Source organism: Saccostrea cucullata, unplaced genomic scaffold, assembly GCF_032062105.1.
Source record: "Saccostrea cucullata isolate Sc308-1 unplaced genomic scaffold, CSIRO_AGI_Scuc_v1 ctg3834, whole genome shotgun sequence".
NCBI lineage: Eukaryota > Metazoa > Mollusca > Bivalvia > Ostreida > Ostreidae > Saccostrea > Saccostrea cuccullata.
The window spans coordinates 1-50,881 of NW_026932196.1; the positions used below are offsets into that span (position 1 = coordinate 1).

Below are 50,881 nucleotides of genomic sequence, written 5' to 3' on the forward strand. Positions count from 1 at the left end.
ATTCTTTTAGTTATAATAACATTATGTGATTTTAAAATACATTCTCAGAAAGTATGAATTGCTTATGGATTCTCTCTGAAGAGTACGATCGAAGGTTTGAAATGAATGACCAATACATTTTTTTTCATTTAAGTTTAGTATTTTTAGAATTGATATCCAAACTTTCTTGTAAAAATTTAATTATTCCAAAGTTCGATACATGCCTATATGAAGATATAATCCTTTCACATACTAAAGTATGAGAAGACGTGTCAATCAAACGTGTCCCAAAATTAGTGGTTTTAGGATTTTCCGGATAAAAGAGGTTTTTAAATATATATATAGTTCAGTGTAAAAAAGCATGAATCGTGATATTATTTAGAAAATTTCAGAAAAAAGTATTTTCTTCAAATCTGAGTCCTAGCCCGGCCCTTTAACCCTATACTGTTGTAAATGCATGTTCACTGCAAGTCCTCTCCCTTATCCATACTTTTTCTTTTAGTATAGTCATGTCTTCTCCAAATAAATGGTTTTTCAGAAATAATCAAAAAGTTTAAACCTTTCCTCCCCATCTACAACATACGATTTAGGAGTTTGAAAACTACCCTTTTTCCTGTTCCATATCTTATTACCATTCCCCCCAAAAATAAAAAAAAAAATTCTGTCTTTTATAGAAAAATGTAACATTCCACTGTTTATTCTTTGACACAAATGGAGCCAAAGAGATGACATTTCAGGCTTTCTAGAAAGCCAAACTTGTGTATGTATTCGTTTTGTCTAGTAATAAACAGTAGTTTTGGTTATCGTTCATGGCTGTAGTTCTTGCCAACGTGCCTGGGGATTTTATATGCACATTGCATTAGTAACCCACTAAGTGAAACATGGTGTCAGATGCGGGATTATAGAAGAGGATTACAGGATTGAGCAGAACTGTTTTTCTCGCCATATCTTGAGTATATTATGCATATTTCGATTTGGCGCGCTGCATCGTGATTACGAAGCCCGGTCGGGAAATGGCGCTCGAACGATTGACACCCCCTGGTAAAATAAAGTTCAACACTAAGAATATTAGTGAAGACTGGAGAAAATGGAGAGAAGAATTTGAACTCTATGCATCTCTATCGGTGAAGGATGCAGAAGACAAAGCTAAGTTACAATTACTGAAATATTTGATCGGCGCTGATGGCAGAGAGATTTACAGCACATTGAAATTTGAAAAAGAAGAAAAGGACAGAAAATTAAAAGACGTCCTCGAAGCTTTTGACGCTTACTGTAGACCCAAAAGAAACGAAACAGTAGAGAGATTCAGGTTCAATATTAGGAAACAGGAACAAGGTGAGACGATAGAAACTTTTATTACTGATCTAAAAACATTAGCTGCAAAGTGTAACTATGAAGAAATAGTTGATTCACTAGTGAGAGACAGAATAGTTTGCGGGATACTTGACTCACACCTGAGAGAACGTTTGTTAAGAACACAATGACTTACCCTGGATAAGTGTGTCGACATAACGCGTGCAGCAGAAATCACAAAACAAGGAATTAGTGTATTGGACGGCAACAACAATTCGTTAAGCAGCCATACAGAAAATGTCAACAAAATCGGCAAAGGTAAACCCAGTGCAAAGACAAGTGGAAGTAAACATTCACACACAGATAACAACAAACCTTGTAAATATTGTGCCAAAGAACATGAGCGCAAGAAAGAAAACTGTCCGGCATATGGAAAGACGTGTCGACTGTGCCATAAAATGAATCACTTCGAAACAGTATGCAGAAGTGCTACCAAGAAATCACAACCAAAGTACAAGAAGAAAACTGTACATCACATTGGGACAGGTTGTTCAGTCACTGACAGTGATGATGACTATTCAGTTTGGACCATTCAAGAAGAAAACACACATTCTGCACACTCAGTTTCCAACAGTGCACATGCGTCTATGATAATTCATGGAAAGAAAGTGACATTTCAACTAGACAGTGGGGCCACATGTAACATTTTACCACATAGTGTGATTCCAAACATGCCGCCACTTCAGCCTACAAATTACACCTTGAAGTTGTACAACAAATCTACCATAAGGCCTCTAGGAAAAGTACACTTGCAAGTTACCAATCCAAGGAATGGTACCTCATATGACACTGAATTTGTTGTGATCAAGGAGGACTGCATGCCACTCTTAGGAAATAAAACTCTACAGCACATGGAGCTCTTGAACTGGAGAAAGGAGAACATTCTAAGTGTGAGACAGCTGTTACCATCACCTCTCAGCAAGAAGCAGCTCTTCGCAGAGTATCCAGATGTCTTTGAAGGACTAGGTCGTCTCGCAGGAAAATATCACCTAGTTCTAGATGAAAACATACAGCCTGTAGTTCATCCACCAAGGAAAGTGCCTATCGCACTGAAGCCATTGTTAAAAGCAGAACTTGACAGACTTCAGGAAATGAAGATTATTACACCAGTAAGTGAACCAACACCATGGGTCTCCAGCTGTTTGATGGTCGTGAAACCAAACAAAGTCAGAATCTGCATAGATCCGAAGGACTTAAACAAAGCACTTAAGAGGAGCCATTATCCACTTCGTACGATAGAGGAAATACTTCCAAACCTTTCTCGTGCAAAAGTATTTAGTGTTCTGGATGCACGTAATGGATTTTGGCATGTTGAATTAGATAAGGAAAGCTCTATGCTTACTACATTCAACACCCCATTTGGACGATTCAGATGGTTAAGGATGCCCTTCGGTATCTCGACTGCACCGGAAGAGTATCAACGTCGTCAAGATCAGGCGGTAGAAGGACTACCAGGTGTCTTGAGTATTGCTGACGACATATCGGTTATGGTGAATGCGACACAGAAGAGGATGCCATTGTAGACCATGACCAGAAACTGAAAGCACTCATGAAGAGATGTCGTGAACGAGGACTTGTGCTCAACAAGGACAAACTAAGACTTCGTGAGATGGAAGTGAGATTTGTAGGACATCTCATAACAAAGGACGGTTTGAAGCCCTACCCTGAGAAAGTCAAAGCGGTGAACGAATTGCCGAATCCAACAGATGTCGCAGGAGTGAGACGCTTCCTGGGATTCGTTAACTACCTAAGCAAGAATCTACCGAGTTTGAGTGACATTTGTGAGCCGCTACGAAAGCTTACAGTAAAAGACACATTGTGGAGCTGGCACGAGATTCATGACTTAGCAGTAGAGAAAGTCAAAAGAATGGTGACGTCAGAACCAATTCTTAGCTACTATGATCCAAATAAGGAACTTACTTTACAATGTGATTCTTCGGAGACAGGATTGGGTGCAGAACTGCTACAACTTGGGAAACCGATAGCGTACGCCAGCAGAGCCCTTACAGACACAGAGACGAGATATGCCGAAATAGAAAAGGAACTTCTCGCTGTTGTGTTTGGATTAGAAAAGTTTCATCAGTATACGTACGGACGAAACGTTACAGTCCAAAGTGATCACAAATCCTTAGAGATCATAATGAAGAAGCCACTTCATACAGCACCGAAACGCTTACAGAGGATGCTTCTTCGACTGCAGAAATACTCAACAAAGCTAGAGTATCATCCCGGCAAGGAAATGCACTTAGCCGATACGCTTAGTAGAGCATACTTACAGAACAGTGATCGTACAGGTGCACTCCTAGATGAAATAGTTCATTTCACACATCTACAGCCGACGGTAGGAGATAGTCTTCAAGAAATTAGGGACGAAACTCGACGAGATAACACATTACAGGAACTCATTCATGTAATACTTACCGGATGGCATAAAATGGTATCTGAGGTCAAGGACATAGTGCGGCCATATTTCAATTTTCGAGATGAGCTAGTCGTACAGGATGGAGTTATCTTCCGTGGAGACAGAATTGTGATACCCATCAGCATGAGACAGGACATGTTATGCAAGATTCACAAGTCTCACATAGGAGTAGAAGGAAGTCTACGTCGTGCGCGTGAGAACTTATTCTGGCCAGGCATGAATGCCGAGACCAAAGATTTCATCAGCCGATGTGACATATGCAGATCGTTAGATGACAAACAGTGCAAAGAAACACTTAAGTCACATGAAGTGCCAGATAAACCTTGGGGAAAGATTGCTTGTGACATTTTTACATTTGATGGCCAAGATTATCTGGTGACCGTTGATTATTTTTCGAATTTCTGGGAAGTTGACCACCTCTCCCGTTCAACATCGAAAACCGTAATCAAGAAACTCAGAGCTCATTTTGCGAGATACGGGATACCTTACTCTCTTGTCAGTGACAATGGACCGCAGTTTAGTTCAGATGAGTTTGCTGAATTTGCTCACCTGTGGGAATTTAAACACATTGCGAGTTCTCCAAAATACCCTCAGAGCAGAGCAGGCCGTGAAAATGGCAAAGAGATTGATGAAGCGCGCAGTGAAGTCTAATTCAGACCTTTATCTAGCCTTACTGGACTTTCGGAATACACCTACACAAGGCATGGGAACAAGTCCAGCACAACGTCTCATGAATAGGAGAACGAAAACATTATTGCCTACTAAACAGTCGTTACTAGAGCCGGAAGTTCCAGATCTGAAGGAGCAGGGAAGGACGCTTGTGAGACTGAAAGAACGACAAGCACATTACTACAATCGTGGGGCCAAGGATCTGAAACCATTGAAGATTCAAGACCTTGTGCGCATTGCACCACCTGATGGAATCGGACAGTCAAAAGAATGGAAGAAAGGGGTAGTGAACAAAGTTTTACCAAATCGCTCTTATGAGGTCCAGTCTGCTGGTCAACACTACCGCAGGAATAGACGACATCTAAGACCCAGCAAACATCAGGAACAGTCGGAAAGTGATGATTTAGCCCTTGAGGATTACCGAGAGATACGTGTCGAACAAGAGAAGCCAATTCAAATGTCTGATTCGAAACAAATGATCGAGTCCGCAAAAGAGCAGGATACATTAGAGGCACCGCAGTGTGCTTGCTCATCCATTGTAGTTCATGAGATAATGAACACTACTCTTTGCAAGAAATATTACGGGAATATGATTATATTGAAATGTAAATATTTCTGTGTGAAATTTATTTGGGAGTCAAAGGTCATAGCGCGAGATGATATTTTGTCTACATATTTTTATCACGGTGCAACTTTTTTTGGAACATTTCCAAGTTAATAACAATGAAAAAGATAAAATGATGAACAAAATGGATATTCTCAATCATGAGATGTTCAAAACATTTTCTTTTGATATGAATAATGTTTTGAATACTATAATTAGCCTAAATCAGCATTTAACTTTTTGACCCTAAATTCCTTTGGATCGAGCTATGTAAACTAAGACAGGCGATGCCAACGCTTTTGACTTCAAATATTTTATGAAATAGTTATGATAGATTATTCTCAGCGACGATCATGATTGTTTTTTCAGTATACACTGTATACAGATATTTGCTGAAGTGGAATGCTTAACATGAATGTAAACATTGAAGTACTGGAGCGAGGTGAACTTTCCAGACTTGTAGATCATTGCGAGTCACAACATAGCAATACAGCGATCCTTTCGTGTAATAAATGCAGTTTTACTCGAAATTTATTCGTCTTAAATGTAAATGATGGAAATGGAGATAACGAACAGTATTTAATCTCAAAGTCCATAAAACAATACAAAATTAGAGCAGAGCAAACACAGACCGCCAAAACATCAGAGGTGGGATAAGGTGCCATTGAGGAGTGAGCATCCCCTGTCGACCGGGCACACTCGCCGTGTGCTCCTTGTCATTATCAGGAAATAACGGAAATATCCGTCGTCAATTCGGTGTTTTGCTGAAAGGTCATTGTATCGACCATAGAACTTACGAAACGATGACTTTAAACGAGACTGCTAATATTCTTGTTCATCAACTTGCTTGTCAATAATTTACTACGTTTTAGAAATTGTAGAGCATGCTCTTGCGTATCGAATTCATAGAGATATATAGATATGTATATACTCTGTATACAAGTGATGAAGATATATTGCGGCATGTAAGGTTGATTGATTGATTGTATACTGTTTAACGTCCCTCTCCAGAATATTTCACTGATATGGAGACGTCACCATTGCCGGTGAAGGGCTGCAAATTTAGGCCTATGCTCGGCACTCAGGGCCATTGAGCAGGGAGGGATCTTTATCATGCCACACCTGCTGTGACACGGGGCCTCGGTTTATACGGTCTCATCCGAAGGACCGCCCCATTTACTCGCCTTTTACAACAAGCAAGGGGGTACTGAGGATCTATTCTAACCCGGATCCCCACGGGGCCGGCATGTAAGGGAAGTTGACGATAGAAAAGTTAAAGTCTTCACGTTAATCATATAGCTTGGTTGTTAGATTACCATTAAGATCCTTTTCAAGTAAAATATCGAAGTATGAAACTGATGTGTCGGACTCTGTGGTATCTTAAGCTCACCAGGATTTATCGTATTAATTGACAATACGTTGATCTAAATGTCGAGTTGAAGGCCACAGCAAGTGCCTTCTTCTTTTCAAGTATATAAAAAAACTTTTGAATATGTTATCCTAAGAGTAACATATATTATTTAATTTTTTTATATAGGTAACATGAATACGACTTTTTGTACAGTTTACTTTTTTTGATGTCATAAACCTTTTTTTTTTTACAGTTGTCATAAAATTTCGAAAGGTTTCCACCAGGCTAGAACTCACAGAACCGTCGTCTGCTCTCCGAACAGGAGCCGCAGAGAGCATGGTGCACTGTTGTTTGATTTGTACAACAGAGAACAAGTGCATTTCTGTATTATACGATAAAAAGAATAGGACATGTCAGCTTTTTAATTTTCTTCTCAACTGGGATCAACTTGGAGACGAAAAAGGAACTGAATATCTTATCATGGACAATGCAGCAAGCAACAGAAGACGTAAGTATATTTGTTTTAGGAAGGATCGTTGTTTGTACAAGTAGAAATTCCCATAACTACAGTCAGCTTAACTACTGCTTGTGTACTTAAATTGACAATTCAACTTAACTGCTGTATGCTTTTATAAATTAACATATTCAAAATTTACCACGATCACTGGGTATTGCTAATGGCGTAATAATGAATTGAACATGTCAAGTTAAAGTGACTTTGGACCATCTCAGAAAACGGTGACCCCTCCTCGAAAACACGGATCTATATGATATTGGTATGAAGAGTTATTAGTATGCAGCTTTGAAAGCCACTCCATCCTGTGGCTTAGGTTTTTCACGTTTTGGAAAGGAGTTGAGGTTTTTCTTCTTTTTTTGCTTGGGTTGTTTTTTTTTTACTATAAATGGATCCTCCCCCACCCTCGCCAAATAAAATTCTGGATCTGCGCCTGAGAAGGGTGTCCCATTTAATTAAGGTCAAGATCTAGTAAATGACTTTAGTCTAATTTTTTCTGCTAGATCCGTAATGACGTCATAATCAATTTCACCTTGCTTTTTCCAGTTCTTGACAGTTTTGGTAGAAATATTTTGAAGATAGTATATTTTCATTACATTCATTTTGAAATAATGTAAAAAGTAATCCCAATTGCTGTATCAAATTTGTTATAACTTTAAAGAAGAGGTCAAGAACAAAAAAATTACCGTTTACTGAGAGACTGTAGGCAATCTGAATGTATTTCTCTTGTCGAATATGAATAAAAAACATATATATTCTTTCCTTGCTTTCTTAATATTTCATTAAAAAAAGACAGTTTAAAATATGTTTTTTTTCATCTTATTTACCCACAATTTTTACCCAAAACATCTTATTTGACTAAGCTAAATTTATTTAGCATCATTAAAGGAATTTATTTCTCAAATTTGATACATCTGTAAGCACCTTTCATTTACTTGATCTTGACCTTAACCATGCCTTAGAGAAAACAGGCGTTAAATGTGCCATCAGTCTATTTAAAAACAAAATTTTAGATAAATAAATAAGACTTTGAAGAAAAGGAAGCATTAGTAAACAAAACTTTTTCATCGCTATTATTAGTTAGATCTAAGCCATTGTGAGATAATTTTATTCTTAAAGCACATTAACACAATCAAATGAAGATTGTACAATGCCAGGTATGTTATCGGAAATGATTTTCATCAGAGTCTTTGGGGCATCCCTGAAGATACTAGTAAGTATGCTGATGTTTTCTGTTCATGAATAAAAAGATCTATGGCATGTGTAAATGGTGACAGTGAATGTCTTAATAAGTTGAAACAGTTACTATTGAAAATATGTATTACGTACTTTTTTTATTTTTAGATGACATATTGCATTATTTATTGAACGACCCTCGTACAAATGATTCATTATCTGAGCGGTATTATCAAAAATCACTTCGAAGACGAATTTGACACTACTTTTAAAATGTTTTCTTTTTCTTGTATTTCTTAATTTTTTTTTAATGTAAAGCTTTCAAGTTTTAAAATTCAAAACACAAATTTTCAAATTTTCTTTAAAGCCGCTTAGTCCGATTCTATTCGCTAAATAATATATTCGTTTTTCTTCGTGAAAAAGAATTGTCCATAAATTGTTTCAACTTTTGTCAAAGAACTAAAGTACGGTATTAGAAGTAATTTTCCGAAATAATACGATATTTTAATCTTCTTTACATCGTTTGTTGATGTTATGCATTGAAGTAAGGAAGACAAGAACTAAATTCTACAGGAACAAAAATGACGTAATTTTTAACTATGACGTCACTACTACGCGCTTAACATTGAATGGTTGTGTAATTTAATCGTTAAATTATGTTGAAAAATGAGTAATCTTTGCTAAAATTAGACCCTTTCACAAGCAACAACCACTTTTGTTTTTCGCATATAAGTTCATCATTACATATCTTAGTTACACTATTAAAATAATGTTGGTTGTCACCTGTGATCAATATGAATTTTACAAAAGTTAGCATACGAATAAAGATATTCTACCGACGCAATGCTCCTGATTCGATACTAATCACGCTTAATTTACACAGAATGAGATTTTTTTCAAGTCCCATCACTGGACATAGTAAACTATATATATATACCTATAAATATAAATAACATATTTTGAAAACATAGAATAAAGTTTAGTTAAAGATGCCGCTTTTGCTTATGCTTTTTGTACATCGTATGCACTTGTAAGTTAGTATACTATAGTGTCCGTCGGCTGTACATTTATTATTGAATAACATTACTAAAATATCCTGTAGGCCTCAATTCATGCCATAAAAAAGCACAATAATATATATTGTTTTAAATATGTACATTGTACTTGCGAATGTGTCGCTACATAAGTTTTCTTCTTAGATTTAATGTGCCCCGAATCTCAAGGCCCCTCGAGCACCATGATGCGAATTATAACGCCCAAATACTAAGCTAACTGAAAAAATCTTTTATATCAAAATATCAAATTTATACCCACTCATCGATATAGCTAGTATCAAATACAAAGGGTTATGTTAATGATTATCTTTATCTCATGTGGTAATTTATAAATGAATTCTACAGAAAAAAAAGGAATACAAAAACAGGTCTAAATTTACTTTTTTCCTTCTTTTCTTCATTCTAAATGGTTGATTTTATTTCCTTTACCGTAAAGCATGTCATAACAATGGTTAAATATACATAGATTGGAAAAGCACTCAGTTAGCCAAACCTGTACATGTATCATTATGATATTAACCCATTCTTCGTCTGTTTATGCAGCGTTAAATTTATTTTATTTGGAATCTAAATTGTGTGCAATTAACTGAAACAAAAATATATCTTTTTAAATTTCGAAGAAAAAGTACCTTCAATTTTTATCTCTTTTAAAATCATTTCTGGGAATTTGCAAGAGTACTTCCTTTTGTAATATTAATCTTAATTAGTCGCAAGAGGAATACGGTTTTTCCTCAATAAATTAGGTCTATATATACAACACACACACAAAAAAAAAAAATCCACACATTTGGGACTGTTTTATCAATTTTTTTATGTTTCTGCATTAACCAATGAGCACTCAAAATGCACGATTAAAAATTAAATTTGATTTAAAAACAGCTTTCTTCCTGCTTATCCATGAAAGCAAAAATGATGCTATGTCACCGCAACGCTCTCAGAAACGGAAATATCTATTTATGGGGGGGGGGGGGGAGGGGGTTGTTTCCCAGGTATCGGGGATTACAGGTTGTTGGTATCTTTTGTTTGTTTGTTTGTTTTTTGCTTACTTTATTAACATTAATTCGGTGTGTTCCCATTTCGCCTTAATTGTGAAATTCAGGTAAGAAAAAGTTAAAAAGATTGCGAAAGGTTGTTGGGTTAATATAAAAATTTTGATAATTTTTTTGAATTTAACAATTTGTTTGTTTGTTTTTTGTAATACCCAAAAATACTTTACTTTATTAACATTAATTTCTGTGGAAAATGACTAAAATTACTTTTCATGGACCAATGCATTGATTTTACATGTTCCGTATATCCTTTTCATACAGGGAATACCTGTATTGTATTGTAAATAAGCCTATTAGATTCTTTTTGTTTATTGTGAGAATCATACATATAACATGTTCAATTGTCAGAAAAGTAAAGACACAAGGAAGTTTTGATTTTTATTATTTTTAAAAGGCTACAATTCTCTACCAAGCAAGGAAATTTTGCGAGAAATGAAAAAAAAGGAAAGTGATACTAGCAACTTAAACATTTTGATCCTAATATTAATAGGCAAAAGCTTGAAATAAAAACATTTGGAATAAAATTTGTCATCGGCTTCTGGAAGGTGAGAATTCTGAAAAATAATCCACGAGCGATTATACTTATCCGACATTACTGTCAACATGTATTGAATATGTAGACATATATAAAAATGACTCCTATACCTATGTAAGTATTTACACGGACTTAAATAAAAATGTAGAAAGCCTTTCAAGTGAGAAACAAGTAGAGTACTCAGCTGAATACTAAAACAATTATAATTTCCGAAAATTAAGGTTTTTAGAACTTTTTAATCGAATTGAAAGAATACCTGTTATGTTATTCAGTCTTAACTGAAAGTTCGATTTATAACACCCCCCCCCCCCCCCCGCAACAAAACTTTTGAATCAAAGCATTTAATAATAGTTCATTTTCAGTCTTATCAAATATTATTTTACATGTCTTATTAAAACAAAAATATTTGTGGAAGGCATATATAAATGATAAGAACTCATTAAACTCAAAGGGGGTGGGGGGTTTTTACATTTAAATCTTAAGTATTCCTCTGTCATCAAGCAGGATATAAATGAATATATCACAGAAAACAATCAGTTTTCATGTACCCATTATCTGTTTTTAGCTCACCTGAGCCGAAGGCTCAAGTGAGCTTTTCTGATCAAAATTTGTCCGTCGTCTGTCGTCGTCGGCGTCGTAAACTTTTCACATTTTCATCTTCTTCTCAAGAACCACTGGGCCAATTTCAATCAAACTTGCCACAAAGTATCCTTAGGTAAAGGGGATTCAACTTTGTTCAAAGGAAAGGCAACGCCCTCTTTCAAGGGGAGATAATGATGAATTAGTGAAAAATTAATGGCATTTAAAAAAAATCTTCTTCTCAAGAACCACTTGGCCAGGAAAGATGAAACTCATATGGAAGCATCCTCAGGTAGTGTAGATTCAAGTTTGTTCAAATCATGACCCCCGGGGGTAGGTTGGGGCCACCATGGCCGACCAAAGTTTTACATAGGAGTATATAGGGAAAATCTTTAATAATCTTCTTCTCAAGAACCACTGGGTCAGGAAAGATGAAACTCATGTGGAAGCATCCTCAGGTAGTGTAGATTCAAGTTTGTTGAAATAATGACCCCCGGGGGTAGGGTAAAACCAAAGTTTTACATAGGAGTATATAGGGAAAATCCTTTATAATTTTCTTCTCAAGAACCACTGGGTCAGGTAGTGAAACTCAAATTCAAGTTTGTTCAAATTATGACCCCGGGGGTAGGATGGGGCCAAAATGGCTGATCAACGTTTTACATAGGACTTGATAGGGAAATCTTTAAAGATCGTCTTCTCAAGTACTTCAAAGCCATGATTAGTGATATTTATATGGAATCATTCTAAGGTGGTGTTGATTCTAGTTTGTTCAAATTATGACCCCCAGGGGTAGGATTGGGTCACAATACAATAAGTTTTACATTAAATGTATTTTAAAAAATCTTCTTCTCAAGAATAGCAAAGCCATGATTAGTGATTCTAGTATTCATATGGTAGCATTTACGGATAGTGTAGAATTAAGTTTGTTCAAATCCTGATTTAAATTTATTCAAATCATGGCCATTTGGGGTAGGGAGGAAAACAATGGGGAATCAAATTCAATTTTTTATGAAGTTATATATAGGAAGAAAATGTGTTTTAAATACTTTTTTATTACGAACAGCAAAGTCATATGCTGTATAAATATGAAAGCATTCTCAAGTAGTATTAAATTCAACACCCCCCCCCTTCTGATTTGTGCTTTTTCCTAGCCGATATGCTCAGGTGAGCGATGTGGCCCCTGGGCCTCTTGTTGAAATCGGGATCGAAATCACTCGCATTCCTATTTATATGATTTAATGTCTTTATAAGTTTATTAGCAAAATTGACCATTAGAGGGGGATTTCTACTGTACATTAAATATAACCATAGTCTTCTATAGTACTGTTCCAATAATTATATAATATAAATAATATCTTGACATTCGGGTTTTTTGTTCTTGCACCTTACATACCATACTCTTGAGAATTGAGATTTTTGGTGCCGGGGATACATCGATTTTTTTTCTCATCAGTACATTTTTTTCACTAGATCTGAATTTTTTTTTTTTATTTATTTCAGAGAAATAGCTATTTATTCTATTTAAACCGTATAATTACTGCAATAAAATGAAATCAAATGTCAAAGAGAAAACACGGTTTATTTCTTATTCTCCTCGTTCCTCTGTTGGACTTTTAACAATTCTCATCAACAAAAGCGGAGACACCGAGGATGATTACATAGTAAGTAATAATGATAATAAATAAATTAAAAAAAAAAAGCAAAAGCAAAACAACGATGACGTATTAAGGTCTTCAATCAATAATAGGAACAATTTCAATGAAATTGAAAACATAACAGATCTGTAGGCATTGAATACTCAGTTTATTTAAATTTACTTCCCATTTATTACTATAAGTTTGTATAGTGGGATGTGTCCTAATTCATGACCTTGACTTTTGGTAAGAATTATCTCCCCTCTTTATAATTAATAAAAATAATCAATTAAAACAATTTTAGACGGTAAAATTTTTTTTTCAATTGTCATTCTATTTTTAATGTTTCAAAGCATCTTTCCACCGCAGGATTTATTGATATTCAAATTATTTGAATTTTTATTTTGAAAAAAAAAACGCTTTTTCCCATAGACTTCAATGCAATCTTTGTTAATTAACCACTGCTTAATTAATGAAATTTTTGAAAATTTCTCGTGGGCAATCCTTTTCCATTATAAAATGCTTTAATATAATATCAAAGCAGTATGTACCTGTCGGACATTTAGGGGTAGGGAATTTGGTCCCATTAGGGATGGAAATCCTTAATAAATCAATAACTTAATTTCTTAAATAAATATATTTAATATATTTACTGTGTCCTAGCGAGTCAGTTAGAATTTTCAGATTACGCTTACTACTATATATATCATTTAATTCTAAAAATTCTAAGTTCTTTAAAATGTTTTGAACAGATCAGATCTGACAACCGGCATTTTTTGGCCAATACCGTAGTTTGTTCTTAGATAATGAAATATACATGTGTGGAGATAACGAACAGTAATCAGACTCAAAGGTCCATTAATTACGAAGAATGTTCAATAAATAATGTCCTCTATGACTAATAACTCCATGACAACATAGATATCATATGACATTAAGCTTGAATTTCTCTCATTACTTATCTTTAATGAATTTGTAACAGTTTATGTGACCACTTTTCATTACATAGTTTTATTGTGAAAAGCTAGAGAACAAGGGCTATTCAAGACACTGCATTAAAAATGGTAAAGAATCATCCCAGAGAAATAATCATGAAATACGTAAAAAAAATTACAGCATTTCAATATCTGTTTTATAGACACATGAGCAGGTGGATTTAAATAAACAAAAATGATATAATGAGCAGCAAAAATTGGTACCGTCCTTGGGGACAAGAAATTGTAACAACCAATAAACTGTTTGCCAAAATTCAACAAACAATCACTGATTATGTCTGATTGACTTGAAGACACATAGCAAATTTGATAGACATCATTTTGGGAGTAGTTTACACTGTTTTAAGGAAACATTTGACAGTAAAAACCCTAAAGTATTCAAAAGTCACCCTATGTTTTGAAAAAATAAATGAAATGAACAGCGTGAGAGAACATCTAAACAATTATTTCAAAACATAAGAAATTGTAGTAATTTACGTTTGTCTAAAATTCAAACAGATAATGAAACTCGAATCTATTGCTTAAAACCCTAAAAACAAAATATACAATATGACATACTTGACAAAAACAGAAAAGGTCGAGAAGAGCAAAGAATTGCAGGAGCACAAAGACAGATTTATATGCAATTTTCTTAAATATTAGTGGTCTTGTTATTCAAATTCGTATTCCTGAGTGCAGTTTAAATTCTGAAAGAGTCTAGAAAGAAAAATTTTGCAAAAAACTGAAAGATTTATGAGAGGAAGAAACCAAAATCAGAAATCCACTACATTAAATTTCTTCAAAAATGACAGGAATATCTTATGAAGTACAATTACGAAATCTTTGATGTTACTTTTGAATCAGCAATTTATATTAATGCATCGATTCCGAAGTTAAGTGTTGTGGTCATCAAAAATACTTTGGTTTGATACATTTTGCAAATCTGGCTTTTTTTCCTGTTCAACATAGATAATGAAGGGTTATACACGTCAGATTCAATAATGATAATGAACATGATGAGGATGATAATAATAATCATCATCATCATTATCATCAATTAATCAACACCAATATCATCATCACCAGCATCATCATTAAAATTGTCATCAATCACCAGCATCATTAACATCACTATCAATCAACATCATCATCACTAAAATCATCATCACTAACATCATCAGCATCATCATCACTAAAATCATCATCAGCATCATCATCATCAAAATAACAATACTTATGATATGAATTATTATCTTTGTTATCATAAAATGTTGTTTAAAAAATAATTAATTGTATTTAATGAAGTACCCCGGTCTTGTTCCGACATCGCTGGATGCTCTGGAATAACTAAGGATGGTGAATACTGGTTGTATCCTGTAGCAACGAATGGGACGAGAGTGAAGATTTATTGTCATGACATGCAAACAGATCCGAAGGAGTATGTCACTATGAAGAATGAAAACTGCTTCATTCAACACGACCCTTCCAACTGGTTAAGTAAAAACGAACGCTGTACAACAACATATACGCCTCCACTAAAGAAAGCAGTTTTTTCGAAAGTGGCCATTAACATACAGGTAACACTACATACGGAGTTATTTTGCAATTGCAATCAATTTTTGTCCGTTTTATAGTATTACTTAGTTAGGTATTATAGTAGAGACATAAGGGTTCTTGGTCAGTTTCAAACTAACCTCGAAAACTATAGTTATATAATTTAGTGTTAGGCATAGTTCACGCAAAACACAGCACTATTGTTATTATTATACTGACTGTTGCATAAAATGACAATATTTTCTCCATTTTCAATGTTTTATCACCTTTCACTTTCATGTTGTGACGCCCTTCGGGCGTTATAGAATTTGATCACATGTCCGACTTCATGTCACACTTAGTACCGAATGCAACTCTAAGTCATCCCTATTATGACATCATGTTGTGCTACATATATATGTCAATCCTCTCTTCTTTTATTTGAATATTCCAAGTATTAGATATAATGAACATATATAGTTTTGGAGAATTAAAGTTGAGTGAAGTGTATAAAATTGCAAGAAAAAATTTGAGAAAAATTATTGAAATAGATTTGTTAATTTTTCTTCTTTATTGGTAAAATATTTGAAACTAAGTTTATATATATATATATATATATATATATATATATATATATATATATATATATATATATATATATATATATATATATATATATATATATATATATATATATATTGTGCTCTTAAAGGTACTTGGACACAGATTTGAAGTTAATTTTTTTCTCCATAATATTACGAAGTATATATTTTAATACACACAAAAATTAATTAAAAATCTTATTTCATTTCATTTTCTAATAAAGGCCCTTCACAAAAATTAAACACGATCTTCAATTAATATATTTTCTAAAATTGTTTATTTCTGAATCAATATTTGATTTTTCAACTCGAATCTTCTAGGTTCAATCCTTCGTTACAAATGTTATAAAGTCTCGGATCGTAAAATATTTTAAATAATAAATACTTTAAAATAAATCGGAAATTCCAACAGCAGTTTTGAAATGCATGTTGGCTTTAGATAGGGCCTACATGGCTTTTAACTCAGCCAAACGTAAATCATTTTTATCTTTTATGACATTTGTGATGCCAGTCGACTTCACGACAAACACAATTTGTGTTTTGTAAAGGGGTAAACCAATAATTTTCAATTTAAATATACATCCTGGTAGTTGCTTCCGATTAGGCCTAATATTTTATGTTGAAAATATATTCTAAGCTTTATTCCGACGTCACTTAGGAGAAAATAAAGTGTCTCGGATGATCTCCCTTTGATTACATAGTGACCACGGAGACGAGGAGACGGGATCGGGAGATAAAACATGCATACATTGTATGCAAAATAAATAGATTTGGGTGAAATAGTACACTTGTTTTAAACATTCAACGTAATCAATGATAAGTTAAACCTAGATCAGCTGCGCGTAACTAAAAAGTCTTGGGTTAAGAATGAGGCGCGACAAGTCGACATTATTGCATCTTCATGCAATCATGCTTATAGAGACTCTGAGAGATTTTCGTACTTTTTTGTAACACAACACAAAATAACTTATAATAAATGGAACATTTACATTTAAAAACTTATTAAAACTTACAAAAACAATATAGAATCTTGTTTCTTTTCAATTAATGTGGGTAGGCCTAAACCCCGGCCATTATTTCCACTTTGATGGTCGATGCGAAGAGATTTGAATCAAACGAAAAGTATAAATTTCAATGTGGCCACACCTTTTGAACAAAATAAAATAACGCTCTATTTGTTCATTTTTTAATTTCCTTTTTAATAGTATAAATTTTATTTTGTTCAAAGGGTGTGGCCACAGCAAAAATTTGAACCAAAGACGAAAAAATTCTTTATTTTGATAAAAAGTGGCAAAGTGCAAATGTTTAGACGTTTTTGCACAAATATGACGTCATCAAATGAAAATTTTGGCGTAAACTATTCAAGTTTGATACCTAAGGATAATATTCCCATAAATATTTTTTTTCTTCCCCTCACTTTATTTCTCCTAAAATCGTTTAGGCCGACTTAGCTCTTTCTAACACCTTTTCTTAGGTAGCTTCCTACCTACAAATATCTTGTTAAATCATATAGAACAAAAGAAGTGTAGAATTTCAAGATCTTTCAAATGATGTATCGAAAAAAGGGCTGGCCCCTAAATATAGGGATCTAGAGGGGCCAGAAGTTTTTTCCTGATATCTTTAAAAGTATTTGTAATACGTCAAAGAAGCAAAGTTGTTTAAAATGTCATGTGTTATCTACTGGTGTCGTCAAAATGCGTCCGGAGACTAACTTCTTGTCAAACCGGAAGTAGTAAGAAAATGCATATTGTTGCCGGTATTGACATGTTTTTGGGTAATATTTGTCAATGGAAGCATAAAACATAATTTTCCGTCGGTCAACGTCACTTCCGGTCAAACCGGAAGTAGCAAAAATGGCTTATTTTTGCAATAATTAACATAGATTTGGTGGATTTAAACCATTTTGAACGTCATTGCTCATTTTTTTTAAAAATGAAAGTTACTTCCGGTCAATCAGGATGGAACAGGACGGAAGACCTTCTCGTTGCTTTGCAACGAGCTTTGCTCTAGTTAAATTTTTTTTTTTGGCAAAATTAACTATTTCTTGCACTATCTTGCAATATCAATTACAATTTAAAAGTTGTTTTTTTAAACATTATTTTGTAAATATTGTGTGTGTTAAAGCTTTTGAATTATTTCAACCAATTGAATGCTAAGCCTATGAAAAAAAATAAATTCAAAAAAATTCAAACCTTGCTATTTCTTCTACATTTTGTGAAATCTCTCTCTCTCTCTCTCTCTCTCTAAATTTGGAAACTGTTCATTTTCTTTATTTTTCATAATATACCTTGTATGTAAGTATTTCGTATAGTATGACGAAAATTGTGATTACACCAGTATAATCTTTGTTCTTGCAATATTTTCTGATGATTTTGGCGCAATTTAATTTGATATTTCTTGTGGTACATACGTCTTTCTGTATATTGTTATACCTCAAGGATATGTCTGTGGATGGAACAGATTATACGTTCGCAGTGCGTACAGGGGATTTCAATCTTACTTTTGGACAAACAAGTGACTGTGCTGGAGAAATAGGCTTTGTCTCAAAAACCTGCCCACGATTCTCCGGAGCTAAAATCAATGCTCAAGGGACTGGGATGATATTTGATCCTACTGTAAGTTTGTTTTCTTTTTAAAGAAATAATTAAGTCATATGTCCTTGAAAAAATAAAAATTATTCTTAGAGTGAAATAAAAAGATAACGAAAAAATTTCCAGCTTAATTGCCAATTAAAAAAGAACAAGTGGTGAGAAGAGCAAAAGCCGACCTCAAAAACACCAGAGGTTATATCAGGTGAGAAGAACAAAAGCCGACCTCAAAAACACCGGAGATAAGATCAGGTGTCACCGGCCGACTTCAAGAACACCAGTGGTAAGATCAGGTGTCATCGGCCGACTTCAAAAACACCAGAAGTAAGATCAGGTGAGAAGAACAAAAGCCGACCTCAAAAACAGCAGAGGTAAGATCAGGTGAGAAGAACAAAAGCCGACCTAAAAAACACCAGAAGTAAGATCAGGTGAGAAGAACAGAAGCCGACCTCAAAAACAGCAGAGGTAAGATCAGGTGAAAAGAACAAAAGCCGACCTAAAAAACAGCAGAGGTAAGATCAGGTGAAAAGAACAAAAGCCGACCTCAAAAAAACAGAGATAAGATCAGGTGTTATCTGCCGACTTTAAAAACACCAGAGATAAGATCAGGTGTCATCAGGCGACTTAAAAAACACCTGAGGTAAGATAATGGTGTCACCGGCCGACTTCAAAAACACCAGAGGTAAGATCAGGTGTCATCGACCGACTTCAAAAACACCAGAGGAAGATCAGGTGCCATTGGCCGACTTCAAAAACACCATAGGTAAGATCAAGTGCCATCGGCCGACTTCAAAAACACCAGAGGTAAGATTAAGTGAAAAGAACAAAAGCCGACCTCAAAAACAGCAGAGGTAAGATCAGGTGAAAAGAACAAAAGCCGACCTCAAAAACAGCAGAGGTAAGATTAAGTGAAAAGAACAAAAGCCGACCTCAAAAACACCAGAAGTAAGATCAGGTGAGAAGAACAGAAGCCGACCTCAAAAACAGCAGAGGTAAGATCAGGTGAGAAGAACAAAAGCCGACCTAAAAAAAACAGAGATAAGATCAGGTGAAAAGAACAAAAGCCGACCTAAAAAACAGCAGAGGTAAGATCAGGTGAAAAGAACAAAAGCCGACTTCAAAAACACCAGAAGTAAGATCAGGTGAGAAGAACAGAAGCCGACCTAAAAAACAGCAGAGGTAAGATCAGGTGAAAAGAACAAAAGCCGACCTAAAAAACAGCAGAGGTAAGATCAGGTGAAAAGAACAAAAGCCGACCTAAAAAACAGCAGAGGTAAGATCAGGTGAAAAGAACAAAAGCCGACCTAAAAAACAGCAGAGGTAAGATCAGGTGAAAAGAACAAAAGCCGACCTAAAAAAAACAGAGATAAGATCAGGTGTTATCGGGTAGTAATCATTCCATATAGATAGGTCAAACTGTGTGGTCCTTGTCTAAAGAAGAAAACGAAAAAAATCCGTAGATTTAGTAGATTATCATAATTCTTTTAAATTAAATCATAAACATTTAATACAACAGAAGTGAAAATTTCAGCAAGAAAAGTAGTAGACACTCGAACTTTTCAAGACAGGGCTTAAAATTTATAATTTTTTATGAACCTTATTAAATTTCATAAATCTCTGAACTTAAAAAGTTAAGTTCAGAAATAAGTTTGTGAGTTTAGCTCACACTTATCATACCGAGCCACAGCATGAGTGTAAAGGGAAATCATTGCTATAGGAAAGGCAAATATCCTACGAATTGTAATATAGGAGAGAAGGTGTTCAAAAGCACTATCATATAATCATAGATTTTATACAGTGTTAAAGGAAATGTTGTAGATTTGATGTAGACTTTTATACATGTAGTTTCAATGTCTAGAAAAATATTGCAGCGCCCATGTTTTGTTACAGGAAATCTCCAAATATTTGTCTGATAAAAGAGGCATTTTAAGGTAGTCCGATCCTCAGGTTTATAAAATTAGCAGTTAAGTTATCAAAAATACTCATAAAAGTATATCTTTATCCACAAAGTTATGTCAATTATCCACAGCATTTCTTTAAAGTGAAAGATTAAAGTTAAATATAATATATAGGGAAAATTGTCAAATCTCCAATATTTTTGCAGAAAAAGCGAATTGGATTACGAGCAATGCATTTCCTAATTTCAAATTGATCAACAAATATACTTTAGGTTAAATAATGATAGGTATCCAGGCATTCAGAGAAATTTTCTTGATTTTTATACATATTTGGTATTTCTTGTCTTCTATTTCCGTCATGTATTCTACGAGGGGTGATCAAAAAGTTTGCAAACTATCTCTATATCTACAAAACCACAATTCAGATCAGAATGAAATTCGGTACACACATAGCCATACACAAGGTCTATAAATAGTGTAACGTGCAACGCGGCCGAGCTTGGTGTGTGGTGATATGTCTTGTATCACCGAGGCGTTACACTCCGGTTCGTTAACCTGTTAACTCAGATTTTTGCTGACCAATTAAGAATATATATACAAATATAATACAATGGGTTTCTTCATGATCGGACAACCACTAACTGTGGTCAACGGGTTTCTCCCGCAATGAATTTCTATGGTACTGCCACACTAATTGTACTGCTGCATCTTGGCACTTCCCCCACTTCTGTGGTATGCCACCTTTCTCTCCATCAGCCTACTGTGTGCCTTATTCAGGTCTTATCACGAGTTCAAGAGAACAGACAGTCAAGCCGCAACAAGCTTGTCATCAGAGAGGTATTCTGAGATTCTGTAACACGGCATGTGCTACATCAGTGCAGTCCCAGTACATAGGCAGTTACAAACTACTTAAATGATTGTAAAATTAATATTTATAGTGTTTAGAAATATACGAAAATATATACGTTTTATATATATATATACAAAAACCAATTTCCGTTTCACTAGCATATGCTGAATAAAGTTTCTCTCCTCGTTTGTGACGTCACAATGTGAAAATGACGTCACTATTTAGGTCACTTGTGACGAAAAATGGTTGTCTCAGTCGAACTCGTTCAACAAACGACTGCATAATTTATTGTAATATCTTAGAAATCCTTCTACAGTATATATAATAATTTGTACACAATTTATTGAGATAAATGATTTCCTATAAATTCCATTAATGATTGGATTAATCGTTTTAGTGAAGGAAGGCTGATGGTTAAAAATGATTCTTGTCATCTTGCCCAGTGAAAGCAATTTTGAAAAGATATGTACTTTTAATTAAGCAATTGTTTTTATCAAAGACCTCCAATTAGCACTTTGAAAAATAGTTGAATATTTTAACAATGATATAAGTATTAAATACCTAAGATATAGTTTACTTTAGATTTTAAACATATTAGATATGATAAAAAGGATGCACCCATTCTCTATCCACCTTGAATAAAGGTCTCTCCTGAGACAGAAGATTTGTGTTTTCATGGTTGCCATGCTTATTTTTTGGAAAGGATGTTATTATCCAACCATTCTGTTGCCGAGATATGACCATTTCTGACAAATGAACTGTTCTTGTCATAAAAATTAACTCACATGAAATAAATATAAAACTCGGAAAAATCTTTTAACTGTTTGTGACAGAACGCTACGGAGAAGGCCACGCCAATATCACGTGATTCGCGTATGCGCAGAACGGTTGTTAATGTGCATTAAAATCGGGGAGGATTAATTTAAAATATAATCAACATTAAAACCAAATATTGTTTCTTGTATGGAGGTTATTCAATTAGTTTGCGAACTTTTTGATCACCCCTCGTATAATACCTTGTGTAAAAGGCTTTTTCTATCATTGCAAGACCCCACAAATCACTTCTTATTTCATGTCATGCTAATAAGCATTGGTATCTAAAGCTGGGTTCAAGAAAATCTTATTTCTCTAAATCTGTAAGAATTTTTTTCCCTTTTATAGGATACAAATGTCAACTTTTATAAGACCATTTCTAAAACTTTTAAAACCCTTAAATCTTATAAAGATGAATAAAATGATTGTTGCATGAAAAAAAAAATCATTTACAATCTTCATTTTGATGCATTTCAATTTAAATTTTAATTTTTGGAGTAATCCTTCCTGGCTGAGGATCAGATATCCTTAATGTCACTTATTTTACAAGATTTTGTATAAGTACTAGTAACATTAAATTTTGTTTTAATACTTTGATCACTATGAGGAAAATAAATATTTTTTTTATATTCAGTGGTATAATTGGGTTGGGAATAAGTAATGTTGAAAAATGACTTTGTCAATATGTTTTGCAACAGAAAACATATGTACTGTATATATCCGATAGAAACACAAAGTAAAGGTAACATAATGACACTATGTAATTAAAATGCGCGAAATCTCATCAATTGTTATCTAGTTTTAAAGAAAATTCAAATAAGAATTTGTTACTTTTAATAGTTACAAAAGACCTACGGTTCAATACCCAAATCCATTATATCCCCGTTATAAAAGAGGTGTATGACAATAATTAGAAAAAAACTCAATTTATTTTCAGATTGTATTCGGTATAGTGGAGGGCTATATGGCTAGTATACTGGATTTTCAGCGTTCAGCAGACGGAGCAGAAATGTACTTCCGGTGTGGAGGATGGTGTGGAATATGCGGTCCAGTTGAAGGAGAAATGAAATTTATTTTGACAACGGAAGCGGGTGAGACAACTTAACTCTTGGTTTGTTTTATGTATTTGTCTCCGTCGAAATTTGGGAACTTGATACATATATATTTTGTAGATTTTTATTCATCTCTGTGAAAAAAAAATAATTCACGATATATAAAATTTCAGGGGAAAGAGACAAATAACATCTCAAACTTATGTAACTACGAGGCCATACCTTAATAAACTATATATTGTTTCCTCTACATAACAACAAAATTTTGACTTTACTTAAATATTCAGTTTGGGTACGATTTGATGCCAGCACATCCTTAATTTGTTTCTAACAAGACCATTTATATATAGCACATTCACATGTACTTGCAGTTCCAGTTTCAGAAGCACAGTCGGTGGTTTGCCCAGTCAAATGAACTCCATGGTTCCATAAATCATCCTCATCATAACGACAATGGCATATGTCCTCTGGTACAGGAATTTGGAACAACTGAGTTATACAATAATTTGAAATTGATTTTTTTTTTTGCATTTATAGTATGATTTTTTTAAATTATCATTTTGGAAGAGAGTACGAAAAGGAAACATACATTGACTATGTTTTCCTTGTATTTAAATGACTGATATATTATGTATATTACTAAGAAAAATATAAATAATGTACTACAGTACATTACTCCTTTTTTCTGATACTAATGTATGATTATATTTGAAATAAAAACCATCAATAAACAAAAGTTCAACTACAATAAAAATTTCTCTACAGCACGATTAAACACAAGATTTTAAAGATTTTGAATAAAATAGTTTATATAGAGGTTATTGTTGTAACACAAAATATCCACAGCCGTGTTTAATTTCTTCGATATCTACAGCCGAGTATTAGTGCTTTAATTAAATAAGACAAGCAAGTGGTTATAGGGCATACTTATCCCTAAGCTTATCTTAAGAAATGTGTATTATATTGAGAATAATACATACCCTTTTCCATATCACATCCTGTATCAGCCCGAGACACCAATATCAGCCAGAGGGCCGAAGGCCCGAGGGCTGATATTGGTCGAGGGCTGATACAGGATGTGATGTGGAAAAGGGTATGTTTTTTTAAATTTACTACATACTTAGTAATAAAACACATTAAGTTGAGAAGAAAATAAGTAAATAATCATGCATGGACTTCTTACATACATGTACATGGTCTATTGTATCATACGATTTGGGTTTGTTTCTACTTCTATTTCTATGCACTTGATCTGTAATTTGAAAATAATCTATTTGTATTTGTAAATTAAGAATAATCTTATTTTCAAAAAGTTAAAATTAAGAGAATATGAACCCACCAAACATCGTGCATAATCACAAGTACTGTTTTTGTGGTTTAATTTTCTAAGGTGTGTGATATTGACGTCACAATAGCCGTATCAGCCCTGCAGGGCTGATATGGATTTGCAGGACTGATGTAGGTTATCAGCCCCGCAAATCCATATCAGCCCTGCAGGGCTGATACGGCTATTGTGACGTCAGCCATATCGCATATGCAAAAAAACTGTTTTTATTACTAAGTTTGTAATAAATATAAAAAATAAATTAGAGAAGCAAGTGTTTATAAAGCATACTTATCCCTAAGCTTGTCTTAGGAAACGTGTATTATAAATAAAAAATGAATTAGACAAGCAAGTGTTTATAGGGCATAATAATCCCTAGGCCTGTCTAAGGAATCTGTAGATGCCTTATTATAAATAATATTTATGTTGTATACTTTTATTTGTTATACCCTTATAAATATCATTCTATATATTTATTATTTATAAAAAGTCCAACAAAAGAACTGTTTATTACATCGGTCTAACAATTTCACTATTGACCGGTCCTACATAAGAATTGTTAGACCGCAACGTCACTCGTCTGTTACGTCACAAGTAAGTAATCATCGTTCAATATCGGCGACGCGAAAATAGCCGAAGTTAAGAGCTACAAGAGTTGTTGCTAACAGCAAGGTTAGGAAGAAGGGACGAGTATGTTTTGTGATAAATAATTTTTGTGATACAATTGATATATAATTGATTTTGTTCTTTCTCAGCTTGATGTTTTATACTTACTGAAGAAGCCATAATTTTCCAAATAAAATAATTGATAATATAGCGTGTATTGATAAAATTGATCAATCTTAAGTGAGCAGTGAAGGGTATAACAAAACTGTTATAGACTGGGATTCGGGCAACATACGATTTGTTGGACCTGAAGGTGAAAATGTTGCCCTTGGCCTGCGGTCTCGGGCAACATTTTCACCTTCAGGTCCAACTAATTATATGTTGCCCTCATACCCAGTCAATAACTGTATAATGTTATTATTAATATTGTGTGTTTTTCTTGAATCAGTTTATAGGTCAATACTGTACATTGTAAAGTAAAACATAAGATCATTAATGTAGTCGGTCAAATTGGGGAACATTGCAAAATGACTTTCTTGCATAATTCTTGGAGGAGTTTAAACACTTACCAAGGAAACAGGAGTAGAACAGATGGGCGTTTATGGGTGAGAATAATAAATTTCAACTAGTAAGAGACAACCCCGAAGTGTTCAGTACAAACATTGGAGTGGACATGGAGATTGACTCTCCACATGCTCGTTTATGGGCGAGAATAATTAATTTCAACTAGTAAGAGACAACCCCGAAGTATTAAGTACAAACATTGGAGTGGACATGGAAATTAACTCTCCATCTGCTGCAAAGGGAAATGGCAAATATACAAAACTATTTTTGGCTTTCTTCAGACAAATATTCGGAACAGTAAACAAAAATCTCCGGTATAAAAGGGAGGACCCGGGAGAGCCCAGAGAGACGGCCACTGAAGTACCACAAGAGTCACCAGACCCCGTAATTCCTCCCCTGAACTGGACTGGACACTTGGGATAAGTTAACGCAATTCCGAATTTTAACTTTGAAAAGACTTTAATTTTAATTCCGAACTGTTAACTTTGTAAATACTTTGATTTTTATTCTTCGAACGTTATTTAAAAAACTATACGATCACTGTTGTTTTTGATGACTACATGTAAATGTTACTTAATAAAATTTGGTAGAGAGTTAAATCATCTTGTCTTGATTCTAGCTCTGCTCCGTTACATTATCCATACCTGATCTTTTAGTTTTCCTATTTTTCCTTTTTAATAAATACATGTGTAACAGTACTCTAAATAGTCATGGTCAATCAAATGATGATTAACATTGTTTGTCACATCAAAGTCACCAAGTATGTCAGAGTTGGATGTTGACTTTCTTTTCTTGGTAGGAACCTCTGCAGATCTTTCCTTTGGTGGCTATCTTTCCATTGTAACTTTTTCCTTGTGTCCCAAATTGATTGTTGGGTATGGATTACCAGGTATGGGTTCCTCATCCAAAAAATGAGTGGAGAAAATTCTAGAGTCATTATTTGGTCTCCAAATTTCACCACTTTGATTTTGACGATTTATATTCCGAATCCATATACTCCTAATGTATTTGTCTTTGGATTCCATCGGAAACGTGATTAATTTAAAGGGGGGATCACAAATGCATCTTCCAGTTCCAAAATTACAATGAAGGATATTGAGATAACTAACAGTATTCAATATCAAAGTCCATAAAACAATACAAAATAGGAGAAGAGCAAACACGGACCTCCAAAACATCAGATGTGGAATCAGGTGCCATGGAGGAGTAAGCATTCCCTGCTGACCGGTCACACCGGTCGTGTGCTCATTGTCATGATCGTGAAATAACGGGAAAATCTGTCGTCAATTCATTGAATAAATAATGGACAAACAATTGTTATGAAAAATGTCAGTCAGCATTTGACTCAATGATTAACTGTATTTGCTGACAAGATCATTGTATCGATCAAAGAACTTACGAAATGATGACTTTAAACTAGACTGCTGATATTCTTGTTTCATCAACTTGCTTGTCAAAAAATTAACCTCGTGTCCATACGTAGAGCATGCTCTTGCATAACTAATCAAATGAGATATATACATTCCGTATGCAGGTGATGAAGCTATATTGCTGCATAAGTAAGGGAAGTTGACGATAGAAAAGTTAAAGTCGTCACGTTTATCATATAACTTGGTTGTTGATTACCATTAACGTCTTTTTCAAGTAAAATATCAAATTATGAAACAGATGTGTCAGACTCTGTGGTATCTTTTATCTCAAGCTCTCCTGGATATATCGTATCGATGTAGGAATGGAAATTACCATTGTTAATTGATAATACGTCGTCGATATATCTGAAGGTTAAGTTGAAGGCAACAGCAAGTGTTCTCTTCTTTTCACTAATAAGATGCTGCATAAATTCTGCTTCATATGAATACAAAAAATAGGACTGCTAATAACGGAGTACAATTGGTTCCCATGGGAATTCCAATAGATTGTTAGAAGAACTGGTCTCCAAAAACCACAGAGATATTGTTAATCAGAAACTCAAGCATCTTTTTGATGTCAACTTCAGGGTACTTGTGTGTACAATCAGAATATTTCTTAACAAAATAAGTCTGCAATTGACGAATGACCAGGTAAGTTAATTTACGAGTTCCATTTTTATTGAAGAAGCAGCTGTCAATGTAATAAAAAAGCCTGGATTTTAATTTATCGTGGGGAATGGTCGTGTACAAAGTTGAAAATCGTAACTTTTTAAGCTGTTGATTTTGGTAAATTTTAGTGAACTCATATTGTCCAAAGTTCTTTGGAATTTTTCAGTATCCACATCTTATTCACACCACTTCTTGAATATATAGTTGCACTTTACTTTTGAAAGTCTTTCCTTCACTACTGTCAATATCTTAGTGAGGAGTAACGAAAGAGGCGTGGTTGAATATTTCCTGGAACCCGCAATGTATCTTTGTTTGTAAGGATTCTTATGAAGTTTCGGAATCCAATATATATAAACATGATAAATGATGAAGTTTACAAAGTTCAGATTTCCGATTCTTCAAATTATTATCCCCATTGCCACATCCACTGACACAACAATATCTCCCAGGCATATGCAGTAAGAATTTTAATGTCGAACTGTTTGAAACAAAATAATTGCAAACTTGCACACAAAACCAAGCAACGGAAAAAAAAGAAAGAGAAATGCAAGAACTGTCAATTCATTTCTTACCACGATGATATCTCATTTTCTGCAAGCAGATAAGAAACAGTGATATTAAAGTGTAAGTTCTTACCTCTTACGCTTGTATTGGACTAAAGGATCCAGCACTGACTTAGATTGATATGCACAGTAGTGCTTAAAGTATTTCTTATACCTTAGATTAAAAGTTTTTCCATCATTAAAGAGAACATTGATTTTTGAAAAATGGTAAATGCATTTTATTTTTCTTTTCTTTTTCAGTGTAGAATATCATTGCTCCGAAGAAAACTGCTCTGTTTCTAATTTAAAAATGAAGTATCAATTTGTAAACAGAAATCACTGTTTTAAAATTCATAAAAGGAAAATACCATCAAAATTTAATTATGCAATGTTGATGAAAAAACATGCTATGGTACATTGATTGTTTGTATGTTGTTTTAGTCCCTCTCGAGAATTTTTCACTCATATGGAGACGCCACCACTTGCCGGTGGAGAGCTGCAAATGTTGCCCTATACTCGGTACTCAGGGCCATTGAGCAGTGAGGAATCTTTTTGTGCCAGCGTCTACTGCGACATAGGACTTAGGTTTATGCAGTCTAATCCAAAGGACCAGTCTCCAAGTTCCACAGTGAAATTCGAACCAGCGACAAAAGGATCAACTCCTTACTTCGTAACTCTAGAGCAGACCCTCAAGCAGTGCGCTACTCGGGCAAAACATGATAAGAATCATGTTTCAATTTATAATCACAATTTTCATAATGATCAATGCATTTCATTCATTATAACAGAGACATATAACACGTATAAAGACCAATGTTTTTTAAATGTACTAAAGGCAGAGCACTTTATGAATTTTAAACATTTATATTATTATACCTAGAGGTCTCCTAACAGCTTAACTGGAAGAAAATTATCCTTTCCTGTTTTATTATATATTCTGTACATATCTTTTCACTGTTTTATCAGTTATGAGAATAAAGTTCAAGTTTACTGGTTTATGGTGAGTATAAAATTGCTATAGTCTCTTACAAGTCTAAATATGCCTGTAGCAATTGGTATAGGTTCCAGCGTTAACATGATTAACCCACTTGGACAACAGTCCCACTTTATTTACTGTTTTACCTTGGGATGAAAAAAGTAAATGATGTTACATTTACCAAGTGTGCCTTGTTTTGGTTTTCCCACAAAAACGTATGTAATAAAACAAACCATAACTTCACAAAAAATTTATAACATAATAAAAACATTTGTAAACATGCAGTGTCATACACGATGTTAGTGTATTTTGTAATTGATTTCGTAACGCTTATTTTAATTACAAACGTTAAATAACAAACAGTTTTTCTCAATCACTAATTAGATTTATATTATTTATTTTTTATGTATCCCTGCCTTGGGTAAAAATCATGAAAGAATCAAATATGACTAGCTAATTACAGCGTAGGTAACCCTAAACTTCTTAAATATTACTATTAAAATAGATGCACAAGCACCAAGGACAGGTAAGCTCTATTCGGGCCCCTAACCCTGGCACCTGTGATCTTCCTGACAAATTGTCAGACCTTTGGCTAAGGGCTTGCCAAACTAATATATCATACAATTGAACAGCTTCGGCTCTATTCGGGCCACTGATCAACTGTATGATTCAAGAAGCTTAAGCTAGAAATAAATATTACCAATATCCTTCACCGCTTTAACAGGAATGACATTGTTCTCTCATTGTCTCTTACTTTTATACTACAGTAACAGTATATTAGAAAGGGTTGTCAGGCTATTCCATTATGATAACACTTAAGGTTACTAAAACGTTTGAAGTAATAGATCAAAAACATCACATTACCCACGTCTCTGGGTACATTCGTCCCGAATGAAAAAATCTTATCTTTTTGTATATGTTTTTATTTTCAGTTAAACAATGAAACAAACAACAAAAAGAATCATACTTTGGTTGACACTTTCTATGTTGGACATGGTTATATACAGTACTCTCTAACATAAAATAAATTTCTCAACAGTGGTTTCTTCAATATCAACTGCACCTTCTCTTCATTTCTTTACTGTTTTTACTGAGTTTGTGTGCCCATGTCAATGATAGTAGTTAGTAATCAGTTTCATAATTTTTTAACCAAATTGGAGGTCTTCAGCTTCTAAACTGTGATGTAGGTAACTCTCCATTACCAACAGAACTACCCTGATGCTTATCAATAACTGTATCTTTTGCAATTAATTGCTTTCTCGTCATTTATGTCATCAGTCAGCGATCGGTTTTGTCAAGAATTCCGTCGTCTCTCTGTTCTACAGCATCTGGAGTTCCTCCAAATAATGTTTGATGTCTTTTCAGTCTCATTCTGTCGACGTGTATGACCTGATTTGACCCACGTGAACCACACTTCACCAAGTACGTTACATCAGACATTACCCTAATGACTTTGTATGGTCCACACCAATAACTCGTGAATTTTGGGACTGTCCTTTCTTAGTTCTAGGAAAGTAATTGTAAATCTTATCATTTTCCTTGAATTTTGCCCAATTTAATTTTTGTTATGATAATGTTTCTGACGAGCCATGGCTTGTGGTGTATTTGTGCGTACAATTTTATGTGCATTTTCAAGCCTTTATTGCAGTTCCCAATCCCATTCATTTTGAGGTACAGGGTTTATTGCAGAGGGTACATCATACATGATGTTAGGGTACAAACCTCCCTTCCAAGCATCAATGAATTTGGCGAAAAACCAGTAGTTTCATGAATTGTGGACCTGTATACCATCCTGACATAAGATAAGATAAGATTTATTTAAAGTCGAGTATATCAAACAATATTTACATTTGCTGTGTTTTTCTAGTAAGCCAACTGTGAAATTGATTTGAAAACCATTTTCGTGTATACTCACGCGTAGAAATATACACGGAAAAACGTGCGTAAACGTGACGTCATAATGAGGCTGCAGCGACGTTAGTAAAAATGGAACAATATAGGGCAGTGAGAAATTCAAATATTGAGTATATTTTAGTTGCTTCCAAAGATGTGAAATGTAAATAAAAGGAATGTTTTTAAGCTTAGTGTGAATTATTAGAAGCTAACACGCTTCATGAAATATACCTACGCGACAAGTCTGTGTGATTCACACACAAATAATTCACACTAAACTTAAAAACATTCCTTAAAAGAACATTAGCTCTGAAGAGCTAATTTCCGACTACATAATAATATAACATAAAATACAACAATCATACATAATAAACAAGAAACAGCTTTTTAAAATTTACACCACACAACTAAAATATACTATTTCTTCGTGGTGCTTTACAATGACATAGTATTCACCACCTTAAGACCAAAAAATAAAGATAAATTAAACTCTGTTTACTAGTTTCTAAAAATAAAATTAGCGACAAGCACAGCAATTACAACAATTTCCGTACCAACTATGTACACTTATATTTGATTTGAACTGATTAAAAGTAGTAATACCGTATATCAGGATTTTTCCGCTGGATCCAATGTCCGCTTTGTTCACGTCGAGTTCTGAATCGCGGAAAATAACACAGCGTAAATTTAATACAGTTTTCTTCTTGTAGTAGGATTATTTATTGATGCTTATATCGTAGAGGGTAGAAATAGCGGGATCAGGGGACAAGCGCAAGATACCGGTGATAGGTATAAGCCCGTATTGTTTGTGAATACTAATTGACAAGTCAGCTAATTATATGGGTCACGTTTCTTGCGAGAAGCTATCAAAACTAATTATACCTGACTTGCTAGTCAGTTTGGAACAGTAAATGAACTATAATTGTTTAAATCTTAGAAAATAATATCTGTGCACAGAGTATTTGAGACTTAGTACGCAACACAGGTGTGTAATCAGCCGAGCGGGTCTTCCGGAATTGACGAGGTGAAGGTCGATATATCTATTTCTCACCCGTATGAAGCTTAATGACTTTACATTTTACATCCAATTCATTCAGAGTCTTAAACAATTGTTAATAATAAAATCACTGGGACTTTGAAATAGTGAAAATTTGATTCGCGTAAATTTAATATACTGATTTAGGTTCTGATTCGCGGAAAAAAACATGACACGGAAAAAACCTGATATACGGTATTTCTAGAAGATTCTGGTAAAGAATTCTAAAATTTGGCGGACACATATTTTAAATACTTCACCCCATATGTTGTTGATCTTCTTTTTGGTAAAAAGCAGTTTTCGTATATCTAAAAGAGTAAGTTTCTTTAATATGGATAAAATCATACAGGTAAGATGGGATTTGTTTGTTTAAAATCTTGAAACATTCTATGGCCATTGTTCTAATACGCCTGATTTTGAGACATGGCAACTTTGATTTAATCAGAAGATAATTATATGAATTTTTATGATCGTCAAAAACAAATCGCAATGCTCTTTTTTGAATTTTTTTTTCCATTTTGTTTCTCGCTCACCACAAAAATGCCAAACTAATGGACAGTAGTTGAAGTTTGACATTATAAATGTATGATAAATGGTTAGTTTTCCTTATTTGGTCAGGTGTACTCATATTCTTTTAAGTACATTTAGTTATTGCGAAGCTATTTTACAAATGTTTGAAATATATGAGAGCTAAACATGCTAAACTTTAGCTCAAAATCTATAGTAACACCTTGTAATTTTAATTCGCTTTCCGGATGAATTATACCACCATCAATTTCAAAACAAATATTTTCCTGTTTAGTTTTCTTTCCTAGACATATAGCTTGAAATATGGTAAATGCCCATCCCAATCCGTGTGATATTTGTTTTATTTGTATAAATATTTTGATAAAGAGCAAGAGCCATCTTATGCATAAAATGGTCCTGTACTTATATCAATTAATTATCTATCTCCCTCTTTCCCATTTCATATATCAAAGTAAAGTAGACACTTGGTGCTTTCATTTTCTATAATAATATTTCGTTTTGAGAATCCACATATTGGAAAACAGGCTTTGAGAAAATGCAATGTTCTTGAAATTTGCAGAAAACATGCGTATTTGACTACCTTCAGCGAAGAATTAAAATATGGGCACAGCCCACGATCCAAAAAATGAAACCTGTTTTCTGATCTTCAGAAACAGAGCTTTCATTATGTATTTGCATATTTTGGATCAGAGGTTGTGCTCTATATAAAATATTGAAAAAATGCTTCAACTTTAGACCATTTTCAAAAGAATTTACAGGATCTGAGGAAATTGACGCATTTTATGACGTCATAATGCATTGGCTAGATGTGAAATTACGTCACGATTAATAAATACGTTGTCACCAACACTCCAATACTGCACTTGCAACCTAAACTGAGCGGTTTTGATTTTTCAGAAATTCTCAGGGCCAAATAAGGCCCAAAGTGGCTCATGCTCTTTAACTATTATTTATTAATCATTGGTGCTAAGATTTTTATAATTCTTTTTTTTTTCCTAGTGCTTATAGCCTCAAAATCTCTATTCTAATAAGAGAACAGGCCTCTGTATAATCGTATAGACATATGTAGTACATCTACTAATTATTTTCTAAAAATAAATAAATAACCACCATGTTACTACAATCATTTTTTGGTGGTCGATCATACATGGAGTTAAATGTCAACATAATATAAAGAGAAAATAAAGATGAGGTGAGGAAAATTGCAAATAGCAACAAAAAGGGGGTGATTTTGTTCAATAATTGCTGAACATAAATTATAGATTTCATATAAATTTAAATGAGAAGGGGATTTTAAATACAATTTTGGACGGCGTGTATGAGTATTAAAAAAGTTTTAAAATGAACACAAGGGGGGGGGGGGTAAATAATTTAGTTTTTTTATAGGCCTATTGTTTATATGGCTTGAAATATAAAAAAATATTGCTGCTTACACCGATTAAAATTAAATTTTACATATTGTTTTAAAATTAGCAATAATCCTTTACAGAGTTATAAGCATACAGGAATACTAACATAGGCATTAAACATAATAATTAGCAAACAGATAAGTACATTATTGTTTGAATATCAACACATTATATGAATTTGTGTGTGCGTATATGTGAGCAAAAATCAAACATTTAATAAAGAAAATGACAAGGAAGGAGTTAAGCCAAATTGAATTTAGAAATTTTGGTTTGTGCTATTTTAAAATATGTCAAAAGGCCAAAAGAAGTCGGCTAATAACTTAATGATATACAACATAGCTATCATATGACATTGAGCTTAATTTTCTCTCATTATTGAATCATTAATGAATTTGTTACAGTTTTTGTGACCACTTTTCATCACACATAGTTTCATTGTGAGAAGCTAGAGAACAAGGGCTGTTCGAGATACTGCATTAAAAATGAATGGTAAGGATCAGTAAATTAGAGTGTAATCAAGCGCTTCATCAAAGCTGTTGCAAAACTTGTTCAGAATCTCAAAGAATTTACAGCAACCAATGTCTGTTTTATAGACACATGAGGTGGTGGATTTCAATGAACAAAAATTATATAATGAGCATCAAAAAAGGGCACCGTCCTTGGAGACAAGAAATATGTAACAACAAAAATAGTATTTGTAAAAATTCAACAAATAATCATTGGTTATGCATGATTGACTTGAAGACACATATCTTTGATAGACATCATTTTTAGTGTAGTTTACAATTTTTTAAAGAAACATTTGACAGAAAAATGCTTAGTATTCAAAGCTCACCCTATGCTTTGAAAAAATGACTGAAAATGACAGCATATATGAACATCTAAACATTTATTTCAAAAAATAAGAAATTGTAGTTATTTACGTTTGTTTAAAATTCAAACAGATAATGAAACGTGTTCATCTATTGCTTAAAACCCTAAAAACAAAAGGATGTATTCGCTTTAACAAAAGAATTGACCTATAGGAGAGAACGATTTCCCGGAAAAAACGACATTTAAAAATCAGTCTTTATTTGTTGTTTTCTACCGTATGTCTAAATTTTTCAAATTTGTATTTGATACCTCAAATCTATTATTTACAACTTTACAATAAACCGCCAAAGTTGACCGAAACACCATTTTGTCCATAAAAGCATTGATTTTTGCATGAATTTTGGCCTTGAAGTCCTTCAGGGCAGGCCTGCCCCTAAATAAAATTGTGATATTTTGATAGATAGGATGTAAGGAATAAATTAAGATAATTTTTTTTAAGGGCACCCCTGCTTCTTTTTAAAGTCGGGGGTTCGAATCACCTGGTACAACACTTTTAAACTTTTAAATTTCGCCTTTTCAAAGACTATTTAGGTTTTTTATATAGATTTACGTATTTTTCCTTCAATTATCTATCCTTTATGCATGCCCATTCTTGATATATGAGAAACACTAAAGAGATATCAAATCGTAACAATCCAATGAACAGTTCTCAGTCAGGCGGAACGAACCTCAGTATAAGCACAATATTTTCGAGGACAAGAATAACTCACTCGATCTGTGTTACTCAATACAGGTATTCTTAGCAGCATTGAGCTGCAATGAATTCAATTGTATATATTCCTTATAAATAAATCACATTGATTTTGGCTACATATTTCAGTAAAAGCACTCCCTTGAATTTCATTTAGGCTTATATAATTTGTACACTTTAATGACATGTTTCATTATATCCACGGATAAATAGTCTAGACATAAAGAGCAGAATTTCAGAGACAGTTAACACTACCTTTATGAACCGTGAGAAGTAAAGACAAATGTCAGTTAGTACATATGGAGATAACAAACTCAGAAAATCAATGAAAGGGTTCCTCCTACCTCTACAAACTGAAATAAAAATTCAGGAAAAACAAATTGTTATATGTATTTAGCCTAATGTCATTAATCGGAACGGAAATCGACAAGCTTTTTGTAGAGATAAAAACCAAGCCCGGTCCTATAGGTCAGATCCCTATTTATAGTGAAGTGATCCTTTGTAATATGATATACTTGACAAAAACAGAAAGGGTCTGAGAAGAGCAAAGAATTGCAAGAGCACAAAGACAGATTTATATGCCGTTTTCTTAAATAATTAGTATTAGTGGTCTTTTTAAAATTCGTATTCGTGGTTGCGGTTTAAATTCTGAAGGAGTCTAGAAAGCTACATTTTTGCAAAAAATCGAAAGGTTTATGAGAGGAAGGAACCAAAATCAGGAATCCACTACATAAATTTTCTTTATGACAGCGTCCAAAACAGCAAGTCCTGAAAAGCGAAGGAGTTTGGGGGATAGTAGTAAACAGAAAGTTAATGTTTCGTCACACCAACAATATTCTCTAGATCTTTCACCATTTGACTTGTTTTACTTTTTAAACTTGAAAAAACACCTTTCAGAAAGAAGAAACACGTCCAGGATCTGCCATACTGGATATTCCAGTATAAGAAGGGCCATACTCATAAATGAGCTCTAAAAACAATCAGGCATTGATTAGAAATGTTACGGACGTGTATTTTAATTGAAAGAGAATATTTACGTAAAATTATAAAAATTATATCATTGAAAAACTTTTTAAAAAATTCTTTCCGAGCATCGAGGACATTGTTCATTGAACAACCCTCGTATTTTTATTGATCATTTTTTTTAAATAAATGTTTTTATCTATCTACTGCGACTGATGGCGATTAATTTTGCATATGTTTCAATTTTCTAATGACTGTAACATTTTTTTCTAATTATTCATCCAAAGAATGACAGGGATATCTTCTGGAGTAAAATGGCGAAATCTTTGATGTCAATTTTGAATTGAATATAAATTGAATCAGTTATATGAATGCATCGTTTCTGACATGAAGTGGTCTGGTCACCAAAAGTACTTTGGTTTGATACATTTTGCAAATCCTGTTTTTTCTTCATGTTCAATATAAATCATGAAGGGTTGTACACGTCAGATTCAATAATGATGATGATCATGATGATAATAATAATAATTATCATTATCATCATCATCAATCAACATTAATATCATCATCACCAGCATCATCATTACAATCGTCATCATCAATCAGCATAATCAATTAACTTCAATATCATCATCATCAATCAACATCATCATCAATATCATCACTAACAACAACATCATCATCATCAATATAATCAACATAAATATCATCATTAACATTGTCAGCAATCATCATCACCATTATCTTTAACATCAACATCATCATCAATATTATCAATATTATCATCACCAACATCCTCATCAACATCATCATCATCAATATAACAATACTTATAATAATTTTTTTGGGATATCATAAATTTTTAATTGTATTTAATGAAGTACCCCAGTCATTTTCCGACATCGCTGGATACTCTGGAATAACTAAGGGTGGTGAATACTGGTTATATCCTGTAGTAACGAATTGGAAGAGGGTAAAGATTTATTGTCATGACATGCAAACAGATCCAAAAGAGTATGTTACTCCGGAGAATGAAAACTCCTTTATTCAACACGACCCTTCCAACTGGTTAAGTAAATACGCACGCTGTACAACAACATACACGCCTCCACTAAAGAAAGCAGTATTTTTTTAAGTGGCCATTAACATGGAGATAACACTACATACGAAGTTATTTTGCAATTGCAATCAATTTTTGTACGTTTTAATAAATAACTATTTCAAATCACATGTACAGCTGTATACCGTCTTCTTTGAAATTGCCCAATTTTAAATTCACACGACTGTGATTAGGGCGAAAGGGGAAATTCGAGGGCAAAAATCTCTTGGATATAGCAATTGCCTAAATTACTCGTTAATATATCAGTGCATTTAGAAATAAATATTAAAAGTTAACAAAAATGTTCAGATCTGATGATAAACAAAATCTGGAATGGAAATTATCTATCTCAATCTGTAGCTTGGAAGTGTTGAATTAGAGACACTTCCTGTCTAGTTCAGCCTTTATGTCCTCGAAGATCATGTGATTCTAAAGGGTGTATTAATTATAGTAGAGACATAAGGGTCCTTAGTCAGTTACAAACTAACCTCGAAAACTATCGTCTCTGATAGCTTCCAGTTGAAGATGACGCTTACTTAGGTTTCAGAAGTCAGACATGAAATTTCATAAACTTTAATATTATATTAAATCAGGAAAAGTTTTCTTCTCAAGAACCACTGGGCAAGAAAAGCTGAAACTTATGTGAAAAATTCATTTTTGTCAAAATTAATTATTTCTTGCAATATCAATTACAATGTAAAAATTGTTTTTTAAAACATCATTTTACAAATATTGTGTGTGTTAAAGGTTATGAATTATTTCAACCAATTGAATGCTCAGCCTATGAAATAAATAAATTCAAAAAATTTCAAACGTTGCCATCGCTACTGCGATTTTTGAAATCTCTCTCCCTCTCCGTCTAATATTGGAAACTGTTCATTTTCGTTATCTTTCATAACATACCTCGTATGTAAGTCTTTCGTATAGTAATAACGAAAATGATTATTACACCTGTATAATATTTGCTCTCGCAATATTTTCTGATGATTTTGGCGCAATTTAATTTGATATTTCTTATGGTACACATGTCTTTCTGTATATTGTTATACCCATAGGATATGTCGGTGAATGGAACAGATTATACGTTCGCAGTGCGTGCAGGGGATTTCAATCTTCCTTTTGGACAAACAAGTAACTGTGCTGGAGAAGAGTGGATTTCAGCCTGTCATCGATTCTCCGGAGCAAAAATCAATACTCGGGGAACAAGGTTGATATTTGATCCAACTGTAAGATTTATTTTAAAGAAATAAAGTCATTTGTCCTTAAAAATTTTTGAAAATTATTCTTATAGTAAAATAAGAAGATAATGAACAAATTCCAAGCTCAAATGACAATTGAAACAAAAAAAGAGGTGAGAGGAGCAAAAGCAGACTTTGAAAACGTCAGAGGTAAGATCAGGTGCCATCGGGGAGTAAGCATTTCTTATAGATAGATCACACTTAAATACAACAGAAGTGAAAATATCTGCAAGAAAAGTGGACACTCGAGGTTTTCAAGACAAGGCTTAAAATTTATTTTTTTATGAACCTTATTAAATTTTATAAATCTCTGAACTTAAAAAGTTCAGAAATAAGTGTGAGTTTAGCTCACAGTCTCATACCAGCCCACAGCATGAGTGTAAAGGGAAACCATTGCTACAGGAAAGGCAAATATCCTACAAATTATAATATAGAATAGGAGGTACTCAAAATAACTATCATAACATCAGAGAATTGATACTGTGTTAAAGGAAATGTTTTATACGTGTAGTTTTAATGTTATGAAAAATATTGCAGCGCCCATGTTTTGTTACAGGAAATCTCCAAATCACTATGAGGATATTTTATATATTTTTTTATATTCAGTGGTATAATTGGAGTTCGGAATAAGTTATGTAGAAGAATGACATTGTCAATATGTTTTGCAATGGGAAACAGATATATATATATATATATATATATATATATATATATATATATATATATATATATATATATATATATATATATATATATATATATATAAAGCACAAATTACAACAACTCTTAAACTAATATAACTGCCCTAAGTGAAGGAATATTAATATAGAAAGCACAGAGAAATTCACTTTTTACAAGGATACTCACTTCCGCCCCAGCCCGGGGTTGAACTCTCGACCTACGGAATCTGTCTCCTAGCAGTACAGGAACAGCGCGTTAGACCGCTCGGCTATCTAGGCAAGTTAAAAAAACTTGCTTTCGATGCCGATGGAATTCTCACAACGCTGCCCTACACTACACGGTCATTGAGAATGGAAGTGAGATACAGTTATTTGGACATTAGTTTTTAGAGGATTGTTACCAATACATGTTGTGATGAAATTAATTTTATTTATAAAGCACAAATTACAACAACTCTTAAACTAATATAACTGCCCTAAGTGAAGGAATATTAATATAGAAAGCACAGAGAAATTCACTTTTTACAAGGATACTCACTTCCGCCCCAGCCCGGGGTTGAACTCTCGACCTACGGAATCTGTCTCCTAGCAGTACAGGAACAGCGCGTTAGACCGCTCGGCTATCTAGGCAAGTTAAAAAAACTTGCTTTCGATGCCGATGGAATTCTCACAACGCTGCCCTACACTACACGGTCATTGAGAATGGAAGTGAGATACAGTTATTTGGACATTAGTTTTTAGAGGATTGTTACCAATACATGTTGTGATGAAATTAATTTTATTTATAAAGCACAAATTACAACAACTCTTAAACTAATATAACTGCCCTAAGTGAAGGAATATTAATATAGAAAGCACAGAGAAATTCACTTTTTACAAGGATACTCACTTCCGCCCCAGCCCGGGGTTGAACTCTCGACCTACGGAATCTGTCTCCTAGCAGTACAGGAACAGCGCGTTAGACCGCTCGGCTATCTAGGCAAGTTAAAAAAACTTGCTTTCGATGCCGATGGAATTCTCACAACGCTGCCCTACACTACACGGTCATTGAGAATGGAAGTGAGATACAGTTATTTGGACATTAGTTTTTAGAGGATTGTTACCAATACATGTTGTGATGAAATTAATTTTATTTATAAAGCACAAATTACAACAACTCTTAAACTAATATAACTGCCCTAAGTGAAGGAATATTAATATAGAAAGCACAGAGAAATTCACTTTTTACAAGGATACTCACTTCCGCCCCAGCCCGGGGTTGAACTCTCGACCTACGGAATCTGTCTCCTAGCAGTACAGGAACAGCGCGTTAGACCGCTCGGCTATCTAGGCAAGTTAAAAAAAACTTGCTTTCGATGCCGATGGAATTCTCACAACGCTGCCCTACACTACACGGTCATTGAGAATGGAAGTGAGATACAGTTATTTGGACATTAGTTTTTAGAGGATTGTTACCAATACATGTTGTGATGAAATTAATTTTATTTATAAAGCACAAATTACAACAACTCTTAAACTAATATAACTGCCCTAAGTGAAGGAATATTAATATAGAAAGCACAGAGAAATTCACTTTTTACAAGGATACTCACTTCCGCCCCAGCCCGGGGTTGAACTCTCGACCTACGGAATCTGTCTCCTAGCAGTACAGGAACAGCGCGTTAGACCGCTCGGCTATCTAGGCAAGTTAAAAAAACTTGCTTCCGATGCCGATGGAATTCTCACAACGCTGCCTTACACTACACGGTCATTGAGAATGGAAGTGAGATACAGTTATTTGGACATTAGTTTTTAGAGGATTGTTACCAATACATGTTGTGATGAAATTAATTTTATTTATAAAGCACAAATTACAACAACTCTTAAACTAATATAGTTGTTGTAATTTGTGCTTTATAAATAAAATTAATTTCATCACAACATGTATTGGTAACAATCCTCTAAAAACTAATGTCCAAATAACTGTATCTCACTTCCATTCTCAATGACCGTGTAGTGTAGGGCAGCGTTGTGAGAATTCCATCGGCATCGAAAGCAAATTTTTTTAACTTGCCTAGATAGCCGAGCGGTCTAACGCGCTGTTCCTGTACTGCTAGGAGACAGATTCCGTAGGTCGAGAGTTCAACCCCGGGCTGGGGCGGAAGTGAGTATCCTTGTAAAAAGTGAATTTCTCTGTGCTTTCTATATTAATATTCCTTCACTTAGGGCAGTTATATTAGTTTAAGAGTTGTTGTAATTTGTGCTTTATAAATAAAATTAATTTCATCACAACATGTATTGGTAACAATCCTCTAAAAACTAATGTCCAAATAACTGTATCTCACTTCCATTCTCAATGACCGTGTAGTGTAGGGCAGCGTTGTGAGAATTCCATCGGCATCGAAAGCAAATTTTTTTAACTTGCCTAGATAGCCGAGCGGTCTAACGCGCTGTTCCTGTACTGCTAGGAGACAGATTCCGTAGGTCGAGAGTTCAACCCCGGGCTGGGGCGGAAGTGAGTATCCTTGTAAAAAGTGAATTTCTCTGTGCTTTCTATATTAATATTCCTTCACTTAGGGCAGTTATATTAGTTTAAGAGTTGTTGTAATTTGTGCTTTATAAATAAAATTAATTTCATCACAACATGTATTGGTAACAATCCTCTAAAAACTAATGTCCAAATAACTGTATCTCACTTCCATTCTCAATGACCGTGTAGTGTAGGGCAGCGTTGTGAGAATTCCATCGGCATCGAAAGCAAGTTTTTTTAACTTGCCTAGATAGCCGAGCGGTCTAACGCGCTGTTCCTGTACTGCTAGGAGACAGATTCCGTAGGTCGAGAGTTCAACCCCGGGCTGGGCGGAAGTGAGTATCCTTGTAAAAAGTGAATTATATATATATATATATATATATATATATATATATATATATATATATATATATATATATATCCGATAGAATCACAAAGTAAAGGTTACATAATGACACTGTGAAATTAAGAATCTGCAAAAATCTCATCAATTGTTACCTAGTTTTAAAGAAAATTCAGATAAGAATTTGCTACTTTCAATAATTACGGACATACAGACGAGAAGGACAAGAAGCAAAAGACCTACCATTGAATACCCAAGTTCATTTATATCCCCGTTTTAAAAGAGTTGTATAATTATAATTAGAACAAAACTCAATTTATTTTCAGATTGTTTTCGGTTTAGTGAAGGGCTATATGGCTAGTATACTGGATTTTCAGCGTTCAGCAGACGGAGCAGAAATGTACTTCCGGTGTGGCGGCTGGTGTGGACGATGCGGTCCAGTTGAAGAAGAAATGAACATTATTATGACATCAGAAGCGGGTAAGACAACTTAACTCTTGGTTTGTTTTATGTATTTGTCTCAGTCAAAATTTGGGAACTTGATACATATATATTTTGAAGATTTTTATTCATCCTTGTGGGAAAAAAAATAACTCACGAAATATAAAATTTCATAGTAAAGAGCCAAATATCATCTCAAACATGTAACCACGAGGTCATATCTAAATGAACTAATTTTTCCCCTCTAACTAGGAAATTTTGACTTTACTTGAATATGCAGGTTGGGTACGATTTGGGGCGGCCCATCCTTGTTTCTAACAAGACCATTTATAGCTTATTTACCCGTACTTGCAGTTCCAGTTTCAGAAGCACTGTCGGTGATTTGTCCAGTGAAATGAACTCCATGGTTCCAAAAATCATCCTTATAAATCATCCTTATCATAACGACAATGGAATATGTCCTCTGGAACAGGAATTTGGAACAACTGACTTCTACAATAATTTGAAATTGATTTTTTTTTTTTTTTTGCATTCATAGTATAATTTTTTTTTAATTATCATTTTGAAAGAGAGTATGAGAAGGAAAGATATATTTACTATGTTTTCCTTGTATTTAAATGACATTATATATTATGTATACCTGTATTACTAAGAACAATATAAATAATGAACATCACTACTCTTTTTTCTGATACTGATGTATGGTTATATTTGAAATAAAAAAAACATTAATAAAAAAAAAATCAACAACAATAAAAATCTCTCTACAGCACGATTAAACACTAGATTATAAAGATTTTGAATCAAATCGTATATTTAGAGCTTATTATCCATACCAAATGAACATAAAGAAATCCCTATCCCTTCTCCCTAAAAAGTGCGTTTTTATGCTGGTCAGGATGTATTTACTTTAGAAAGTCAAAACAGTAAAATATTACTTGCGGTGTGATAAAATCAATGAGACTTGAAGTCAATAAACATGTTACCATGCTGAAAGGTTCATTCACGATACAAATCGCCAGGAGCACAACAATCACGGGGAGCATATCTCAGAAGAGGGATCAAATACCATGGTGGAGAAAGCATCCCCTGACCTTTTTTAAAAGAAGACAAATAACAATCATAGTCTTGTAATGATGTACTGTTTTTTTTTTATATACCCCCGTAAACGAAGTTTCGAGGGTATATAGTTTTTGTCGTATCCGTCCGTCTGTCTCTCTGTCTGTCTGTTTGTCCGCAAAAACTTGAAACTTGCATATAACTTTTGATTTAGTGTAGCTATTACTTTCATATTTCACATGTGTTTTCTCTGTTATAAGACCTTTCCTTGGGTACATGTATCACCAAATTTGACCTTGACCTTGGAGTGTAACCAATCTCTACACAAAAAATCCAAAATTTTACTTTGGCCATATCTTTTGAACAGTAGATACCAGGACTTTCATACTTCATATATGTATTTTTTGTGGCAAGACCTTTAATTTATTAATTACAAAAATATTTGACCTTTTCACCTTGACTTTGAAGATTTCCGTTCTTATGAAAAAACTTTAACCTTGGTCATAACTTTTGAACGGTAAGAGCTAGGGCTTTCATTTTTCACGTATGTAATTCTTGTGAGAAGTCTCTTCATGAAATACCAAGAACTTTGACCTTGACATTGGAGTTTTACCTACTTTACAAATACAATCTTGAACATATTTTTGAAGGGTCAAAACTAGGGCTTTCATGCTTCACATATTTTATCCTTGTGACACGACCTTTTATTTTATATCAAGAACCTTGACCCTTTCACATTGACCTTTGAGTTTGACCAATTTCACAAAAAAATCCAAACTTTTACTCTGGCCTTGATTGTTCAAATGATAGATACTACGAATTTCAATTATCAATTCGTTGCGGCAAGACCTTCAATTTTTGTACTTACGAAAAATTTTTAACCTTGTCCATAACAACTTAATTATCTTAACAGGTAACTTTAATGTAGACTTATTCAAAGAACCCCCACAAAGTTGGACATATGCTTTGGAAGAGTATGGGTTTCACAGTAAATTACAGCACCAACCAGAGTAACTAATACCTCAAGTACCCTTATAGATCATTTTTACACCAATAAACTAGATAACATGCGTGAAGTAAATGTACCTTTTATAGCCATCTCTGACCACTACCCAATATGTGCCACTAGAAAAACAAAATGCATGCCGCAAAAAGGAAAACACATAGAAATTCAGTATAGATACTTCAAAAAGTTTGATGAAAAAAAAATTCCTCTAATACTTAAAAGATGTAGAATTTAACAATCTCCTGCAGATGAATGACCCTAATGAAATACGAACTGAATTCCATGAATTATTAAATAGCGTACTTGACCAGCATGCACAGGTTAAAACAAACGAGTAAAGAGTGAAATCCGTCCTAAATGGATGACACAAGAAATAAACAATGCTAGACCTTAACAGGACACTTACCACAAAGAAGGAGACATGGAGAACTATAGACTTTATCAAAACAAAGTTACAGTACCGACCAGACCCAACCTGACACAAAGCAGTCCCAGAGCAGTCCCGGGGATGTTAGAATATACATCTGTAAATCATCAGAATGGAACCCTCGGATTATGTTCAAAATTAATTGATCCTGAAAGAAATTCATACACATTTCATTTATCAATTTTATTTTTGGATTACATGGATTGAAATTAGGGTCATTGCTGACCAGCATGTTCAATGGTGTGATACGCTGTTATGTATACCCAATTAACATGTACTTATTTTCTGCCCTAAGGTGATTGAAACTGCGGGTGTTGATACCATTTAATAAACATTAATCGGCCACGTAAACACAAACAATAGAAAAAAGAAATAAATCACAATTCCTAGTATTTTCATTTGCTTATTTATGAAATGATTGTACTCTTTTGATAACTTGTTTATAAATTAAAAACTGCCGATTATTCATTAATAAATTCCCAAATGAGTCACATTGTTTCACATTGTTTAAGTTATGGAAAAATGGTAGCATAATTTTATTTCATGTTCATTTATTAACTTGTTAGGCTTTATTTGAGGGTTGCATGGAATACTTTTTTAGCGTGGTACTCGTAAAACATGAAGCTTTTCAATAAAAAATCTTATATTAACTGTAATGATTATTTTTAATTAGTGCCAACGCAAATTTTGAGTGCACATAATTTTACATTAAATAATAAAATAGGCCTACATGTAGATATTTTTACTCATAAACCTGTAATTTATTTTTAGGGATAAAAATCTCTTCCTGACTTCCTTATCTAATAGCTTTATTTAAAACAATATTCTAGCTACATTTGTGTAAATATACAGTCTTTGAAAATATTAATTAAATATAATCTCTTCTTACCTAAAGATTGTAAGAAATCCTTGCTTTATTATTAGTTTAAACTCCCCTCTACTGCAAGTAAAGAACTGGGAGCCTGCAAATCAGAATACACAATGGGGCGGACCTATCATGTCACTCAGAATTTTTTTCACACCTGAGTGAACAAAGCAGTGCCAGAAAACAGTTCCAGGGACAGCTTGGACTGCTGGGTCTGCTTTTTAGAGCAGTCCCAGGGCAGTCCCATAGCGGTCCCAGAGCTTTCCCACAGCAGTTCCAGAGTAGTCCCAAAGCAGTTCTGGGGACTGCTTTTTGGGACTGCTTGGGTGTCAGGTAGGGTAGCTATCTTATAAACAAATCAAAATCTTCTTACCATAAAACAGCGATTGAACAGAGTTAAATTCCCAAAGAAATGTGGAATGATCTTAATCAGTTAACATGTACTGTATACAGGGAAATTTTCGCCCCCGTTTTATTTTCGCCCCTTTCGCCCTACGATCTTTTGGGCGAATTTAAAACGGGGCGAATTCAAAGAATACAGTATAACTTCTTAAACAAAACTATGATTGGGCGAATTTAAAACGGGGCAAAATTGTTTGCAAGTGTGAAAGGGCGAAAATAAGACGGGGCGAAAATAACCCTGTATACAGTAATTCCAAGAACACAACTCCATCTCATGTGTTTTCTAATAGGGATATTGTTGAAGATTTACAGGATATTGCAAATACTTTTGATAACCAGTTTACGGATATCTTCAACAAGCTTCTTTTGAAAATGCCAAAACGTGATTATGATCCTTATAAACGAGGGCTGTTCAATAAATAATATCCTGAACTGTATGACATACAATACAGATATCATATAACATTAAATTTGATTTTCTCTCATTATTGAATCTTTACTAAATTTATAACAGTTTATGAGACCACTTTTCATCACATAGTTTCATTGAGAGAAGCTGGGAAACAAGGGCTATTCGAGACACTGCATTATAAATGAATGGTAAAGAATCAGTAAACTAGAGTGAAAATAAAAGCTACATTAAAGCTGCTGTAAAACTTGTTAAAAATCGCAAAGAAATATTCACTGAAATGTGTGACATTTACAGCAAACGATGCCTGTTTTATAGACAAATGAGCAGGTGGATTTCAATGATAAAAAATTATGTAATGGGCATCAAAGATGGGTACCCACCTTGCCAACAAAAATTTTAACAACCTATTTACTGTTTGCCAAATTTCAACAAATAATATGATGATTTGATGATGTATGATTGGCTTTAAGACACATAGAAAATTTGATAGACATCATATCGGGAGTAGTATACTCTGTTTTTACGAAACGTTTGACAGTAAAAAAGCTTGGTACTCAAAGGTCACCCTATATTTTGAAAAATGGGTGAAAACGACAGCGTGAACGAAAGTCTTAACAATTATGTTAAAATATCAAAAGGTCAAAGATCTGGCAACTATTGCTAATGTGAAAAAACATTAACTTTCTGTTTATCCCGAAAACACCTTTACTCTTCAGGGCGTGCGGGTTTGGACGCTGTCATGAAGAAATTTAATGTAATGGTTTCCTGATTCTGGGTCCTTCCTCTAATAAACCTTTCGATTTTTTTGCAAAAAAAATGTTTTCTAGCCTCATCCAGAAATTAAACTGTCTCCACGATTACGAATTTGAACAACACTAATTCGAACAACCACTAATATTTAAGAACATTGCATATAAATCTGTCTTTGTGTTCTTGCAATTCTTTGCTCTCGCCAGAACTTCAATGTTTTTGCCAAGTACATCTTAAGGTAAATTTTGTTTTGAGGACTTTAAGCAATAGATTCAAGTTCCATTTTCTGTTTGAATATCAAAAAAAAACGTGGATAACTCTAATTACTGATATTTTAAAATAATTGTTAAGACATTCATACACGCTGTCGTTTTCACTCATTTTTCAAAATATAAGGTGACCTTTGAGTACTAAGTTTTTTTTACCGTCAAACGTTTCTTTAAAACAGTGTAAACTACCCCCGATGTGATGTCTTTCAAATTTGCTATTTGTCTTAAAGTCAATCCTACATCATCAAGTATTTTTGTTGAAACTTGGCAAACAGTATATAAGTGTTATAATTTTTTGTTGGCAAAGACGGTTCCCATTTTTGATGCCCATTATATAATTTTTTATCATTGAAATCCACCTGCTCATTTGTCTATAAAACAGGTATTGGTTGCTGTAAATGTCACATATTCCTGTAAATATTTCTTTGGGATTTTTAACAAGTTTTACAGCAGCTTTGTTTAAGCTTTTATTTTCACTCTAGTTTACCGATTCTTTACCATTCATTTATAATGCAGTGTCTCGTATAGCCCTTGTTTCCCAGCTTCTCACAATGAAACTATGTGATGAAAAGTGGTCACATGATCTTTTATAAATTCATTAAAGATTCAATTATGAGAGAAAGCCAATTTTAATGTCATATGATATCTGTATTATTCGTCATACAGTTCAGGACATTATTTATTGAATAGCCCTTGTAGGTAATCCAAATTTACAACTTTATGCCCCAGACAAAACAATTGAAATAGTTGATACTGAAAAAATTCTAGGTATACACATTGATGATAAGTTACAATAAGCACATCACATTGAAAAAGCTGATGTCATCTCGCTTGTCATAGAATTGAATTGTTAGTTGGCCTCTATCGTCTATTTAGACAATTTTTCACTCATTTAGAGACGCCACCACTTGCCGGTGGAGAACTGCAATTTTTGACCTATGCTCGGCACTCAAGGCCATTGAGCAGTGAGGGATTTTTTTGTGCCAACACCTACTGCGACACTGAACATTGGTTTATACGGTCTCATCCGAAGGACCTGTCTCCACGTCCCACAGTGGGATTTGAAACCTGAGGTAAGGATAAACTACTTACTCCGCCTCATAGAGCAGACGCTCTAACCACTACGCCTTGCAGACGACTCTGTAGTCAGTAAAACACTATAGAACAAATACCACAGGCTCTATGTTGTCTTTTATTTCAGGTTAATTGGGACATAGCGAGTTGACAAATGACTGGAAGTAACTAATGTTCAATGATAAAACGCCGTTGTTAAATCTCAATGTTGAGTTGAAGGCCACAGCCAGCAAGTGTTTTCTTCTTCTTATATAGATGTTTTTGAATAAATTCTGCTTCATAAGAATATAAAAACAAGTTCATTTATGGAGAAGCAGAATTATTGCCAATTGGAATTCCAAACGTTTGTTGGGAAACATGGTCTCTGAAAAGTAAATAAATGTTGTTAATAAGGAAATCCAGTTTCGTTTTTATATCAGTCTGAAAGTAATTATAAGTAGATTCGGATTTTTTTTTTAAATAAATAAATTATGTTGATGGCCAATCAAAAGAAAATTTTGAGTTTGTCGGAGTTCCATTTTAATTGATTTAGCAGTTGTCTATGATATTTTAGTAAGAAATGGTTTATAACGTGTAGAAAAGTCGAACGTGTTTAAGATGTTATAGACTTAGATTTCTTTTTTTAATTTGCTGAAATTTCTTTGGAGTTTTTTACAATCTAAATCTGATTTATACCACTTTTAGAATATGCTGTAGCCAGTTCTTCATTACAGCATTTAACACTTTTGAAAAAAAAAGAAAAGAAGAGGATCAGGTAGAAAAATTGCTGGACCCTTTGTAGAGACAGACTGCTACCGGAAGTAGTTTCTAGAGACAGTTTGCCCACTCTAGAAGTGTTGCTCTTGAGTGAGACTTCTCACTAGGGTAGGAATGACATTAGAGCAGGAGACCCCCGAGGAAGTATCACTCTAGAGTCCATTTCCCTTTGGGAACTCTTTCATTAGTTGTAGAGTCAGACTTTCCCCTATAAGAGGTCTTCCCTATTCATTTAAACTTGCTTTTACCATCAGTAGCGATTATTTTGTTATGTTAAAACCTTTACAGCGGAACATTAACTGCCCTCACTTTCACTAAAAGTGCAGAAATTTATTTGGATCAGACCGTCTGTTTGTCCGTCCATCTAGGTAGCTTTGTTTCTATCTACATGTATGTGTAACACTTTCGTTTCTGGACAATAACTTAAAAAGCTTTGAACTCTTGCATTGATACATTATTTCGGTAATAATGTTTTTACTTATTATAAGCATATGGGTTTAAAAAAATAATTACCAAAGTAAGTGCCTGTGGGTGAGGGCTGTAGCACTTATCAAGGATATTATTTCTTTTCCTGTCAGTCGAGGATAGACTAATTATTTTTCCCAATTTTCAAGAACAATCATGTATATATAGTTTATCACGGCAGCAGATACTGCGAATAACACTATAACTAGTGTTAGAATCACAAAGAATTCTGAAACATATGATTTATTTTCTCTTTGAAATTTGTCAAATCATGTGATTGTAATAGTAAAAAAATTCGATTTCATTTCATTTTTGAATGCATTTTTAATACTGGGGTCAATTATTTTTGAATTCTCATATTTAATTTTATTTC

At 33.8% G+C, this 50,881-nt stretch overlaps 2 protein-coding genes across 2 annotated transcripts; both read left to right on the plus strand.

Annotated features, from left to right (window-relative positions):
- Positions 1-992: 992 nt before the first annotated feature.
- On the plus strand, positions 993-2,855 carry LOC134234633 (uncharacterized protein K02A2.6-like). The gene is made up of 2 exons (XM_062716707.1): positions 993-1,394; positions 1,479-2,855. Exons 1-2 carry the CDS (start codon positions 993-995, stop codon positions 2,853-2,855), a joined length of 1,779 nt encoding a protein of 592 aa, XP_062572691.1.
- A 1,602-nt stretch (positions 2,856-4,457) lies between these two features.
- Positions 4,458-23,283, plus strand: LOC134234634 (uncharacterized). Its single transcript, XM_062716708.1, has 5 exons — positions 4,458-5,028; positions 6,632-6,886; positions 15,200-15,471; positions 18,468-18,644; positions 23,116-23,283. The coding sequence occupies exons 1-5, from the start codon at positions 4,458-4,460 to the stop codon at positions 23,281-23,283; spliced, it is 1,443 nt and encodes a 480-aa protein (XP_062572692.1).
- The last annotated feature ends 27,598 nt before the right edge of the window (positions 23,284-50,881 follow it).

Bases quoted from the DNA above. Each gene is read 5' to 3' on its own strand.
- LOC134234633 (XM_062716707.1), top strand. From the start codon at position 993: ATGGCGCTCGAACGATTGACACCCCCTGGTAAAATAAAGTTCAACACT. The intron at 1,395-1,478 runs GTGAGAGACAGA...ACCCTGGATAAG, and splicing joins AAGAAATAGTTGATTCACTA to TGTGTCGACATAACGCGTGC.
- LOC134234634 (XM_062716708.1), top strand. From the start codon at position 4,458: ATGGGAACAAGTCCAGCACAACGTCTCATGAATAGGAGAACGAAAACA. The intron at 5,029-6,631 runs GTAAATATTTCT...TTTTTTTTACAG, and splicing joins GAATATGATTATATTGAAAT to TTGTCATAAAATTTCGAAAG. The intron at 6,887-15,199 runs GTAAGTATATTT...TATTTAATGAAG, and splicing joins TGCAGCAAGCAACAGAAGAC to TACCCCGGTCTTGTTCCGAC.